Consider the following 72,089-nt stretch of genomic DNA (forward strand, 5'->3'; position numbering starts at 1 on the left):
CTGCTTTGCACACTCTTGGCATTCTCTTGATGAGCTTCAAGAGGTAGTCACCTGAAATGGTCTCCCATGGTCTTGAAGGAGTTCCCAGAGATGCTTAACACTTGTTGGCACTTTTGCCTTCACTCTGTGGTCCAGCTCACCCCAAACCATCTCGATTGGTCCAGTGACTGTGGAGGCCAGGTCATCTGGCGCAGCACCCCTTCACTCTCCTTTACTTAGCTGCTGGCCACTCATTTTTCTTTACTTTGCTGCTTTTTTCTTGCCATAACACTAATTCCAACAGTCTATTCAGTAGGACTATCAGCTGTGTATCCAACTGACTTCTCTACAACGCAACTTATGGTCCCAACCCCATTTATAAGGCAAGAAATCCCACTTATTAAACCTGACAGGGCACACCTGTGAAGTGAAAACTATTTCAGGTGACTACCTCTTGAAGCTCATCAAGAGAATGCCAAGAGTGTGCAAAGCAAAAGGTCGCTACTTTGAATAACCTAGAATATGACATATTTTTAGTTGTTTCACACTTTTTTGTTATGTATACAATTCCACATGTGTTAATTCATAGTTTTCATGCCTTCAGTGTGAATCTCCAATTTTCATAGTTATGAAAATAAAGAAAACTCTTTGAATGAGAAGGTGTGTCCAAATTTTTGGTCTGTGCATTTTGACATGGAAAATGCAAACATCACCAAAAGTTCTTAAAATATATTTAACAGAAAAACATGATTTAAACAAAAGGTAATTTTCTGATGAACATTACCTTTAGCCCTTTAAGGACTCTGCTTTTTCATTTTCCACTCCCTGCCTTCCTAGAGTCATAACTTTTTTTATTTTTCCATTCATATAGCCGTATGAGGGCTTGTATTTTTTTGTAGAATAAGTACTACTTTTTATTGACATCATTTACTATTTCATACAATGTAGTGGGAACCTGGAAAAAAAAAATCCAAATGTTTTTTTTTTTTTTTTTATGTTCCCTATGCGGTAAAACAAACCTGTTATCTCTATTCTCCAGGTAAGTGTGATAACGGCATTACTACAATTATATAGTTTTCTTGTGTTTTAATACTGAAAAAAATTACTTTGGAAAAAATCTATTTTTTCTTTTCATGGCCAAATTCTGACCTGCATAATTTTTTTTAAGTTATGTCTATAAAGCTAATTTTTGTGGGACAATCTGTAGTTTTTATTGATACATTTTTGGAGTCTGTATAACTTTTTGAGTCTATTCAATTTTGCTTTGGGAGGCAAACTGACCAAAAAAAATTGTGAATCTGCCATTTAGATTTTTTTTCCCCATTAGGCCATTCATTGTTTGAGATATTTCAACAGTAATGCCATTTTTGGATGTGGCAGTGCTCATGATGGTTAGTTTTTTATTGTTTAGATATTTACTTTTTATTCTAGGGAAAAGGGACTAATTGTAAAAAAATATATTTTTTTAACTTTTTTTTAAACCCCTTAAGGACTCAGTCCTATTTCACCTTAAGGACCAGGCCATTTTTTGCAAATCTGACCAGTGTCACTTTAAGTGCTGATAACTTTTAAACGCTTTGACTTATCCAGTCCATTCTGAGATTGTTTTTTCATCACATATTGTACTTCATGACACTGGTACAATGAAGTAAAAAAAAAAAAAACATTTTTAAGTTAAAAAAAAATAAAAATTTACCCAATTTTTTTTAAAAATGGCAAATTTCTAAGTTTCAATTTTTATTCTTCTATAATACATAGTAATACCTCCAAAAAAAGTTATTACTTTACATTCCCCATATGTCTACTTCATGTTTGGATCATTTTAGGAATAATATTTTATTTTTTGGGGATGTTACAAAGCTTAGAAGTTTAAAAGCAAATAAAAAACCCAATTTTTAGGGACCAGTTCAGGTGTGAAGTCACTTTGCGAGGCTTACATTATTACATTACAGAATTAATGGAAAATAGAGATACAATTTCAAAATTTCACTTTTTTGGCAGATTTTCCATTTTAATAATTTTTCTCAGGTTAGAAAAAGCAAGCGTTAACAGCCAACCCAAACTCAATATTTATGGCCCTGATTCTGTAGTTTACACCCCATATGTGGTCGTAAACTGATGTATGGGCACACGGCAGGGCGCAGAAGGAAAGGAATGCCATACGGTTTTTGGAAGGCAGGTTTTGCTGGACTGTTTTTTTTTTTACACCATGCCCCATTTAACCCCTTAGGGACACAGCCTTATTACACCTTAGGACCAGGCCATTTTTTGCAAATCTGACCACTGTCATTTTAAGTGGTGATAACTTTAAAACGCTTTGACTTATCCAGGCCATTCTGAGATTGTTTTTTTGTCACATATTGTACTTCATGACACTGGTAAAATAAAGTAAAAAAAAATATTTTTTTTTGCATAAAAAAATGTCAAATTTACCAAAAATTGGGAAAAATTAGCAAATTTCAAAGTTTCAGTTTCTCTACTTCTGTAATACATAGTAATACCCCTAAAAATTGTGATGACTTTACATTCCCCATATGTCTACTTCATGTTTGAATTATTTTGGGAATGATATTTTATTTTTTGGGGATGTTACAAGGCTTAGAAGTTTAGAAGCAAATCTTGAAATTTTTCAGAAATTTACAAAAACCCAATTTTTAGGGACCACTACAGCTCTGAAGTCACTTTGCGAGGCTTACATAATAGAAACCACCCAAAAATGACCCCATTCTATAAACTACACCCCTCAAGGTATTCAAAACTGATTTTACAAACTTTGTTAACCCTTTAGGTGTTGCACAAGAGTTATTGGCAAATGGGGATAAAATTTGAGAATTTCATTTTATTGCCTAATTTTCCATTTTAACCAATTTTTTCCACTAACAAAGCAAGGGTTAACAGCCAAACAAGACTGTATCTTTATTGCCCTGACTCTGCCGTTTACAGAAACACCTCATATGTGGCCATAAACTACTGTACGGCCACACAGCGGGGCGTAGAGTGAAAGGTGCGCCGTTTGGTTTTTGGAAGGCATGTTTTGCTGGACTGGTTTTTTGACACCATGTCCCATTTGAAGCCCCCCTGATGCACCCCTAGAGTAGAAACTCCATAAAAGTTACCCCATCTAAGAAACTACACCCCTCAAGGTATTCAAAACTGATTTTACAAACTTTGTTAACCCTTTAGGTGTTGCACAAGATTTAATGGAAAATAGAGATACAATTTCAAAATTTCACTTTTTTGGCAGATTTTCCATTTTAATATTTTTTTCCAGTTACAAAGCAAGGGTTAACAGCCAAACAAAACTCATTATTTATGGCCCTGATTCTGTAGTTTACAGAAACACCCCATATGTGGTCATAAACTGCTGTATGGGCACACGGCAGGGCGCAGAAGGAAAGGAATGCCATACGGTTTTTGGAAGGCAGATTTTGCTGGACTGGTTTTTTTGACACCATGTCCCTTTTGAAGCCCCCTGATGCACCCCTAGAGTAGAAACTCCATAAAAGTGACCCCATCTAAGAAACTACACCCCTCAAGGTATACAAAACAGATTTTACAAACTTTGTTAACCCTTTAGGTGTTGCACAAGATTTAATGGAAAATAGAGATACAATTTCAAAATTTCACATTTTTGGCAGATTTTCCATTTTAATATTTTTTTTCCAGTTACAAAGCAAGGGTTAACAGCCAAACAAAACTCATTATTTATGGCCCTGATTCTGTAGTTTACAGAAACACCCCATATGTGGTCGTAAACTGCTGTACGGGTACACGGCAGGGCGCAGAAGGAAAGGAATGCCATACGGTTTTTGGAAGGCAGATTTTGCTGGACTGGTTTTTTTGACACCATGTCCCATTTGAAGCCCCCCTGATGCACCCCTAGAGTAGAAACTCCAAAAAAGTGACCCCATGTTAGAAAGTACGGAATAGGGTGGCAGCTTTGTTGGTACAAGTTTAGGGTACATATGATTTTTGGTTGCTCTATATTACACTTTTTGTGCGGCAAGGTAACAAGAAATTGCTTTTTTGGCACCGTTTTTTGTTTTTTGTTATTTACACCATTCATCTGACAGGTTAGATCATGTGCTAATTTTATAGAGAAGGTTGTCACGGACGCGGTGATACCCAATATGTATACAATTTTTTTTATTTATGTAAGTTTTACACAATAATTTCATTATTTTTTTTTTTTAAATGTTTTAGTGTCTCCATAGTCTAAGAGCCATAGTTTTTTTCAATTTTTGGGCGATTATCTTGAGTAGGGTCTCATTTTTTGTGGGATGAGATGACGATTTGATTGGCACTATTTTGGGGTGCACATGACTTTTTGATTGCTTGCTATTACACTTTTTGTGACGGAAGATGACAAAAAATGGCTTTTTTTACACCGTTTTTATTTTTATTTTTTTATGGTGGTCATCTGAGGGGTTAGGTCATGTGATATTTTTATAGAGCCGGTCAATACGGACGCGGCGATACCTAATATGTATACTTTTTTTTATTTATGTAAGTTTTACACAATGATTTCATTTTTGAAACAAAAGAAATCATGTTTTAGTGTTTCCATAGTCTAAGAGCCATAACTTTTTCAGTTTTTGGGCGATTATATTGGGTAGGGTATGATTTTTGCGGGATGAGATAACGGTTTGATTGTTACAATTTTGGCGTACATGCGACTTTTTTGATCACTTTTATTACCTTTTTTGGGAAGTAAGGTGGGCAAAAATTACAATTTCATCATAGTTTTTAATTTTTTATTTTTATGGCGTTCACCGTTCGGGTAAAGTAACATTACCGTTTTATAGATCAGGTCGTTACGGACGCGGCGATACCAAACATGTGTAGGGAATATTTATTTTTTTCATTTTTAATCAGTGATAAATGTGTTTTTTGATTTTTACTTTATTTTCACTTTTTCCACTTTTTTTTTTGACCCAGACCCACTTGGTTCTTGAAGATCGAGTGGGTCTGATGTCTGCATAATACAGTACAGTACAATATATATTGTACTGTACTGTATTTTACTTTGTCTGAACAGATCTATGCTTTCAGCACAGATCTGTTCAGAACCATGGACAGCAGGATGCCTGAGAAGGCGTCCTGTTGCCATGGGAACCTTCCCCGTCTGCTCAGTAGTTGCCAGAACTGCGCAGACGGGGAAGGGTAAGGACGGGGCTTGGGGGGGCTGCCTGGAAGCTCTCTCCCTCTCCATTCGGGGGGCTGCAAAGGCACAGCAGCCCCCCGATGGGAGAGGGAGGGAGCTCCCTGAGCTGTTAACCTTTTCCATACAGCGGTCCGTACGGACCGCTGTATAGAAAGGGTTAAACGGCTGACATCGCATCACCGATGTCAGCCGTTTATACCAGGGTGCCAGCAATGTGCTGGCACCCTGGTATACCCACTAGACGCCAACGATTATGCAATGGGAGGCGGGCGGGGGATCGCGATCCCGCCTCCCGCACCGCCCGCACCGCCCACACCGCCCACAACCCTCCCCCTGCACCTCCCACCGTGTGAAAAATAACTCAGGGGTGTAGGGGGGAGGGATACTGGAAAAAAAATTATCCTAAAGTTTCTGATCCCCGCGGTCAGGGACCACGGGGATCAGAAACTGCAGAAATCGCAGCAAACCGCAGGTCTGAATTGACCTGCGGTTTGCCGCGATCGCCGACATGGGGGGGTCACGGGACCCCCCCGCGCATTTAGCCTAGGTGCCTGCTCAATGATTCCGGGTTCCGATCACTGCCAAGGGCACAAGGGCGTACCTGTACGCCCTGTGTCCTTAAGGGGTTAAAGCCCCCCTGATGCACCCCTAGAGTAGAAAATCCATAAAAGTGACCGCATCTAAGAAACTACACCCCTCAAGCTATTCAAAACTGATTTTACAAACGTTGTTAACCCTTTAGGTGTTCCACAAGAGTTATTGGCAAATGGAGATGACATTTCAGAATTTAAATTTTCAAATTTAATTCATTTTTCCCAGTAACAAAGCAAGAATTAACAGCCAAACAAAACTCAATATTTATGGCCCTGATTCTGTAGTTTACAGAAACACCCCATATGTGGTCGTAAACTGCTGTGCGGGCACACGGCAGGGCGCAGAAGGAAAGGAATGCTGTATGGTTTTTGGAAGGCAGATTTTGCTGGACTAGTTTTTTGACACCATTTGAAGCCCCCCTGATGCACCCCTAGACTGTTTTGTCACCGTTTTTATTTTTTGCTATTTAAAACATTCATCTGACAGGTTAGATCATGTGAAATTTTTATAGACCAGGTTGTCACGGATGCGGCAATATCTAATATGTATACTTTTTTTATGTATGTAAGTTTTACACAATGATTTCATTTTTGAAGCAAAAAAATCATGTTTTAGTGTTTCCATAGTCTGAGAGCCATAGTTTTTTTTTCAGTTTTTTGGCGATTACCTTGGGTAGGGTATGATTTTTGCTTGATGACATGACGGTTTTATTGGCACTATTTTGGGGTACATATGACTTTTTGATCGCTTGCTATTACACTTTTTGTGATGCAAGGTGACAAAAAATATGTTCATCAAAAATAGCCCCAGATCACCCCCCAGCACCCCAATTAACCCCTTTATCACCACTTGATCGTCCCTGTCAATCACCTAGTGAAAGGGAAAAAAGTAATTAGTGTAAAGGGCCACTTTTTTTTCCCACTGGTATTGACTGTTAGGTTTTAGGATAGTTTAGGCCCCTTGGTTAGGTAGTTAGCGATCGTTTAGCGCCCAGCCCACCGCACCGCAGTCACTGATTCGCTGTTTAGCGTATCGCTAATCAGCATTTGTACTTTTATAGTATCTGTAAGTGATCAAAACTGATCACAGTCAGATCTATAATAGTATTAGTGTCACCTTAGTTCGCCCTCCACCTAAAACGCAGTGTTTGCCCGATCAGGCCTGATCGGTTGCCCACACGTGCGTTCACCCACGCCCGCCCCGCCGCAATGACAAAAATTATGTATTTTTTTTATCACTGCACAATCACTTTACAAGCGCTGCGGCGATGAAAAAAAATCTGTTTTGATATTTTTTATCAATCACAGCGGTCTCCGGTACTTCGCTAGCCTCCCATTTGTAAGACAGGCTTGCTTTTTTTCTTGGGTAGTCTCAGGGAATACCCCCTAAATTTAGTTGACCAAAAGGCAAACAAGGGGTATTCTTCTGAAGAGGCCTACAGGCTTCTGACCCAGTCGGATGAGGAATGGGAACCTTCATCTGATGAATCTAGCGGGTCAGAATATGAACCTGTATAAAGCAGTGGCAGTCTGACCCAAAGATTTGACGAGGAGGTGAGGTCCCTGATACCAACAGGCGTACCGAGACCCGTGTTGCTAGACCACAGGTTGCGCAGGATCCGCTTCAAGGGCAGCAGAGTGGGGCTGGCGCTGTCGGATTACGTGGTGAGGCATACACCAGCAGCGCAGCCCATCCTGGACCTAGTACCAGCACTAATGTAGAACATGGTGAAGTGGCGAGTACCAGAAGGGCAGTTGAAGCTGGTACGGTGGCACGTGCATTAGTTCCCCCGTCGCAGCCACCGCACAGACAGGCCCATAGACCCCCTAGAGTCCCTGAGGTGCTGGCAAACCCTGATTGGCAGTCCCCAACTTCAGCCGCACCATTAGTTCACCCTTTCACCGCCCACTCGGGTTAAGACATCTCAGATCGGTTCGGCCCTGGGATTTTTTGAGCTGTTTTTGACTGTGGAGCTTTTGGACTTAGTCGTGGCAGAAACAAATTGGTATGCCACTCAATTTATAGCCGCCAACCCGGGAAGCTTTTATGCCCAGTCTTTCCGGAGGAAACCCGTCCAAGTTTCCGAAATTAAATTTTTTCTGGGCCTTCTCCTCAACATGGGTCTAAACAAAAAGCATGAATTGCGGTCATATTGGTCCACAAACCCAATTCATCACATGCCCATGTTCTCTGCTGCCATATCCAGGACAAGATTTGAGACCATCCTGCGTTTCCTGCACTTTAGTGATAACAGCACCTCCCGTCCCAGAGGCCACCCAGCTTTTGACCGGCTCCACAAAATTCGGCCCCTCATAGACCACTTCAACACCAAATTTGCATATTTGTATACCCCTGAGCAAAACATCTGCATAGACAAGTCCCTTATACATTTTACCGGGCGCCTTGGCTTCAAACAATACATCCCAAGCAAGCGCGCCCGGAATGGGGTCAAATTGTATAAGCTCTGTGAAAGGGACACAGGCTATACCCACAAATTTCGGATCTAAGATGGTAAAGATTAGACCCTGGAGCCAGTCGGTTGCCCTGACTTCCTGGGGAGCAGTGGGAAGACAGCCTGGGACTTGGTGTCACCCTTATTTGGCAAGGGGTACCATCTTTATGTGGACAATTTTTACACAAGTGTGCCCCTCTTCAGGCATTTGTTCCTATAACAGATTGGCTGCTGTGGCACCGCGCAACCTAGTCGCCGGGGCTTCCCCCAACGGCTCGTTACCACTCGTCTTGCAAGGGGGGAGAGGGCTGCCTTGTGTAATGAAGAACTGCTCGTAGAGAGACAAGCGTGACGTTTACATGCTCTCCTCCATTCACGCAGACACGACAATACAAATAGAACGGGCAACCAGTGTCATTGAAAAGCCCCTCTCAGTCCACGACTATAACCTTCACATGGGAGGGGTGGACTTACAATGACCAGATGTTGGCTCCTTATTTAGTTTCCCGACGCACCAGACACTGGTATAAGAAGGTGTTTGTATATTTGATTCAATTGACTGTATATAATAGTTTTGTTCTCTACAGTAAGGCTGGGAGAACAGGATTGTGCTTGCTTGCATACATACATAATTCCTCTGGGTAGCCATCTTATATGCTTCTGGCATATGTAAAAAAAACTGAATTCTCATCTTCCTGAAGCCTGGGTCACCTATGATATAGATGGACACTTTTATTACCACTACTCTGTGAGGCCGGCTATAAAAGGTCATAAAGGCTATACCAGACCCAGCTCATCCTGTCCTATAAGATAAAGATCAGCTCGCTGTCAAGCCAGGCTGGAGCGTGACGTCATTAATTTCCAGGTCTGGTTTGAGGAGAGCTAATAGCCCTTAATTAGCTCTGGGCATAAAACCAGTCCACTTTCATATTTTATTTATGAATCAACTTATACCCTTTCTGACACCAGATCCAGGCTCTACAGAGTATTGTGGTTAATTGGGTATCAAATATGACCAGAGGATGTGATTCTGTAGCTGACCTATGGGTGGTAGAAGAACTACAGGTCCCAGCATTACCGTGTGTGGTCACATTCTGTATGTAAATAAAAAAGGATCACATGTATTCTGTATAAAAATATGACGATGTATCAGGGAGATACGGGCTTAAGTATAATCCTCATTGTAGTAACTGAACTTTGATGGGGTCATAAAACACTTGGAGGCCAATCCCTAGGCTTCACAGTCACTCTGCTGCCATTGGCTGACAGGAGTAAGTCTCCTGCCCATGGGAGAGTTCATAAAAATCCGTGCACAAGGACAGAGAAGAGAGAGCCATGGAACATCACCAGACACTTAATTGGACATTGACGGCATATCCCTGTATCAGAAGAACTTTGAGGGTCTCCCCTGATACATACTGAATGGGGTTTGCAAGGATTCAAAAAGGACATATGAACGACCATCTGAAACCCTCCAGAGAAACTAAGTATTCTTTCATCTTATTTCCCTTTCATTTGAACTGTCGTGATTATTTATATTGTTATTATTATTCTGTAGATTTATAGTCATTTTCATTAGAATTGTATGCACTGCTTTTTACCTCTTATTAAAGATTATAAAATCTAAATGGCCAAGTCTTCGATATTCTAAGCTGCTGAACAACGTACCTTGCCTTTGAAGAGACGTTACCAGGTAGTTAGTTAAATTGTATTTAGGAATTGTAGCTGGGGGTGATTGACTGCGGTTGGTCAGTAAGTGATATCCGGTTCATCCACTGATCTGTGTGATAGTGAATGACCCGGATAGTCGGCTCGTGGACCGGGAACCCACGTGGTGGCAGTTACCGAAGTGTAGTGGGGGGTGTTAGCCGGATGGTAATACCCCGGTCACGTGAGGTCTCTGTGTGTACGCAGACTCCGTCACAGACCCCTACGTCACAGCTGTGGGATCCGGAGCGATCGGATCCATAGTTCGTGACAAGGATCCTTCCTCAAATTTCAGGAAGAGATCATCGAGAACCTCCTGTATCCAGGAGGTTCCGTGGCCCCATCCACCAGTGTAGTGAGCCGTCTACACGAGCAACATTTCCCCAATGTCGTTGCTGGTACCTCAACCCAACCATCACCCCGAAAAAGATGTTGTGTCTGTAGCAGGAGTGGAATAAGGTGTGACACCCGCTATTTGCATCTTTCTCTCAAAGGAACAAATGTACTTAGTGAACAACTCCAAGAATTTGCGAAAGAGTATTTAAACTAGGAAGGGGGGGGGGCAAAAGAGTGAAAATAAGAGTCTAATTGCCCCCCCGAAACAATGCCAGAACAGGTCAGAAGCACAGAGGTTAAGAAATGATAAGCTCAGAGTCATGTCTACAAATGCTCGCAGTTTAGGTAAAAAAATCAATGAACTTGGGTCAATAATGGCATCTGAGAATGTAGATTTAGTGGCTGTTACGGAGACATGGTTTAATGAAAGAAATAACTGGGAAATAACCATACCAGGGTACTCTTTATACAGAAGAGACAGAGAAGGCAAGAAAGGAGGAGGAGTGGCCCTGTATGTGAAAGATAGCATTAAATCTAACCTAATACAAGTTGGTGAGGCCAACATAGAGTCAGTTTGGGTTACGTTGCAGTTTGCAAATCATGCAGTAACTCGTGTAGGTGTGATATATAGACCACCTGGTCAAGTTAAAGAACTAGATGATCTACTAGTTGAAGAAATAGCTAAAATGACAATGAAAGGAGAAGTTATCATTATGGGAGATTTCAATCTTCCAGATATAAACTGGAAAACCAAAATAGCAAGTTCTACCAGGAGTACAGATATTCTAAATTCCCTACTGGGGTTATCCCTACCAGAAATGGTTGAGGAGCCAACCCGGAGGGAGGCCATTTTGGATTTGGTATTCACAAATGGGGATTCGGTATATGATGTCATTGTAGGCGAAACCTTGGGATCTAATGATCACCAGTCAGTGTGGTTTAATATAAGAACTGTGAAAGAGTCCCACCACACAAATACAAAAGTTTTAGATTTTAGAAAAACAGACTTTTCAAAAATGAAATTAGTCATAAATGAGTCCTTATCAGACTGGAACGGATTACATGGAGTCCAGGAGAAATGGGACTACTTGAAAGGTGCATTATTGAAGGCAACAGAAAATTGCATTAGACTTGTCAGTAAAAGCAAAAAAAGGAAGAGCAATGAAGATAAGGAAATCTACAAGATTAGGCAGAAAGAGGCCAAGCAAGTTATAAGAACTTCTAAAGCTCAGGCAGAAGAAAAACTAGCTCAGTCTATGAAAAAGGGGGATAAGACATTCTTCAGATATATAAATGAAAAAAGGAAATTAAAACAAGGAATAACTAAATTAAAAACAAAGGACGGAAGGTATGTAGAAGAGAATAAAGGGCTAGCGGACTGCCTTAATGAATACTTCTGTTCAGTTTTTACAAAAGAAAAAGAAGGACCTCCACTAGAAAGGATGACTAATAAATCGTTTGATGCATGTGTCTTTACAGAGGAAGATGTTCTAAGTTTGCTGTCTAAAGTGAAGACAAATAAGTCACAGGGGCCTGATGAGATACACCCAAAATTATTAAAAGAGCTTAGTGGTGAGCTGGCAAAACCGTTAACAGATTTATTTAACCAATCATTAGTAACAGGAGTCGTCCCGGAAGATTGGAAATTGGCAAATGTCGTGCCCATTCACAAGAAAGGTAGTAGGGAGGAATCGAGCAACTATAGACCAGTGAGTCTGATATCAATAGTAGGCAAATTAATGGAAACCCTATTAAAGGATAGGATTGTGGAACATCTAAAATCCCATGGATTGCAAGTTGAAAAACAACATGGATTTACTTCAGGGAGATCATGTCAAACAAATCTTATAGATTTTTTTGACTGGGTGACTAAAATAATAGACGGTGGAGGTGCAGTAGACATCGCATATCTAGATTTTAGTAAGGCTTTTGACACTGTCCCACAAAGAAGACTTATCAATAAACTGCAGTCATTGAGCATGGACTCCCATATTGTTGAGTGGATTAGGCAGTGGCTGAGAGACAGACAACAGAGGGTTGTAGTCAATGGAGAACATTCAAAACAAGGTCATGTTACCAGTGGGGTTCCACAGGGATCTGTACTGGGACCAATTTTGTTTAATATCTTCATAAGTGATATTGCAAAAGGCCTCGATGGTAAGGTTTGTCTTTTTGCTGATGACACAAAGATATGTAACAGGGTTGATGTTCCTGGAGGGAAACGCCAAATGGAAAAGGATTTAGGAAAACTAGAAGAATGGTCAGAACTCTGGCAACTGAAATTTAATGTGGATAAGTGCAAGATAATGCACCTGGGGCGTAAAAACCCAAGGGCAGAATATAGAATATTTGACACAGTCCTGACCTCAGTATCTGAGGAAAGGGATTTAGGAGTAATTATTTCAGAAGACTTAAAGGTGGGAAGACAATGTAATAGAGCAGCATGAAATGCCAGCAGAATGCTTGGATGTATAGGGAGAGGTATAAGCAGTAGAAAGAGTGAAGTGCTTATGCCGCTGTACAGAACCATGGTGAGACCTCACTTGGAGTATTGTGCGCAGTACTGGAGGCCATATCTCCAGAAGGATATAGATACTCTAGAGAGAGTTCAGAGAAAAGCTACTAAACTAGTACATGGATTGCAGGATAAAACTTACCAGGAAAGATTAAAGGACCTTAATATGTATAGCTTGGAAGAAAGAAGAGACAGAGGGGATATGATAGAAACTTTTAAATACATAAAGGGAATCAACTCGGTAAAGGAGGAGAGCATATTTAAAAGAAGAAAAACTACCACAAGAGGACACAGTTTTAAATTAGAGGGGCAAAGGTTTAAAAGTAATATAAGGAAGTATTACTTTACTGAGAGAGTAGTTGATGCATGGAATAGCCTCCCTGCAGAAGTGGTAGCTGGTAGCTGCAAATACAGTGAAGGAGTTTAAGCATTCATGGGATAGGCATAAGGCTATCCTTCATATAAGATAGGGCCAGGGACTATTCATAGGATTCAGATATATTGGGCAGACTAGATGGGCCAAATGGTTCTTATCTGCCGACACATTCTATGTTTCTATGTTTCTATGTTTCTATTTCTGTCCTGACTGCCCTGACCAACCTGCCCTATGCTTAGGGGAGTGTTTCCGGAAGTACCACACACAGGTACACTTAGCATAGGGATTGCATCTCACAGGACAGGCACACAGGGCTATTAGGGCCCTTTCACTCACAGCTGCTGCAAACCTCTCCTTTCACCTGGGACAAAGTGCATAATGTACTTCGCCACATCTTTGGGCGATTTGCACTTTGCACATTGTCCCATGGGGAAGGAGAGGTAAAAAAAAAAAAAATCACCGGTAAGCAAAAAAGTTAACGTTCTGTTTAAAAAGTTTAATAAAGTTTATATGTTCCGTTCAAATGTTATTATAAAGTTAATAAATTTATTGCGTTGCGGCCTTGTTTTTTGTTTTTTTTTACCTTCCAGGTGGACCAACCGATCGACTAGCTGCAGCACTGATGTGCATTCTGACATAGAGCATTGCGCTGCTGTCAGATTACTCAAAAGTCGGTGTATGCGGCGCTGCAAGACGAGATTTCTCCTCTGCAGTAAAAGATACGTTTGACGGGGCATATGAGCTGAGGAGGCGGCGGTGTTCATATGCTTTGGCAAACACTTTGTATATATAAAAAAAATAAAAAATCCCCGCAATAATTTATTCATCCACATCGACTGATGTGAATGGAGAAATCAGGTTTGCCAGGGCATACGAGCTATGGATGTTGGGCGGAGCTCCTATGTCCTGGCAGACGCCTTTCCCCTCCTTTTTTTTTTTTGGGGGAAGGGATTTTCTCATCCACATTGATCGATGCGAATGAAGAAATCTGTGCCGTTATTTTTTTTTATTTTAGCCCAGAGGCTGAACGGAAAAAAATAATCTCATTACCTGTATGCTAAATATAAGGAGAATAGCAGAAACTCCTAATGCTGGCCATACATGTAATGATTGCGGAGACCCTTAAATGCCAGGGCAGTACAAACACCCCACAAATGACCCCATTTTGGAAAGAATACACCCCAAGGTATTCGCTGAGGGGCATATTGAGTCCATGAAAGATTGAACTTTTTGTCCCAAGTTAGCAGAAAGGGAGACTTTGTGAGAAAAAAATAAAAATAAAAACAATTTCCGCTAACTTGTGCCAAAAATACAAATCTTCTATGAACTCACCATGCCACTCATTGAATACCTTGGGGAGTCTTCTTTCCAAAATGGGGTCACATGTGGGGTATTTATACTGACCTGGCATTTTAGGGGCCCTAAAGCGTGAGAAGAAGTCAGGGATCCAAATGTCTAAAAAATTCCCTCCTAAAAGGAATTTGGGCCCCTTTGCCCACCTAGGCTGCAAAAAAGTGTCACACAAGTGGTATTGCCCTACTCAGGAGAAGTTGGGCAATGTGTTTTGGGGTGTCATTTTACATATACCCATGCTGGGTGAGAGAAATATCTTGGTCAAATGCCAACTTTGTATAAAAAAATTGGAAAAGTTGTCTTTTGCCGAGATATTTCTCTCACCCAGCATGGGTATATGTAAAAAGACACCCCAAAACACATTGCCCTACTTCTTCTGAGTACGCCGATACCAGATGTGTGACACTTTTTTGCAGCCTAGGTGGGCAAATGGGCCCACATTCCAAAGAGCACCTTTCGGATTTCACAGGGCATTTTTTGCAGATTTTGATTTCAAACTACTTTGCACGCATTTGGGCCCCTAAAATGCCAGGGCAGTATAACTACCCCACAAGTGACCCCATTTTGGAAAGAAGACACCCCAAGGTATTCCGTGAGTGGCATGGCGAGTTCCTAGAATTTTTTTTTTTTGTCACAAGCTAGCGGAAAATGATGATTTTTTTTCTTACAAAGTCTCATATTCCACTAACTTGTGACAAAAAATAAATATCTCAGCAAAAGACAACTTTTCCAATTTTTTTATACAAAGTTGGCATTTGACCAAGATATTTCTCTCACCCAGCATGGGTATATGTAAAATGACACCCCAAAACACATTCCCCAACTTCTCCTGAGTACGGCGATACCACATGTGTGACACTTTTTTGCAGCCTAGGTGGGCAAAGGGGCCCACATTCCAAAGAGCACCTTTCAGATTTCACAGGGCATTTTTTACAGATTCTGATTTCAAACTACTTTGCACGCAATTGGGCCCCTAAAATGCCAGGGCAGTATAACTACCCCACAAGTGACACCATTTTGGAAAGAAGACACCCCAAGGTATTTCATGATGGGCATAGTGAGTTCATGGAAGTTTTTATTTTTTGTCACAAGTTAGTGGAATATGAGACTTTGTAAGGAAAAAAAAATCATCATTTTCCGCTAACTTGTAACAAAAAATAAAAAGTTCTATGAACTCACTATGCCCATCAGCGAATATCTTAGGGTGTCTACTTTCTGAAATGGGGTTATTTGTGGGGTTTTTCTACTGTCTGGGCATTGTAGAACTTCAGGAAACATGACAGGTGCTCAGAAAGTCAGAGCTGCTTCAAAAAGCGGAAATTCACATTTTTGTACCATAGTTTGTAAACGCTACAACTTTTACCCAAACCATTTTTTTTTACCCAAACACTTTTTTTTTATCAAAAACATTTAGAACAATAAATTTAGAGAAAAAATTATATATAGATGTTGTTTTTTAAAAAAAAATACAACTGAAAGTGAAAAATGTCATTTTTTTGCAAAAATTTTGTTACATTTTGATTAATAACAAAAAAGTAAAAATGTGAGCAGCAATGAAATACCACCAAATGAAAGCTCTATTAGTGAGAAGAAAAGGAGGTAAAATTTATTTGGGTGGTAAGTTGTATGACCGAGCAATAAATGGTGAAAGCAGTGTAGTGCAGAATTGTAAAAAGTAGTCTGGTCATTAAGGGTTTTTAAGCTAGGGGAGCTGAGGTGGTTAAAGGCCAGACTTCCTCCGGATCTAAGCAGTGATTTTAGGGTTGGGGCAAGGAGGGGGCAGGAGAAGAGTTTCATAAGAAGAGAAGGAAGCATCTTACTCTGATGAGACATAATTTATTACAAAGCCTTATATTCATCGCTTCTATTCATTTTTTAACCCTTTCAATTCCATAGAGCACAACCTAAAGGGAACAGTAGTCCCTAACCACAAAGTAAACAGTTTCCTCTCCTACACAGAAACCATATCCATAGCATATAATCTAAAAACAAGAGAAAAAAGGCCTGCAAGTCAAAACATCAGTGCTAAAACATGCTTTTCGGTAACACCACTAGTAAACAACCTCTGTATGCCTGTTAAGATCCTGTTAAGTGTCATTGATAGCACACAATAACCAAGACAAGCACATTTTTAAAATAAGAAATAGATGCTAAAATATATTCTTTTTTTCCCTTTAATATTACAGCTTACCATCACTGCTGTTCTGCTCAGCTATCCTGCACCCACCTCCTGCTATATTCTTCCTGGAGGGTCCTCTCTTTCTTTGCTATAGGATGCATGTACGGAATAGGTCCTCTCTTCCTCTGTCAGTAGGGTACATGTGCAGGATGAGATACTTAAAGAATTTTGCCCTATGAGAAGGTGCCTAAGCAATAAGATTCTTAGTTAGTGCAAAGTTGTGCTATATCTTATTGCCTGCGCTTGTATCAATCTCCACCTGTTCACTTGATTCTGATCCTCAGCTGATTGACCTTACCTGTGCCTAATCTCCGTATTGACCCTTTGCTGCCTGCCTTGATCACGACCTGTCCCTGCCTACAATTCAGGCTGATCCCTTCACTTTGACCCTGTGGTTCAGTTGTCAGTAGTGTTGAGAGAACCAGAACTGTAAAGTTTGGGTCCGTACCGAACTTTACGATTTTTAGTACCCGTACCCGAACTTTGCGGGAAAAGTTTGGGTTCGAGCTTGATGTTTGGGCATTTAATAAAGCTAGTTGAAAAGGCTGTAGGGCAGCCAATGAACAAGCTTTTAAGCTGTGTGCCCTTAGAAGCCATCACAGCCATGCCTACTAATGGCAAGGCTGTGATTGGCTGGTGCATCATGTGACTCAGCCTCTATATAAGCTGGATCACGTGTAGCACCACCCATCAGCTCTCAGTAGTGAAGGGACAGAAAGCAGGCAGCTGAAGTTAGGGGCAGTGTTAGTGCGATTTTTTTTTTTTTTTTTTTTTTTTTGTGGGTGCAGTGCACCATCTTTGCACCCCTGACACAGAAAGCTAATCATAAATCTGGCTGTTAATTCTGTGGGTGACCTACAGCAAAAAAAATTGTGGGTGCAATGCAACATTGTACTTTGTAACCCTGACACACAAATATAATAGTTAATCCGTCTGTTAGTTAGGTGCACGTCATATACCCATTTATTGTGTGAACTACACCTGCACTGCATGTGAGACAGGGAAATTGATTTGGTAATCCGTCTGTTAGTTAGGTGCACGTCATCAGGACCGTCTTTAATATTGATTGGACCCTGGGCAAGAATTTTCTTGGGCCCCCTGGATCCCGCCTTCCCACACCCCAACATACAATCACACCCTCCACCACAACACACGCACAAATTTAGTGCGTGAAGTACACCTGCATTGCATACGTGATATGGAAAATAATATAGTTAATCTGTTAGTTCAGTGGGTGGCCTCGAAGAATGAGGAAAGCATCAAATAAGAGACAAGAGACATGGCCCTGGTCGTAGTTGCTGCTGGGGTTGGTGGAGCTCCTGTTGCAGGGAAAATGGTACACCTTCCTCAGGTACGAGTAGGCGACAGAATGTTCAGCGTTATTTTGTAGGCCTGAATACCGGTGTATGAATGGTGAGGCCATAACAAGTACAAGCGATAGTAGATTTGGTTGCTGACAGTGGATCCAGTTCCTTCACATTGTCTCCCACCCAGTCTCATGCTGAAAGACCACAGTTGGCACCTGCAGCCAATGTCCATCAGTCTTTCACCTCACCCCCTTGCAAATCAGCCAAGCAGTCTGAGCCCCAAGTCATGCAGCAGTCTCTTATGCTTTTTGATGACTCTCCTGGCAGGGTTTCCGAGGTCCATCCACATAGCCCTGCTCCAGAAGTGGAAGATATTGAGTGCACTGATGCCCAACCACCTATGTCTCAGGATGTGGACATGGGAGGACCACTGCAGCACATCTCTGATGATGACGAAACACTGGTGGGGCTTTCTTCAGTGTGCAGACCAGCAAGGAGGACAGGGATGAAGAGTGGGTAGAAGATGATGTGGAGATTGATGAGTTCCAAGACCCCACATGAAATCAAAGTCATGCGAGTGACATATGCAGTTTGGAGGAAGAGATGGTGGTCACATAGCACCAGCAAAAGAGGGAGCAGTGTGCAAAAGCAGAGTGGCCATCCCCTAGCCAGTACGCCTGCTACTGCACACCGCACCCAGTGACTGAGCACACCAAAGCCAGCTCCAAGGAGTTTCCTGGCGTGGCAGTTCTTCAGACAATGTGTTGATGACAAAACGCGAGTGGTTTGCACGCTGTGCAATCAGAGCCTGAAGCAAAGCATAAATGTTCTAAACCTGAGCACCACCTGCATGACCAAGCATATATGCAAAGCATGAGCTGCAGTGGAGTAAACGCCTCAAAAACCACGAAAGATTTCAGGCTCCTTCTGTCTCTCCTTTGCTGCAGTCTTGGCCTCTTCCTCCCCCTCTGGAGTGACAGTGGCAGCTGCCACCCGCAAAACGAGGTTGTGGCAGCAACCCCACCACATCTGTCACCATCACCAAGCATCTCCACAATTTCCCATGGATGCGTTCAGCTGTCCATCTCCCAAACACTGGAGAGAAAGAGAAGTAACCCCCTACGCACCTGCGATCCCTGGCCCGGATGCCAGCATTTCAAAATTCCTGGCCTTTGAAATGCTGTCATTCCGTCTGGTGGAGACTGAGATTTAAAAAAAAAAAAAAAAAACTTATGGCAGTGGCTATCCCATAGTACATGGTTTCCAGGCAAGCCATGCCTACCCTGCACAACCAGGTGGTGGACAAAATTAGGTGTGCACTGCGCAACGCCATCTGTGGCAAGGTCCACCAATACGTGGACCATTAAGCACGTGCAGGGACATTTTATCTCCCTAACTGCACACTGGGTAAATGCAGTGGCGACTGGGCCTGAGGCGGATAACAGTTTGGAGCATGTCCTTTTGCCAACAAGGATTGCAGGACGTTTCTCTTGACCTCCTGTTGCCTCCTCCTCCGCTTCTTCCTCTACCGCCTCCACATCTGGTCAGCGTAACACCTTCACCACCAACTTCAGCACAGCCAGGGGGAAACGACAGCATGCTGTTTTGAAACGCATCTGTTTGGAGGGGAAAAAAACACACCGTGCAGGAGCTGTGGACAGGCATTGAACAACAGACCGATGAGTGGTTCGTGCACCGGGCCTCAAGCAAGCCGGTCTGGTGGTGTGCGATAATGGGCAAAATCTCGTAGCAACTCTGGGACTAGCCGGTTTGATGCACATGCCTTGCCTGGTGCATATGCTGAATTTGGTGGTGCAGACATCCCTAAAAAAAATACCCCGATATGTCAGAGCTGCTGCAGAAAGTGCGGTCCATCTGTGCGCACTTTCAGTGTTCTCACCCTGCTGCTGCTTCCCTGTCTGCGCTGCAACGTAACTTCGGCCTTCCAGCTCACTGCCTCATATGCGATGTGCCCATGAGTTGGAACTCCAACTTGCACATGCTGGCCAGACTGTGCGAGCAGCAGCAGGTGATAGTGCAGTTTCAGCTACAGCATGCATAGGTGAGTCGCTCTGCGAAACAGCACCACTTCAACACCAACGAGTGGGTCTCCTTGCGGGACATGTGTGCCGTGTTGCGCTGTTTCGAGTACTCCGCCAACATGGCAAGTGCCGATGGCTCAATCCTCAGCGTTACTATCCCACTTCTATGTCTCCTTGAAAAAATGCTTCAGGCAATGATGGAGGAGGATGTGGCACAGAGGAAGAGGGATCATTTCCATGGTTATCAGGCCAGTCATTTACAAGTGGCTCGGAGGGTGGGTTCCTGCACCAACAGAGGACAGGTACACAATTGTCCAGCCACAGCACAGTTCAGGAGGATGAGGAGGATGAGGATGAGGAACTGTGTTCACAACAAGGTGGCACCCAAAGCAGCTCATGAGCATCACTGGAGCATGGCTTGGGGGACACAGAGAACACATACGATACACCTTCCACAGAGGACAGCCTGTCGTTGCCTCTAGGCAGCCTGGAACACAGTTCCTCATCATCATCATCATCATCATCATCCATACATTTTTCAGTGCTTGCGCAATGACCACTGAGTTGCCCATATTCTAACCAGTGCTGATTACTGGGTGGCCACTCTGCTGGATCCCTGCTACAAGGACAATGTGCCGTCAATGGTGCATGCTGGTAGACACACTGCTGATGGCATTCCCACCTGACACAGAGGGCTCAGTGGAAGCACAAGGCAAAGGCAGAGAAGGAAGTCACCAAAACAGCTGGTGCACCGCCAGCACCTCAGAAGGGAGGGTTAGCATGGCCGAAATGTGTCAGGAGGCAGCATTTCAGCAACATGGTGGAACAGTACTTGTGCACACGCCTACATGTACTGATTGATGGGTCTGCGCCTTTCAACTTGTCTCCAAATTGGGCACATGAGCTTGCCCTTTATGCCTTGGAGGTACTGGCCTGCCCTGCATCCAGTGTATTGTCTGAATGTGTGTTTAGCACAGCAGTAGGGGGCTATCACAGACAAGCGCAGCTGCCTGTCCACAGCCAATGTTCGTTAAAATGAACCAGACATGGATCCCACAGGACTTGTCTGTACCTTGTGCAGAATAGACAATTATACCGACCACACTCAGCCATTGTTATATTCCAGCGCACTTTCTCTTTGTTTGTTTTTTTTATATTTCCCAATGTTTTGGGGTCTTCCAAAAATTATAAAATAAAAATACTACAAAAAGAGTGTTGGCTACCTCCTCCTCCACCACCGCTTCCACCTACACTGCCACGTCCACAACCTCCTCAACCTCCTACTCCACTTTGACCTCCGCCTCCTAGTTCAAGATCATCATTTTTTACTTTTTTTAAAAAAATTCTATGTTATTTTAATTAATTTCCCTATCCACATTCGTTTGCAGTGCAATTGTCCTGCTCTTACCCCTATTTTGCTTGCTTTTGCAGCCCTCTAGCCCTTTCTATTACTTTTTTAGAGCCATTTTAGTGCCCCAAAGTTCAGGTCCCCATTGACTTCAATGGGGTTCGGGTTCAAGTTTGCAGCAAAGTTTGGCCGAACCAGGCAAAACCGAACTTTTAAGTGTTTGCTCAACCCTATCTAGAAAGTTATAACGTGCTCTTAAAAACAATACCTTTATTGTACCTTATTGGGTAAATGGAGCAGAATGCTGCTCATATAGTGATCGAGACTCAATACTATTCGGTTTTGAGTCTTTTTTACACAAACTCCTACTTAGATTTGGATGCCACAACACGATTAAAAAATAACCTGATAAAGAGGGAAAATCTGCAGTCAACTAGGTAATAAATCCAAAGACAGGGATTGTGGGGTATCAGACGGGAGGAATTCACTCTCCCTAGATGTCCCTGACAGACTAGGCCCTCAGCCCAGGGATATCCCCATATGGTAGAGATACCCTGTCCCCGTGCCTATGACTGTAGTTAACCTAATAAAGCCCTACCTATATAGATGATAGCAGGTTGCAAAAAATAATAATAGTGAAACGAACCCCGACGCGTTTCATCTGCGCCCGGCAGATCATCAGGGGGTGATAGACAACCCTATTTTGTAGGGAAAAGAATTTAATATATATAATGATGTAACGGATATGAATATCTGATACTTAGCTCCTATTGTTGATCAGTGGGGGTATAGAGATACTAGGTCCTGTCAGTAAGTAGGTAGCCTGTAGAGGGGTGAACAGAAAAGAGAAAAATCGATACAGATCCTGACAAAATAAATAAATAAATAAATAAATAAATAAATAAGTACAGGTTCTCATTCAATTTACTTACTGCGCAGGGCAATCCCACTGTCATATTTAGATACTCATCATAGGAGAGCAGATGTGGCCGGTTTACTTGTTGCCAGTGCTCAGCTTATAAGCACCGGTCTTACTGTTACTTCCGGACGCTGAAAAAGCCAGGCATTTTCGGCTGGTGAGACGCATGCAGAGTTGCGATACGTCACTTCCGGTTGATGGCACGCATGGTGAAACGCATGCCACCGGAAGTTACCAGCTTCAGGTTCCGGTCTTTGAGCCGCATTTTTGACAAATATCAAACGATGGATAGGGTACTGATATTTATTCATTATGGTCTAAAACCGTCCCCCCTATGTAAGGAGAAACCGGAGACATATCTCTTTTTTAAATAGTAACGGTATTAGTGATATGTTTATGAAACACAGCGGTCCATTATTATATATTACTATAAACCGGCTATCAATCGTAAGTGGGAGATTGAAAGGATGTGGCTTTGTTTTGAAGCCCCATCTTCATTTTACAAAAGGTCCACCCATCTCATAGGTGGTCCAAAAGTAAAAAATAGTTAGGATAAGGGTTTAATGATAAAACTATCCCTATTTCTTATGATACTTCTCGTATCAGCATGGTCCAATACTAGGATATTGGTTGTTTAATAAGACAGAGGAAGGTCAGTTTTGGAAAAAATATAGGGAAAACATATAGAGAACTTAGACGCAGAATATGCGAGCATGTCAATGACATTGTGAAAAAGAAGGACACATCCGTGGCTAACCATATGAATCAATGTCATAATGGCGATCTTGGATGTATCCGTTTTTCGGCCCTCGAAGTGGTTCCAATGCCTGCCAGGAAGGGTGACTGGGACCGGAAGATACTCCAGAAGGAAACTGAATGGATTTATCGATTCCGATCCCAGTCACCAGGAGGAATGAACGAAAGATTAACATACACCTGTTTTATCTAACTGGTAATTTTTGTCCAAAACTGACCTTCCTCTGTCTTATTAAACAACCAATATCCTAGTATTGGACCATGCTGATACGAGAAGTATCATAAGAAATAGGGATAGTTTTATCATTAAACCCTTATCCTAACTATTTTTTACTTTTGGACCACCTATGAGATGGGTGGACCTTTTGTAAAATGAAGATGGGGCTTCAAAACAAAGCCACATCCTTTCAATCTCCCACTTACGATTGATAGCCGGTTTATAGTAATATATAATAATGGACCGCTGTGTTTCATAAACATATCACTAATACCGTTACTATTTAAAAAAGAGATATGTCTCCGGTTTCTCCTTACATAGGGGGGACGGTTTTAGACCATAATGAATAAATATCAGTACCCTATCCATCGTTTGATATTTGTCAAAAATGCGGCTCAAAGACCGGAACCTGAAGCTGGTAACTTCCGGTGGCATGCGTTTCACCATGCGTGCCATCAACCGGAAGTGACGTATCGCAACTCTGCATGCGTCTCACCAGCCGAAAATGCCTGGCTTTTTCAGCGTCCGGAAGTAACAGTAAGACCGGTGCTTATAAGCTGAGCACTGGCAACAAGTAAACCGGCCACATCTGCTCTCCTATGATGAGTATCTAAATATGACAGTGGGATTGCCCTGCGCAGTAAGTAAATTGAATGAGAACCTGTACTTATTTATTTATTTATTTATTTATTTATTTATTTATTTTGTCAGGATCTGTATCGATTTTTCTCTTTTCTGTTCACCCCTCTACAGGCTACCTACTTACTGACAGGACCTAGTATCTCTATACCCCCACTGATCAACAATAGGAGCTAAGTATCAGATATTCATATCCGTTACATCATTATATATATTAAATTCTTTTCCCTACAAAATAGGGTTGTCTATCACCCCCTGATGATCTGCCGGGCGCAGATGAAACGCGTCGGGGTTCGTTTCACTATTATTATTTTTTGCAACCTGCTATCATCTATATAGGTAGGGCTTTATTAGGTTAACTACAGTCATAGGCACGGGGACAGGGTATCTCTACCATATGGGGATATCCCTGGGCTGAGGGCCTAGTCTGTCAGGGACATCTAGGGAGAGTGAATTCCTCCCGTCTGATACCCCACAATCCCTGTCTTTGGATTTATTACCTAGTTGACTGCAGATTTTCCCTCTTTATCAGGTTATTTTTTAATCGTGTTGTGGCATCCAAATCTAAGTAGGAGTTTGTGTAAAAAAGACTCAAAACCGAATAGTATTGAGTCTCGATCACTATATGAGCAGCATTCTGCTCCATTTACCCAATAAGGTACAATAAAGGTATTGTTTTTAAGAGCACGTTATAACTTTCTAGATACGCTTAACACTAAAGACGTGGTGACTATCAAATATATCATACTTATTTTCTTTTTGAATTTGCTCAACCCTAGTTGTCAGTTATACTTAGATTAGTCCAGCAGGTAGCAGCCTGATGGTTCCCCTGCAGTGAAGTCAAGATCCCTGTACAAGGGTTAACGTGTGAAAACCAGGGGTCTGCCAGAATAATGCCCTTAGAATTAGCCCAAAGCAAAGTCAAATCTGTATGTTGTCCCAGTAGATCCACACCAACTGCCATAACATGTTTTTTTTTTTTTTTTTTTTTCTGTGCATGATTATGGGCAGCCATCTTTCCTGAGCTGCAGCTATTCTCTGTTAACAGTTGTTCAAAAATTTGCTTTACAGTAAGACATGGACAACAGAAAACTAGTGCCTGATGATTACTCATTGGTTCTGAACATGTTTGTTGACCTTTACATAGGTCACTGTGCAGGGAGGGGGAGAAGACAAACTATATTCATCATCTATTGTTCTTAATCTGATCCTTTATTATCTACACTACCATCAGATTTGTAGTACAGATGTTACAGATATTTTCATTGTAATACTTCATGTGCTAATAATGAGTTGAATGTGTGATGGCTCAGTGGTTAGCATTAATGCCTTGCAGCACTGGGGTCCTGGATTTTAATTTGACCAGGGAGAACATCTGCATGCAGTTTGTATGTCCTCATCCTGTTTAAGTGGGTGTTCTCTGGGTACTCTGGATTCTTCCCACACACGAACAATAGACTAATTGGCTCCCTTTAAGAAATTAACTCTAGTGTTAATTGTGTGTTGCGGGTCAAGCACCCATATTGCAGCCACTGAATTCCCAAGGAAGCGCTTTGAGTCCCTGTAAGAAAAGCATATTACTAATATTTGTTATTGACTGCTAAGAAGTTATCAGCCTAAATATGATGCTCAGTGTCCAATATGAATACTATAAGAAATCAGTTTTTTTAAAAATAAATATAGTGATCAAGGAAAAAAAGAAAATGGATCCCCAAAAATGTAAAAAGAGTTTAAACAATTCTTTATTTTCTGATTAAAAGCCTTAGCTAATCAGATATTTGTGCCCTCAATATGGAATGGAATAGATATATGAATAGATAAAATACAATGTGCACAAACATTATTCTGGCTGGGTATATAAAACAGGTATCTATAGAACTCATGTTATGGCCTGTAACTAGTGCTATCAGCCATAGTGGCATGACAATTTAGACTGTGCTGTCAATGATTTTCAACATACTGCAAAATGTATCTATGTCCATAAAAACTTGTTGAGCATGTATCAACTTCTAGTCCAGTAATACATCATAAACATATTGTACTAGAGGAGATGACTAAAATAATGACTTCTCGTTCCAATGATAACACTTAGGAAAAGTTATGTTTTATATATGATGGAAGTGGACAGCAAAATGTGACAAGCTTCTAAAAGCAATAAATTGAACAGAAAGTAGGTCCCAAGTGAAGCCAATAACACTGTCCTATCCAGGTGTTTGTGTCTGAAATGAGCCTGTAGAAATGACTTGCAATTTTTTTCCTATGCAGCCCACATCTGTTTATTTTCATTAGTGGAGTCTACTGACAAGTGAATGGTGTCTCAATAGGCTTCTTGGTGTCTCTGGCTCGTGAAAATATTCTAGTCTCCTCATAGAGTTGTAGGAAATGAATCAGTGCAAATCAGTTAACTCTTTCATGATCTTAAAACACTGAGGACTCCATGGTGAGTAGTATTATCACAAAACATTTTCTTGCAACTGTCCTTTTAATGGGAAATTGGGGAATGGAGTAAGAGTACTTTCAAACTAGCGTTTTTGTTTTCCGGTATTGAGTTCAGTCCTAGGAGCTCAATACCGGGAAAAAACAGATCAGTTTTATCCTAATGCATTCTGAATGGAGAGCATTCCGTTCAAGATGCATCAGGATGCATCAGTTCAGTCCCCTTTATGTTTTTTGGACGGAGAAAATACTGCAGCATGCTGCAGTTTTATCTCTGGTCAAAAATACTGAACACTTGCCGGAATACCGGATCCGGCATTGATTTATATTGAAGTGTATTAGTGCATTTATTGTTCCGGCAAAACGATTCCGGCTTTTCTGTCAGTGCTTGCGCAGACATTTAAAAATGCAAAAAAATAAAATTTATACCGATTGCGGATCCGGTATTTCAATGCATTTTTCAGACGATCCCATCTGGATCCGTCTGACAAATACCATCAGTTTCCGGATTGCTGGAACACTGTGGAGAGGACTGCTTCCAAGTCTTCTCCAGACCAACACCACCCACACACTGACAGTGTGTCTTTTAAATTAGCTTGGGTGAGGTGGTAACACATGAGATGGAGTATAGGAGTGACCTTCCCACCCAAACTCTTCAGTCACTCCTAAATTCCAACTACCGCAAACTTAGTGATCTCACATCACTGGTTGCCATTTACCTCTAGGATTTACATCACTGAGAGCAGCAGCCTCAGTGACACATACTTACCATCAATAACCTCACCCCATGGATGCTTACATATCTTCCCCTCCTCCTCTATCCAAGGCCAGGGGACTGGGCACTTGACGCTGATAGACAGTAAATCCTTGACAAGGCATCAGCATTAAAGGGAAACTGTCACTAGCATATTAGCAAAAAATAAATACATTTAGGAATCCATGTGTAATAAAGTACCTTATTTCCATATGTCTTGTTCTTTTTATTGTGTCTTTTCATTTCTTAAAAAAAAAGCTTTTTATGATATTCAAATGAAGCTGTAAGGAGCCCAGAGGGGCGTTATTCTTTGTCCACGGTGCCCAGGAACGCCCCTCTGAAGTGCCGTGCCCGCCTAAATGTGAAAACTAAGAACTCCTCCAAGATCGCCTAAATCGCCTCCCAGAGGCGAGGCTAAGTGCTCCCCTCCCCCCCAGCGCCGCGCTCGGCGGAAAACACCCCGATCCTCCTCTCGCCCGCATCCAATTGCCTGCACCTTGTTGTGCTTTTTCATAAGTGTAAACAGTTATATTTACTTATTTTAGTTATAATGGGTATTTTAGTTATAATGGGTATTCATCGCCTTTAAAGCAATGAAGTTTCATGTAGGCCAAAGTAAGTTAATGAGAAGATTACTGGGCTGTTCAAAAGCTAGTGTTACATTAACAATATATTATACATTTAGAAAGTTAAAAGATACACCGCACCTGCAGATTCTGAGGCTTCATTGTTTTTCCTATCTGAACATGAATTCCACAGTGTGAGAATTGTCTAGATGTTCCTCAAAGTATATATTCATGTATCAAAGTTTGTCCCTCGGCCCTGAGACAAGGCCTCCAGATGTCAGAGGTGTGAAGTATTGAAAATATCAGGCATGTATGAGCTAACCCATAATGGTATGATGCTTATTGCTTATACAACAGTGCCACCTAGATATAAGCAGTTAATACTACATCAGTAGCAAAAGTGCATTCTGGGTAGTATTATGACATCATGCTCCTTATCAATGCACACGCCCATCCAACAATGATTGTAAAGTTCCAAACTTGGAGGGCGTGTTAATCTGATAAGTTTTGGGTTAAGAAACCAGATACCAGAAAAGGAAAAAAAGGAAGAAAAAAAAAAAGGAGAAAGGAAAAAACAACAACTTTGGATTATACATATCCGGAGACTCATTTGGATTATGGGGAAAAACTCTTAAGAGCTAGCTGCCCCAAGACTCTGCACATCACTTGACCCTTGGGTAATGTATATTTTGTTTTATGTAGTATTGATCTAAATTAATTGGCTTGATACTTAGCCAGATACCTGCTCATTTGCGGACATGTAACGTTAGTTGCTACATCAGTATTTTCTCTGATTTCAGTTACAATGCATATAACTGAAAAAAAGGGGACAATATTGGAAAAACTCTTTGTTGGGAATCTTTGTATTCCCTAGTTGATATCAAGCCAATAATGTATAAGTTTTGTTGCAATGCTACCATTATTTGAAAGATTTGGTAATCATTTTTGGGCGGAGCAAGGGCTCGTATCTCTCATCTTCTTGATTGAGTTTTCTGCATAATCCATTGATTGTATATCTCTCACAAATTCAAAGCTGTATTGCATAATATTCTTGTGTTGGTTGAGTAGTGTTTTGTTGGTATCATATAGTGGTGAATTCTGGGTACTGCATATCATTGTATATTTTTGAAAATTTATGTTGATTAATTTTAGTTTTACTGATTGCACAAAATAGTCAGGTTCTCGATTTAACTCTTTTTGAGATATTTTTGTCCATCTCACGGTTCAATATAGTTTGCATAATTTTTCTTTTGACCCGATATTTTTTTTTTATATTTATATAAAGCATTTGCTTTATATACCCGACAGCCTGCGCGATGATAAGACGACTGAGGGCAACAGCTTCCAGCTGGCTGAGGAAACAGCGAACACGTCACTGGGATCGGCGCATGCCCAGTGACGCTGTTGAAGCTGTTGCCCTAAGTCGTCTTATCATCGTGCAGGCGCAGGCAATCGCTTCATTTGAATATCATAAAAAGCGTTTTTTTAAAGAAATGACAAGACACAGAATAAAAAGAACAATACATATGGAAATAAGGAAACTTTATTACACATGGATCCATAAATTATTATTTTTTGCTAATATGCTAGTGACAGATTCCCTTTAATATAAAGCTTCCCTGCCCTGTGTTCTACCACAAAATTAAAGTCCTGCAACTCCAGGAACCACCATGTTACCCTTGCATTGTTCCGTTTATTTCAGCAAATCCAACTTCTTACCTGCCAAATAGTACTGTAGAGTTACGAGGGCCCACTTTATTGCCAAACACTCCCTCTCTACTATTGAGTAGTTTCTCTCACAGGAGGTGAGTTTTCTACTCAAATATATGATGGGGTGTTCTTCCCCATTTACCTCTTGTGACATTACTGCCCCTAAACCAACCTCTGAGGCATCGGCTTGGACAATAAACTCTTTTGAGAAGTCTGGTGCAATCAGCACAGGCTGACTGCATAGGGCTTATTTAAGGTCCTGAAACACCTTTTCTGCCTCTTGAGACCACTGGACCATTACTGACTTTCTCCCTTTTGTGAGGTCTATTAATGGTGCTGCAATGGAGGCAAAGTTTGGGACAAATCTGCGGTAATAGCTAGAGTTAAGCGAACTCCTGGATGTTCGGGTTCGAGAAGTTCGGCCGAACTTCCCGGAAATGTTCGCGTTCGGGATCCGAACCCGATCCGAACTTCGTCCCGAACCCGAACCCCATTGAAGTCAATGGGGACCCGAACTTTTCGGCAGTAAAAAGGCTGTAAAAAAAGCCCAGGAAAGAGCTAGAGGGGTGCAAAAGGCAGCAACATGTAGGTAAATCCCCTGCAAACAAATGTGGATAGGGAAATGAATAAAAATAAAAATAAAATAAATACAAATTAACCAATATCAATTGGAGAGAGGTCCCATAGCAGAGAATCTGGCTTCACGTCACCCACCACTGTAACAGTCCATTGTCAGATATTTAGTCCCAGGCACCCAGGCAGAGGAGAGAGGTCCCTTAACAGAGAATATGGCTTCATGTCAGCAGAGAATCAGTCTTCATGTCATAGCAGAGAATCATGCTTCACGTCACCCAACACTGGAACAGTCCATTGTCAGATATTTAGGCCCCGGCACCCAGGCAGAGGAGAGAGGTCCCGTAACAGAGATTCTGGCTTCATGTCAGCAGAGAATCAGTCTGCATGTCATAGCAGAGAATCAGGCTTCACATCAGCCACCAGTGCAACAGTCCATTGGCATATATTTAGGCCCAGCACCCAGGCAGAGGAGAGAGGCCCCGTAACAGAGAATCTGGCTTCATGTCAGCAGAGAATTAGTCTGCATGTCATAGCAGAGAATCAGGCTTCACGTTAGCTACCAGTGCAACAGTCCATTGGCAAAAATTTAGGCCCAGCACCCAGGCAGACGAGAGAGGTCCCGTAACAGAGGATCTGGCTTCAAGTCAGCAGAGAATCAGTCTACATGTCATAGCAGAGAATCAGGCTTCACGTCAGCCACCACTGCAACAGTCCATTGTCAGATATTTAGGCCCAGCACCCAGGCAGAGGAGAGAGGTCCCGTAACAGAGAATCTGGCTTCATGTCAGCAAAGAATTAGTCTGCATGTCATAGCAGAGAATCAGGCTTCACGTCAGCTACCAGTGCAACAGTCCATTGGCACATATTTAGGCCCAGCACCCAGGCAGAGGAGAGAGGTCCCGTAACAGAGGATCTGGCTTCATGTCAGCAGAGAATCAGTCTGCATGTCATAGCAGAGAATCAGGCTTCACGTCAGCCACCACTGCAACAGTCTATTGGCATATATTTAGGCCCAGCATACAGGCAGAGGAGAAAGGTCCCGTAACAGAGAATCTGTCTTCATGTCAGCAGAGAATTAGTCTGCATGTCATAGCAGAGAATCAGGCTTCACGTCAGCCACCAGTGCAACAGTCCATTGGCATATATTTAGGCCCAGCACCCAGGCAGAGGAGAGAGGTCCCGTAACAGAGAATCTGGCTTCATGTCAGCAGAGAATTAGTCTGCATGTCATAGCAGAGAATCAGGCTTCACGTCAGCCACCAGTGCAACAGTCCATTGTCATATATTTAGGCCCAGCACCCAGGCAGAGGAGAGAGGTCCCGTAACAGAGAATCTGGCTTCATGTCAGCAGAGAATTAGTCTGCATGACATAGCAGAGAATCAGGCTTCACGTGAGCTACCAGTGCAACAGTCCATTGGCACATATTTAGGCCCAGCACCCAGGCAGAGGAGAGAGGTCCCGTAACAGAGGATCTGGCTTCATGTCAGCAGAGAATCAGTCTGCATGTCATAGCAGAGAATCAGGCTTCACGTCAGCCACCACTGCAACAGTCTATTGGCATATATTTAGGCCCAGCACACAGGCAGAGGAGAGAGGTCCAGTAACAGAGAATCTGTCTTCATGTCAGCAGAGAATTAGTCTGCATGTCATAGCAGAGTATCAGGCTTCACGTCAGCCACCAGTGCTACAGTCCATTGGCATATATTTAGGCCCAGCACCCAGGCAGAGGAGAGAGGTCCCGTAACAGAGAATCTGTTTTCATGTCAGCAGAGAATTAGTCTGCATGTCATAGCAGAGAATCAGGCTTCACGTCAACTACCAGTGCAACAGTCTATTGGCATATATTTAGGCCCAGCACCCAGGCAGAGGAGAGAGGTCCCGTAACAGAGGATCTGGCTTCATGTCAGCAGAGAATCAGTCTGCATGTCATAGCAGAGAATCAGGCTTCACGTCAGCCACCACTGCAACAGTCCATTGTCAGATATTTAGGCCCAGCACCCAGGCAGAGGAGAGAGGTCCCGTAACAGAGAATCTGGCTTCATGTCAGCAGAGAATTAGTCTGCATGTCATAGCAGAGAATCAGGTTTCACGTCACCCAACATTGGAACAGTCCATTGGCATATATTTAGGCCCCGGCACCCAGACAGAGGAGAGGATCGTTCAACTTTGGGTAGCCTCGCAATATAATGGTAAAATGAAAATAAAAATAGGATTGAATGAGGAAGTGCCCTGGAGTACAATAATATATGGTTAAGGGGAGGTAGTTAATGTCTAATCTGGACAAGGGACGGACAGGTCCTGTGGGATCCATGCCTGGTTCATTTTTATGAACGTCAGCTTGTCCACATTGGCTGTAGACAGGCGGCTGCGTTTGTCTGTAATGACGCCCCCTGCCGTGCTGAATACACGTTCAGACAAAACGCTGGCCGCCGGGCAGGCCAGCACCTCCAAGGCATAAAAGGCTAGCTCTGGCCACGTGGACAATTTAGAGACCCAGAAGTTGAATGGGGCCGAACCATCAGTCGGTACGTGGAGGGGTGTGCACACGTACTGTTCCACCATGTTAGTGAAATGTTGCCTCCTGCTAACACGTTGCGTATCAGGTGGTGGTGCAGTTAGCTGTGGCGTGTTGACAAAACTTTTCCACATCTCTGCCATGCTAACCCTGCCCTCAGAGGAGCTGGCCGTGACACAGCTGCCTTGGCGACCTCTTGCTCCTCCTCTGCCTTGGCCTTGGGCTTCCACTTGTTCCCCTGTGACATTTGGGAATGCTCTAAGTAGCGCGTCTACCAACGTGCGCTTGTACTCGCACATCTTCCTATCACGCTCCAGTGCAGGAAGTAAGGTGGGCACATTGTCTTTGTAGCGTGGATCCAGCAGGGTGGCAACCCAGTAGTCCGCACACGTTAAAATGTGGGCAACTCTGCTGTCGTTGCGCAGGCACTGCAGCATGTAGTCACTCATGTGTGCCAGGCTGCCCAGGGGTAAGGACAAGCTGTCCTCTGTGGGAGGTGTATCGTCATCGTCCTGCCTTTCCCCCCAGCCACGCACCAGTGATGGGCCCGAGCTGCGTTGGGTGCAACCCCGCTGTGACCATGCTTCATCCTCCTCCACCTCCTCCTCATCCTCGAACTCCTCGTCCTCCAGTAGTGGGCCCTGGCTGGCCACATTTGTACCTGGCCTCTGCTGTTGCAAAAAACCTCCCTCTGAGTCACTTCGAAGAGACTGGCCTGAAAGTGCTAAAAATGACCCCTCTTCCTCCTCCTCCTCCTCCTGGGCCACCTCCTCTTCCATCATTGCCCTAAGTGTTTTCTCAAGGAGACATAGAAGTGGTATTGTAACGCTGATAAAGGCGTCATCGCCACTGACCATGTTGGTGGAGTACTGGAGTATAAGGCGGTGAGCCGGAAGTCCGAAGTTACACTGTAGCGCAGACAGGCTAGCAGCGGCAGGATGTGAACGCCGGAAGCGTGAACAGACGGCCCGCACTTTATGCAGCAGCTCTGACATGTCGGGGTAGTTGTGAATGAACTTCTGCACCACCAAATTCAGCACATGCGCCAGGCAAGGGATGTGCGTCAAACCGGCTAGTCCCAGAGCTGCAACGAGATTTCGCCCATTATCGCACACCACCAGGCCGGGCTTGAGGCTCACCGGCAGCAACCACTCGTCGGTCTGTTGTTCTATACCCCGCCACAACTCCTGTGCGGTGTGGGGCCTGTCCCCCAAACATATGAGTTTCAGAATGGCCTGCTGACGTTTACCCCGGCCTGTGCTGAAGTTGGTGGTGAAGGTGTGTGGCTGACTGGATGAGGTGGAAGAAGAGGAGCAGGAAGCCGAGAAGGAGGAGGTGGCAACAGGAGGCAAAGAATGTTGCCCTGCGATCCTTGGCGGCGGAAGGACGTGCGCCAAACAGCTCTCCGCCTGGGGCCCAGCTGCCACTACATTTACCCAGTGTGCAGTTAGGGAGATATAGCGTCCCTGGCCGTGCTTACTGGTCCACGTATCTGTGGTTAGGTGGACCTTGCCACAGATGGCGTTGCGCAGTGCACACTTGACTTTATCGGATACTTGGTTGTGCAGGGAAGGCACGGCTCTCTTGGAGAAGTAGTGGCGGCTGGGAACAACATACTGTGGGACAGCAAGCGACATGAGCTGTTTGAAGCTGTCTGTGTCCACCAGCCTAAATGACAGCATTTCATAGGCCAGTAGTTTAGAAATGCTGGCAGTCAGGGCCAGGGATCGACGGTGGCTAGGTGGGAATTTACGCTTTCTCTCAAATGTTTGTGAGATGGAGAGCTGAACGTTGCCATGTGACATGGGTGAGACGCTTGGTGACGGAGGTGGTGGTGGTGTTGTTGGTACATCCCCTGTTTGCTGGGCGGCAGGTGCCAACGTTCCTCCAGAGGCGGAGGAAGAGGCCGAGGCGGCAGCAGCAGAAGAGGCCGAGGCGGCAGCAGCAGAAGAGGTAGCAGGGGGAGCCTGAGCGACTTCCTTGTTTTTAAGGTGTTTACTCCACTGCAGTTCATGCTTTGCATGCAGGTGCCTGGTCATGCAGGTTGTGCTAAGGTTCAGAACGTTAATGCCTCGCTTCAGGCTCTGATGGCACAGCGTGCAAACCACTCGGGTCTTGTCGTCAGCACATTGTTTGAAGAAGTGCCATGCCAGGGAACTCCTTGAAACTGCCTTTGGAGTGCTCGGTCCAAAATGTCGGCGGTCAGTAGCATGTGGAGTCTCTTGGCGGCGGGTGTTCTGCTTTTGCCCACTGATCCCTCTTTTGCTACGCTGTTGGCTCGGTCTCACCACTGCCTCTTCCTCCGAACTGTGAATGTCAGTGGCACGACCTTCATTCCATGTGGGGTCTAGGACCTCATCGTCCCCTGCATCGTCTTCCACCCAGTCTTGATCCCTGACCTCCTGCTCAGTCTGCACACTGCAGAAAGACGCAGCAGTTGGCACCTGTGTTTCGTCATCATCAGAGACATGCTGAGGTGGTATTCCCATGTCCTCATCATCAGGAAACATAAGTGGTTGTGCGTCAGTGCATTCTATGTCTTTCACCGCTGGGGAAGGGCTAGGTGGATGCCCTTGGGAAACCCTGCCAGCGGAGTCTTCAAACAGCATAAGAGACTGCTGCATAACTTGAGGCTGAGACAGTTTCCCTGGTATGCATGGGGGTGATGTGACAGACTGATGGGGTTGGTTTTCAGGCGCCATCTGTGCGCTTTCTGCAGAAGTCTGAGTGGGAGATAATGTGAATGTGCTGGATCCACTGTCGGCCACCCAATTGACTAATGCCTGTACCTGCTCAGGCCTTACCATCCTTAGAACGGCATTGGGCCCCACCATATATCGCTGTAAATTCTGGCAGCAACTGGGACCTGAGGTAGTTGGTACACTAGGACGTGTGGATGTGGCAGAACTGCCACATCCTCTCCCAGCACCAGAGGATCCACTAACACCACCACGACCATGTCCACGTCCGCGTCCCTTACTAGATGTTTTCCTCATGGTTATTGTTCACCACAACAACAAAAATATTATTTGGCCCAATGTATTGTATTCAAATTCAGCTAAATATATATTTGAGGCCTAGTATTTAGGCGCTGGGTGACAGGTATGGGTTTACTGACAGAATTAGACTTGGAAATGCACAGTAGCGGGTGTGTGAAGATATTCTGAATGACCCTATGTGCACCTTCAATATGATATACCCTTTTAGGGATAGATTTCAAATAGCTCTGATACAGCAGAAACCACTAAATTATGAAATTGCTGAATTGGGAATTGTATTTCAACCCAGAACAAAAACTGTGCTTGAACGGACACTAAATAACTTGCCCAGCTACAGCAGTAACGACAGATTTAGCTGGATATAAATTTGAGGCCTAGTATTTAGGCGCTAGGTGACAGGTATGGGTTTACTGACAGAATTAGACTTGGAAATGCACAGTAGTGGGTGTGTGAAGTTATTCTGAATGACCCTATGTGCACCTTCAATATGATATACCCTTTTAGGGATAGATTTCAAATAGCTCTGATACAGCAGAAACCACTAAATTATGAAATTGCTGAATTGGGAATTGTATTTCAACCCAGAACAAAAAATGTGCTTGAACGGACACTAAATAACTTGCCCAGCCACAGCAATTTAGCAGGATATAAATTTGAGGCCTAGTATTTAGGCGCTGGGTAACAGGTATAGGTTTACTGACAGAATTAGACTTGGAAATGCACAGTAGCGTGTGTGTGAAGTTATTCAGAATGACCCTATGTGCACCTTGAATATCATATACCCTTTTAGGGATAGATTTCAAATAGCTCTGATACAGCAGAAACCACTAAATTTTGAAATTGCTAAATTGGGAATTGTATTTCAACCCAGAACAGAAAATGTGCTTGAACGGACACTAAATAACTTGCCCAGCTACAGCAGTAACGACAGATTTAGCTGGATATAAATTTGAGGCCTAGTATTTAGGCGCTGGGTGACAGGTATGGGTTTACTGACAGAATTAGACTTGGAAATGCACAGTAGTGGGTGTGTGAAGTTATTCTGAATGACCCTATGTGCACCTTCAATATGATATACCCTTTTAGGGATAGATTTCAAATAGCTCTGATACAGCAGAAACCACTCAATTTTGAAATTGCTAAATTGGGAATTGTATTTCAACCCAGTACAGAAAATGTGCTTGAACGGACACTAAATAACTTGCCCAGCTACAGCAGTAACGACAGATTTAGCTGGATATAAATTTGAGGCCTAGTATTTAGGCGCTGGGTGACAGGTATGGGTTTACTGACAGAATTAGACTTGGAAATGCACATTAGTGGGTGTGTGAAGTTATTCTGAATGACCCTATGTGCACCTTCAATATGATATACCCTTTTAGGGATAGATTTCAAATAGCTCTGATACAGCAGAAACCACTAAATTATGAAATTGCTGAATTGGGAATTGTATTTCAACCCAGAACAAAAAATGTGCTTGAACGGACACTAAATAACTTGCCCAGCTACAGCAGTAACGACAGATTTAGCTGGATATAAATTTGAGGTCTAGTATTTAGGCGCTGGGTGACAGGTATAGATTTACTGACAGAATTAGACTTGGAAATGCACAGTCGCGTGTGTGTGAAGTTATTCTGAATGACTCTATCAGCACCTTGATTCTGATATACCCTTTTAGGGATGTATTTAAAGTAGGCCTGATACAGCAGAAACCACTAAATTAGGAAATTGCTAAATTGGGAATTGTATTTCAACCCAGAACAAAAACTGTGCTTTGACGGACACTAAATAACTTGCCCAGCCACAACAGTACAGCAGTAACGACAGATTTAGCAGGATATAAATTTGAGGCCTAGTATTTAGGCGCTGGGTGACAGGTATAGGTTTACTGACAGAATTAGACTTGGAAATGCACAGTAGCGGGTGTGTGAAGTTATTCTGAATGACCCTATGTGCACCTTGAATATGATATACCGTTTTAGGGATAGATTTCAAATAGCTCTAATACAGCAGAAACCACTAAATTATGAAATTGCTAAATTGGGAATTGTATATCAACCCAGAACAAAAAATGTGCTTTGATGGACACTAAATAACTTGACCAGCCACACCAGTAACGACAGATTTAGCTGGATATAAACTTGAGGCCTAGTATTTAGGCGCTGGGTGACAGGTATACGTTTACTGACAGAATTAGACTGGGATATGGCCAAAAAATAACCACACTATTGATGGTTAAATGCACTTGGTGTGACAGCTTGACCAACCACACTACTGAGGGTTAAATGCACTTGGTGACAGGCGCAGCTTGCCCCTGATGTAGTATATGGCCAAAAAATAAACAGACTATTGCTGGTTAAATGCACTTGGTGTGACAGCTTGACCAACCACACTACTGAGGGTTAAATGCACTTGGTGACAGGCGCAGCTTGCCCCTGATGTAGTATATGGCCAAAAAATAAACAGACTATTGCTGGTTAAATGCACTTGGTGTGACAGCTTGACCAACCACACTACTGAGGGTTAAATGCACTTGGTGATAGGCGCAGCTTGCCCCTGATGTAGTATATGGCCAAAAAATAAACAGACTATTGCTGGTTAAATGCACTTGGTGTGACAGCTTCACCCTGATGTAGGATTTAGCCCAAAAACAACCACACCTTTGAGGGTTAAATGCACTTGGTGACAGGCGCAGCTTGCCCCATATGTAGTATATGGCCAAAAAATAAACAGACTATTGCTGGTTAAATGCACTTGGTGTGACAGCTTCACCCTGATGTAGGCTTTAGCCAAAAAACAACCACACCATTGAGGGTTAAATGCACTTGGTGACAGGCGCAGCTTGCCCCTGATGTAGTATATGGCCAAAAAATAAACAGACTATTGCTGGTTAAATGCACTTGGTGTGACAGCTTCACCCTGATGTAGGCTTTAGCCCAAAAACAACCACACCATTGAGGGTTAAATGCACTTGGTGACAGGCGCAGCTTGCCCCTGATGTAGTATATGGCCAAAAAATAAACAGACTATTGCTGGTTAAATGCACTTGGTGTGACAGCTTCACCCTGATGTAGGCTTTAGCCAAAAAACAAATACACCATTGAGGGTTAAATGCACTTGGTCGCAGCTTGTGCTGGCGCACCACAAGACACAAAATGGCCGCCGATCACCCCAGAAAAAAGTGACTGACAAACGGTCTGGGCAGCCTAAAAACAGTGAGCAATTGAGTATCAGCAGCTCAATGATCCACAGCTGCAGATCGATCACTGGATGGAGTCTTTTGGAGGAGTTAATCAGCCTAATATCGCCCTACTGTCGCAGCTGCAACCTCTCCCTACGCTAATCAGAGCAGAGTGACGGGCGGCGCTATGTGACTCCAGCTTAAATAGAGGCTGGGTCACATGGTGCTCTGGCCAATCACAGCCATGCCAATAGTAGGCATGGCTGTGATGGCCTCTTGGGGCAAGTAGTATGACGCTTGTTGATTGGCTGCTTTGCACCCTTTCAAAAAGTGCCAAGAAAGTGACGAACACCGAACCCGGACTTTTACGAAAATGTCCGGGTTCGGGTCCGTGTCACGGACACCCCAAAATTTGGTACGAACCCGAACTATACAGTTCGGGTTCGCTCATCCCTAGTAATATCCAACAATCCCCAAGAACGCCTTCACTTGTTTGTTTGTTTTCCGAGGCTGTGGCCATTTCTGAATTGCCTCCACTTTGTTTACATGTGGTATTATTGTACCCTGTCCTACAATATACCCCAGATAGCGAGCCTCCTTCAACCCAATAGCGCTCTTCTCCGGGTTAGCAGTAAAGCCAGCTTTCCTGAGGGAATCCAGTATGGCCTGTACCTTACCTAGATGGGATTCCCAGTCCATGCTGAAGACCACAATATTGTCTAAGTATGCTGCTGCGTAACTTTCATGGGGCCCAAAGACCCTGTCCATCGCTCTCTGGAAAGTGTCGGGTGCCTCTTGTAACCCAAAGGGCATCATGGTATATTGAAAGAGCCCGTCTGGGGTGGAGAAAGCAGTCTTTTCCTTTGCCTCCTCTGATAGGGGAATCTGCCAGTACCCCTTGGTGAGGTCAAGTGTGGTAATATACCTAGCTGGTCCCAACCTTTCAATTAATTTATTTACCCAGGGCATAGGATAGGAATCTCATTTAGAGACTTCATTTAGATGGCGGAAGTAATTGCAGAACCGCCAGGTCCCGTTTGGCTTGGGCACTAATACAATGGGTTTGAACCCCCCCCCCCCCCTCACGCTTTTTGATTCCTCAATAACCTGCAGAGCTAACATACACTTTTCCTCCTCAGAGACCACTTGTCTCCGAGCCTCAGGGATTCTGTATGGTTTAATGTTTATCGTTACCTTGGGGTCAGACTCATTGACTATATCATGCTGAATGACATCTGTAGTGCCTGGCAGGTCCGTAAAAATATCCCTGTTCCGCTGTAGAAACTCCTTGGTTTCTTGTTTTTGGGGTTTGGACAGGGTGTCACCTATTGCAACCTTTTCAATATCTGTGCGACAGTCCATTTGGGGTTTTGTGGCCGCTACCGGGGACTCTCTATTCTTCCAAGCTTTGATTAAATTGATGTGATAGAGTTTGATGGGCTTTCTTTTCCCAGGCTGATGTATTTTATACTTGAATTCTCCAACCCTTTCTACTACTTCAAAAGGACCCTGCCACTTGGCCAGAAATTTTCTTTATACCGTGGGAACCAGCATTAGTACCCGGTCCCCAGGGTTGAACTGCCTCACCTGGGCCGCTCTATTGCATACCCTGCTCTGGGATTCTTGGGCCTTCTGCATGTGTTCCCTCATGATGGGCATAATACTCCTGATGCGATCTTGCATTTGGGCCACATGTTCTATCACACTTCTGTAAGGGGTAGCCTCACTCTCCCAAGTCTCCTTGGTAATATCCAGCAATCCCCTGGGATGTCTCCCTCATAATAATTCAAATGGAGAAAAGCCAGTGGAAGGACCTCTCGGGTGGAGAACATGAGATATGGCAACAGACAATCCCAGTCCCTCCCATCCTTTTCTATCACCCTTCTCAACATCCCCTTTAAGGTTTTATTGAACCTCTCTATGAGGCCATCTGTTTGGGGATGATATACAGAGGTTCTTAGCTGCTTAAATTTCAGCAGGTTGCAAAGCTCTTTCATAACTTTGGACATGAAAGGTGTACCCCGGTCAGTCAGTATTTCTTTTGGTAGGCCAGTTCTGGAAAATATATGAACCAACTCCCGAGCAATGCACTTGGAGGAGGTATTCCGCAACGGAATGGATTCAGGATACCTGGTGGCATAGTCCAGCACTACCAAAATATACTGGTGGCCTTGGGCAGACCTAACTAACGGCCCCAACAAATCCATAGCTATTCTGTCAAATAGAATCTCAATTATTGGCAGGGGAACCAAGGGGCTCCAAAAGTGACTCACAGGAGCCGTTACTTGGCAAGTTGGGCAGGACCAACAAAACCTTTCAACCTCTTGGTAACAACCTGGCCAATAGAAACTTTTCAGGATTCTTTCCTTTGTTTTGTCAGTCCCCAGATGACCCCCAAGTAAATGGGTGTGGGCCATATCAAGGACCATCCTTCTATAAGGTATGGGTACCACCAATTGCTCTACAATTTCATCACGCATCTTAGTAACACAATACAGTAAATTATCGCTGACAGTAAAATGAGGAAACCTTTGATCAGCATTAGGCTCCTGAGGCACCTCATTCAGTACGGTTACATTTTCCCATGCATGTTTCAGGGTGGAGTCTCATAACTGAGCAGTCCCAAAGTTCTCCCGTGACACTTCCAAGTCCGCTACATTCTGTTCAGGGTTAGATGCCTCACCCTCATCTCCCGCCAATACTGCAAGGTGAAAACTGTCCGATACCTCTTTGGTCACCCCTATAGCTTCCTTTGGAGTTCCCAGAACGGAAAATCACGTCCCACAATCAATGGATGTGGTAAGTCTGCTACCACACCCACTTCATGGGTCACTGTCCCACAGCCAGTTCCTACAGTCACTTTGGCCAGAGGACAATGCTTAGTGTCCCCATGGAAACAAACCACCCCCACCCACCTTTCAGGGATGACCAGGTCATGGGGTATGGCAGCACACAAGAGGGTGACCAGGCTAACTGAGTCCAAAACTCTCTGTCAACGACCACCAGAGGATCCCACGAACTGCTGTGGTTTACCTCCCGGCCTCAGACAGGTCTCGGTAGTCCTAAATAGAGATGTCCCGAACTATTAGCCGGTGAATAGTTCCCGGTGAACATTGCTTGTTCGCGTTCGCCGTGGCGGGCGAACATGTCCCGAACTATTCGCCGGTGAATAGTTCCCGGCGAACATAGCTTGTTCGCGATCGCCGTGGCAGGCGAACATATGCGATGTTCGGTCCGCCCCCTATTCGTCATCATTGTGTAAACTTTGACCCTGTACCTCACAGTCAGCAGACACATTCCAGCCAATCAGCAGCAGACCCTCCCTCCCAGACCCTCCCACCTCCTGGACAGCATCTATTTTAGATTCATTTGGAAGCTGCATTCTTAGTGAGTTGAGGGACAGTGTAGCTGCTGATGATTTAATAGGGAAATCGATAGCTAGGCTAGTGTATTCAGTGTCCACTCCAGTCCTGAAAGACTCATCTGATCTTTGCTGTAAGGACAGCGTCCTGACAGCACCCCAAAAGCCCTTTTTAGGGCTAGTACATCAGTCTCCTTTTTTTTTTTTCCTGTGTAATCTAATTGCAGTTGCCTGCCAGCGTGTGTGTCAGGCTCACAGCGTATACTGTGCCCACTTGCCCAGTGCCACCACTCATATACTTTGACTGTAATAGAATAGCAGTCAGTTGCCTGCAAGCGTGTGTGTTTCAGGCCCTGCAAGTGCAGAGTGTCACCTCACCAGTGCAACTCCTATATGGTGTCAGAGTATATTACATTTAAAAAACAAACAAACATTTTGACTGTAATAGAATAGCAGTCAGTTGCATGCAAGCGTGTGTGTTTCAGGCCCTGCAAGTGCAGAGTGTCACCTAACCAGTGCAACTCCTATCTGGTGTCAGAGTATATTACATTTAAAAAAACAAAAAACAATTTTGCCTGCAAGCGTGTGTGTCAGGCCTTCAGCGTCTACTCTGCCAACTTCTGCCAGTGCACAGTGCCACTCATATCTGGTGTCACAGTAGCTTGCACGCATAGTACAACTAAACTAATAAAATAAAATAAATGACAGAGGCAGGCCACCCCACAGGGGCCGTCATGGTCGTGGTGCTGTGATTCCCTTTTGCCCTAGAATAATGCCCAGTGTTCAGAGGCCACATAACCTGAACTCAAAAAGTTCTGAGGACATAGTTGATTGGCTAACACAGGACACCCAATCTTATACAGCTTCCGCTCAGAACCTTGACGCACCATCCTCCTCCAGCTCAGCTTCGGGCACCTCTCAAGCTACCAGTCGCCCGCCTGCCGCCACCACCAACACTAGCACCACAGCTGCTTCACTTGATCTGTCAGAGGAGTTATTTACACATCAGATGGAAGAAATGAGTGATGTGCAACCATTATTGCAAGGGGATGTAGATAACAGGAATATGTCTCAGTCAGGCAGCATTACACACATGGACGTATGGTGTGATGATGATGATTCTGCTGCTGCTTCGCTTCCTTTGCTGAGTTGTCAGATACAAGCGAAGCGGTTGATGATGACGATGTGTCCGTTGATGTCTTGTGGGTGCCCGCTCGAAGAGAAGAAGAACAGGGGGAAATGCCGTCATTGCAGTGTGGCATTCTTTTTGTGTGTCTGCCTCTGACAACAGCGATGCCATTTGCAACCTGTGCCAAAAGAAACTTGGGAAATCCAACACCCACCTAGGTACAACTGCTTTGCGAAAGCACATGATCGCACATCACAAACGCCTATGGGATCAACACATGATGACAAGTAGAAGCAGCACACAACCTCAAAGCCACCATCCTCCTCCTAGTCCAGCATCTTCAGCCACGTCAACCACTGCTGTCCTCCTTGCCCCCTCTCAACCATCCGCCACTCCGTCTCTCGCCTTGAGCAGTTCCTGCTCATCTGCCCACAGTCAGGTGTCTGTCAAGGACATGTTTGGGCGTAAGAAGCCAATGTCACAGAGTCACCCCCTTGCCCGGCGTCTGACAGCTAGCTGGTCGGAACTCTTAGCCCGCCAACTTTTACCATACAAGCTGGTGGAGTCTGAAGCCTTCAAAAAATTTATAGCTATTAAGACACCGCAGTGGAAGGTTTCCGGCCGAAATTTATTTTCCCAAAATGCAATCCCCAACCTGTACTCTATTGTGCAAAAGGAAGTCATGGCATGTCTGGCACACAGTTTTGGGGCAAGGGTCCATCTGACCACTGATGCCTGGTCTGCAAAGCATGGTCAGGGCAGGTATATCACCTACACTGCACATTGGGTAAACCTGCTGATGGATGCCAAGCATGGAATGCATGGCTCTGCAGAGGAGTTGGTGATACCACCACGACTTGCAGGCAGGCCTGCTGCCACCTCCTCTACTCCTCCTACTCCATCCTCTTCGCTAACCTCCTCGGCTGAGTCCTCTTCTGCTGCTGCGTCTTTCTCCACATCAACTGCACCCTCCCCCCCCCCCCCCCAGCTCCCCATGGGTTATTCCACATCCCGGATATGACAGTGTCACGCCGTCTTGGGGTTGACTTGCCTGAAAGCAGAGAGACACACTGGACCAGCACTCCTGTCCGCCCCGGAACGCCAAGGTGGATCAGTGGCTGACTCTGCACCAACTAGAGATCGGCAAAGTGGTGTGTGACAACGGAAGCAATTTGTTGGTGGCATAGAATTTGGGCAAGTTGACACATGTGCCGTGCATGGCACATGTGTTGAATCTGATTGTACAACGCTTTGTGCATAAGTACCCAGGCTTACAGGACGTCCGCAAGCAGGCCAGGAAGGTGTGTGGCCATTTAAGGCGTTCCTAGATGGCCATGGCACACTTTTCAGATATCCAGCGGCAAAACTACATGCCAGTGAGGCGCTTGATTTGCGACAGCCTGACACGTTGGAATTCAACACTCCTAATGTTCAACCACCTGCTCCAGCAAGAAAAAGCAGTCAACGAGTATTTGTATGACTGGGGTGCTAGGACAGCCTCTGCGGAGCTGGGAATTTTTTTGCCACATTACTGGACGCTCATGCGCAATGCCTGTAGGCTCATGCGTCCTTTTGAGGAGGTGACAAACCTAGTCAGTCTCACTGAAGGCACCATCAGCGACATCATCCCTTTGGTTTCTTCCTGGAGCGTGCCCTGCGAAGAGTGCTGAATCAGGCCATAGATGAGCGTGAAGCAGAAGAATTGTGGTCACCATCACCACCAGAAACAGCCTTATCAGCATCACTTGCTGGACCTGCGGCAATGCTGGAAGAGGAGTCTGAGGGAGAAGAGTCAGAGGAGGAATGTGGCTTTGAGGAGGAGGAGGAATACCAACCATAGCAGACATCCCAGGGTGCTTGTTGTCACCTATCTGGTACCCGTGGTGTTGTATGTGGCTGGGGGGAAGAACATACCTTCAGTGAGATAAGTGAGGACGAGGAACGGGACATGAGTAGCTCGGCATCCAACCTTGTGCAAATGGGGTCATTCATGCTGTCATGCCTGTTGAGGGACCCTCGTATAAAAAGGCTGAAGGAGAATGACCTGTACAGGGTGGCCATGCTACTAGACCCCTGGTATAAGCAGAAAGTGCCTGAAATGTTACCGAATTACCGGCAGTCGGAAAGGATGCAGCAGTTCCAAAATAAATTAAAAAGTATGCTTTACACAGCGTATAAGGGTGATGTCACAGCACAACGGGAATCTAACAGGGGAAGAGGTGAAAGTAATCCTCCTCCTACCACGACCACGCCGGCAAGGACAGGACGCTTTACAGATGTGTTGTTGATGGAGGACATGCGCAGCTTTTTAAGTCCTATGCATCACCACAACCCTTCGGGGTCCACCCTCAGAGAACGATTCGACCGACAGGTAGCAGACTACCTCACCTTAACTGCAGATATCAACACTCTGAGGAGCAATGAACCCCTTGACTACTGGGTGTGCAGGCTTGACCTGTGATCTGAGCTATCACAATTTGCGATAGAACTTCTGGCCTGCCCCGCTTCAAGTGTCCTGTCAGAAAGGACCGTCAGTGCAGCAGGAGGTATTGTCACTGAGAAGAGAAGTCGCCTAGGTCAAAAAAGTCTAGATTACCTCACCTTTATTAAGAGGCATGGATCCCGAAGGGACTGACAGTGGGCGATACATTTGACTAAAAAAGGCCAGATGAGATGAGCTGCCTTTGGCTAAAAATGGTCCACACGCTGCTGTATTTTATATCTGCATGCCGGATGACTTGCGTTACTTATCCGCCACCAACTAGGGTTCAAGCTGCAATGTTTTAGCGCACTTTCTGCCTGGAAAACATCAATTTTTGGCTGCAACAATACCTAATTTTTTAGGCATGTGTACGTGCCTAATTTTTCGGGCCTATGGTGCTGCACTGTGGCTGCAAAAACAAAAAAAAGGCACATACATGTGTCAATTCCCCTTCATAATCGTTACCTTGTTGTGGTGAAGGGGCTTGCATATCACAATGAAGCGACCACCTCTATGAGTGTGTTGGCAATGGCAATGTTGACACACCCCAGATGATAAGGTCGTTGCTTCATTGTGAACAGACCAAAAGCGATCAGCTGGATAATTTTGTAATAGAAAAAACATTAATTTTCTTTGTGATCATCTAAAGTGATCATTAAAGCCTACTAGGCCAACATTGGGCCCACACTGCAGAATCATTGTTTTCTGGGTCACTTAACTGTCACTGAACTACCTCAGCACGACCATAGGCTGAAAAAAAAACATCGCCTGCGATCTCCCAAACGTGCGCATGAGCACAGTCATCACTACACCAAGATTGACGCATAGAGGAATACAATTTATGTCATGAGTGTGTCAACTATTGACAACTGTTTGCGGTTGTCTAAAATCTATTCCATACACGTCCTGACAGGGGACGTTACAGGGATTAAACTGATAAGAATAGTACTACTTAACACACCACTCATATCTGGTGGCACAGTACATTGCACGACGCACACGCAGTGCCCCAAATTGGAAGTAGCAGGTCCAACCAAGCATCTTTTTTCATCTCCCTGTTCCTAAAATCTATTCCATACACATCCCCTGATAGGAATAGTACTACTTAAAGGGGTTGTCCGGGTTCAGAGCTGAACCCGGACATGCCCTTATTTTCACCCCGGCAGCCCCCTGAGCCTAGCATCGGAGCATCTCATGCTCCGATGCGCTCCAGTGCCCTGCGCTAGATCGCGCAGGGCACGGGCTCTTTTGTTTTCAATAACACACTGCCAGGCGGTAACTTCCGCCCGGCAGTGTGTTCGGTGACGTCACCGGCTCTGAGGGGCGGGCTTTAGCTATGCCCTAGCCGTTTTACTGGCTAGGGCAGAGCCAAATCCCGCCCATCAGTGCCGGTGACGTCACCGGGGTTCCTGTCAGCCCCATGGAGAGCCCCGGTACGTCACCGGAACTCTGAAAAATGCCTTTGCCCTGTGCAATTTAGCGCAGGGCAAAGGAGAGCATCGGAGCATGAACTGATCCGATGCTCATGTCAGGGGGGCTGCCGGGGTGAAAATGGAGGGATGTCCAGGTTCAGCTCTGAACCTGGACAACCCCTTTAACACACATAATAATAATAATAATAACTAGAAAAGGTACAATTTCTGGGGAAATTGTGTGATGTGTTCTTGCCTCCACCAGTAGCTTACAACTGGAGTGGGCGGAGTAACTGGGTGGAGTGTAGACTCCGCCCACTTTTATAAATTTTGACCTTTGTCTCACACTGACCCACCCTGCCGAGTTTGGGTGCTGTGAGAATGACAGCTGTTTAAAGGTTTCTTATTGAAGTCAATAGGGAAAATCTGATTGGTTGTTTGTGGCTCCGCCCACTTTTTAGCATCCCCAAAATGAGATATACATTGGCACAGTCCTCCAGTGACCAACTGTGCCAAGTTTCGGAACCCTGCCATTAACAGTCTAAGAGCAGCGGCAGTTTGAATTTTTCCCATTTAAACAAATGGCTGAAATTTGATTGGCCGTTGTAGACCCCGCCCACTTTTTAATTTTTTTTTGACCCCAGTCACCCAATGACCTACGGTGCCAAGTTTGGGTATTCTGACTTAAATATTGTGAGAATGACAGCAATTTAAAGGTTTCTCATTGAAGTCAATAGGGAAAATCTGATTTGTTGTTGTTGGCTCCGCCCACTTTTTAAATTTTTGAATCCAAATTAATCTATCACCTGATTTCAGAGATTTGAAGCCCCTGACATCAATCATGGAAGCATTTTTCAATTTTCTGCATTTTTTTTTTTCCACATTGAAATCAATGAAAGAAATCTGATTGGTTGTTTTTGGCCCCGCCCACTTTTCAAAATTTTAATCCTAATCCTAAATTGTCCAACTGTACCAAGTTTGGGGAACCTGCCATTAACAGTCTAAGAGCAGCGGCAGTTAGAATTTTTCCCATTTAAACAAATGGCTGAAATTTGATTGGCCGTTGTAGACTCCGCCCACTTTTTTATAAATTTTTGAATCCAGTCACCCAATGACCTACGGTGCCAAGTTTGGGTATTCTGGCTTAAATACTGTGAGAATGACAGCAATTTAAAGGTTTCTCATTAAAGTTAATAGGGAAAATCTGATTTGTTGTTGTTGGCTCCGCCCACTTTTTAAATTTTTGAATCCAAAGTAATCTATCACCTGATTTCAGCGATTTGAAGCCCCTGACATCAATCATGGCAGCATTTTTCAATTTTCTGAATTTTTTTTTTTCCATATTGAAATCAATGAAAGAAATCTGATTGGTTGTTTTTGGCCCCGCCCACTTTTCAAAATTTTAATCCTAATCCTAAATTGTCCAACTGTACCACGTTTGGGAAACCTGCCATTAACAGTCTAAGAGCAGCGGCAGTTTGAATTTTTCCCATTTAAACAAATGGCTGAAATTTGATTGGCCGTTGTAGACTCCGCCCACTTTTTCATTATTTTTTGAATCCAGTCACCCAATGACCTACGGTGCCAAGTTTGGGTATTCTGGCTTAAATACTGTGAGAATGACAGCAATTTAAAGGTTTCTTATTGAAGTCAATAGGGAAAATCTGATTGGTTGTTTGTAGCTCCGCCTACTTTTTAATGTCCCCAAAATGTGACAGAAATTTCCAGGTTGACCCCATGACTGAGTGACCCAAGTTTGGTGAGTTTCACTCCGAAGCTGTATGAGTGACAAACGTTTGCATTTTTCCAATAAAACTCTATGGGAGAAAAAAAGAGGTTTTCGGGGGCCCGCCACAGGGGCCCGGAGGGAGGGATCGGTTAACAAAGCACAAGCAAGATAGTCGGGTATGTGCCGACCAAGGGTGCAAAGTTCGGTATTTATACTCCTAAATCTGTGGGAGGAGTAGCAATTTGAACGTCTCATTGTAGTCAATGGGGAGAATTTGATTGGTTCTGTGTGGCCCCGCCCAAATTTTCGGGTCTCCGAAATGTGCTAACAAATTGCGCGTTGACCCCATGACTAAGTGACCCAAGTTTGGTGACTTTAGTTTAAAATCTGTGCGACTGGGAGCGATTTGAAAATTTTCCCTGTCAAAGTCAATGGGAAAAACTTGGATTTTGGGGGCCCTGTCCCAGGGGCCCGGAGGGTGGGATCGGGTAACAAAGCACAAGCAAGGTACTCGGGTGGGTGCCGACCAAGTCTGCAAAGTTTGGAATTTGTACTCCTAAAAATGTGGGAGGAGTAGCGATTTGAAGGTCTCATTATAGTCAATGGGGAGATTTTGATTGGTTCTGTGTGGCCCCGCCTACATTTTGGGGTCCCCGAAATGTGCCAAAAATTTTCGGGTTGAGCCCATGACTAAGTGACCCAAGTTTGGTGACTTTAGCCTCAAAGCCTGGCGAGTGGGAGCGATTTGAAAATTTACCCTGTCAAAGTCTATGGGAAAAAAGGGGGCTTCCGGGGCCCGCCACGGGGGCCCCGGGGGTGGGATCGCTCCACAAAGTAATAGCAATCCGATCGGGAACAATCTGCACGTTTTGGTAAATTTTTGTCTATGTAGTGTAAAAACTGTGGGAGGAGTTAGGGTGGCAAATTTGGCTATAATAAGAATAATAATAATATATATGTGAGATAACAGTATGTGGTCTTGCTATGCAAGAACACATAATAATAGGGGACGTAACAGGGATTAAACTGATAGAAATAGTACTACTTAAACACACCACTCATATCTGGTGGCACAGTACTTTGCAAGCCGTACGCGCAGTGCCCCAAATTCTAAGTAAGTGGACCAACCAAGCATCTTTTTCTATCTCCCGATTCATAAAATCTATTCCATACAGCGGCCCCTGATAGGGGACAAAACAGAGATTAAACTGTTAAGAACAGATTTTTTTTCATAAAAAAAAAAAAAGAGGACAGCCTCTGCGGAGCTGGGTATTTTTTGGCCGCGTTACTGAACGCTCATGCACAATGGCTGTAGGCTCATGCGTCCTTTTGCGGAGGTGACAAACCTGGTCAGTCAAACCCAAGGCAACATCATCGACCTCATCCCATATGCGTTTTTTCTGGAGCGTTCCCTGCGAAGAGTGCTGGATCAGGCCGTAGATGAGCATGAAGAGGAAGAGTTGTGGTCACCATCACCACCAGAAGCAGCCTTGTCATTGTCGATTGCTGGACCTGCGGCAGCGCAGACAGAGGTGTCTGAAGAAAAAGAGTCAGAGGAGGAAGGTGGCTTTGAGGAGGTCAAAGACCAACCACAGCAGTTGTCCCAGGGGGCTTGTTGTCACCTTTCGGGGACCCTTGGTGTTGTGCGTGGCAGGGTGGAGGAAGAGACCTTCAATGATGTCAGTGAGGACAAGGTACGGGACATGGCTAGATTGGTAGCCAACCTTGTGCGGTTGTTAAACGGGGAGTTTGGTCTGTCAGAGTTTGGTCTGTCACTGTGAAGCGGGTGTAACCCTTACACTACCTGATCAATACAACATCATACCTGATGTTTTAAAGCACGTTATTCCAAACAATTTAGGAATGTTAGGTGATTTATGCCCTTTATGGATTAAAACCTGACTCTGCGTCAACTACGTAATTTTCCATGGGAGTTTTGCCATGGATCCCCCTCCGGCATGCCACAGTCCTGGTGTTAGTCCCCTTGAAACTACTTTTCCATCACTATTGTGGCCAGAGTCCCTGTGGGTTTTAAAATTCGCCTGCCTATTGAAGTCTATGCCGGTTCGCGAACATTTGTGAAAATTAGCGTTCGCCGTTTGTGAATGGAAAATTTTATGTTTGCAACATCTCTAGTCCTAAAAAGCTCCACAAGTGAAACCAATTGATCCAAGGTTTTGGGGTCTCCTCGAGCAACCCAGCGGTGAATGTCCCAAGGAAGTCCACTAACATAGTGGTTGAGCTCGATTTGTTTGACAATGTCTGCTGGACTCAGTATCTCTGGTTGTAGTCACTTACGCACAAGGTGTAGCAAATCAAACATTTGAGAGTGGGGCATTTTTTTTCTCTTCAAACCACCAGTCATGGACTCTGTGAGCACGCACAGATAAGGTGACTCCCAGCCGGGCCATGATTTCTGCCTTAAGGATATCATAGTCTTTGGCTTGCTCTGCTGTTAAATCAAAATATACTTTTTGCGGCTCCCCAGTCAAATAAGGCGCCAGAACCTCAGTCCATTAAGCCACAGGGAGTTTCTCCCTTTCCACAATCCTTTCAAACACTGCCAGATAAGCCTCTATGTCGTCATCTGGGGTCATTTTTTACGGTTGGTTTCCTGCTAGGCAGCACTGAACTGCATCAACTGCTTAAACACCTCTTCCATGACAGGAGACTCACTGGGCAGCAATGTAGCAGTCTTTATCCAGGACATAAGCAGGTTACCGAGTCAAAGTATGCAGCCGTTACCCTTAGCAACCACTTGCTCGCATATGACACCATATGTGGAGGTTAACTTTACAAATGGTAGGCAGTCGGCGGGATTGGATGTAACACCATAAGGGCTGGCAGGATGGCTTGGCTTCAGCCCATCAAAGTTCAGTCACATAAAGCACTTATCTTCAGCCCTCATCTGTCATATAACAGTTTAATTTTTTAAGTGGCAAAAATACAGGGATCACCTTTGTGCAGAGTCTTGCCTCTTTCCTTCTCTGGAACACTGTGGAAAGGAATGCTTCAAAGTCTTCTCCAGACCAACACCACCCACACACTGACAGTGTGTCTTTTGACCCCTAGCTTAAACCCCCAGACCACTTTTTACAATTCTGCACTACACTACTTTCACGGTTTATTGCTCAATCATACAACTTACCACTAGAGTTGAGCGAACACCTGGATGTTCGGGTTCGAGAAGTTCGGCCGAACTTCCCGGAAATGTTCGGGTTCGGGATCCGAACCCGATCCGAACTTCGTCCCGAACCCGAACCCCATTGAAGTCAAAGGGGACCCGAACTTTTCGGTACTAAAAAGGCTGTAAAACAGCCCAGGAAAGGGCTAGAGGGCTGCAAAAGGCAGCAACATGTAGGTAAATCCCCTGCAAAAAAATGTGGATAGGGAAATGAATTAAAATAAAAATTAAATAAATAAAAATTAACCAAAATCAATTGGAGAGAGGTCCCATAGCAGAGAATCTGGCTTCACGTCACCCACCACTGGAACAGTCCATTCTCAGATATTTAGGCCCCGACACCCAGGCAGAGGAGAGAGGTCCCGTAACAGAGAATCTGTCTTCATGTCAGCAGAGAATCAGTCTGCATGTCATAGCAGAGAATCAGGCTTCACGTCAGCCACCACTGCAACAGTCCATTGTCATAAATTTAGGCCCAGCACCCAGGCAGAGGAGAGAGGTCCCGTAACAGACAATCTGGCTTCATGTCAGTAGAGAATCAGTCTTCATGTCATAGCAAAGAATCAGGCTTCACGTCAGCCACCACTGCAACAGTCCATTTTCATAAATTTAGGCCCAGCACCCAGGCAGAGGAGAGAGGTTCCGTAACAGACAATCTGGCTTCATGTCAGCAGAGAATCAGTCTTCATATCATAGCAGAGAATCAGGCTTCACGTCACCCAACATTGGAACAGTCCATTGGCATATATTTAGGCCCCGGCACCCAGACAGAGGAGAGGTTCATTCAAATTTGGGTAGCCTCGCAATATAATGGTAAAATGAAAATAAAAATAGGATTGAATGAGGAAGTGCCCTGGAGTACAATAATATATGGTTAAGGGGAGGTAGTTAATGTCTAATCTGGACAAGGGACGGACAGGTCCTGTGGGATCCATGCCTGGTTCATTTTTATGAACGTCAGCTTGTCCACATTGGCTGTAGACAGGCGGCTGCGTTTGTCTGTAATGACACCCCCTGCCGTGCTGAATACACGTTCAGACAAAACGCTGGCCGCCGGGCAGGCCAGCACCTCCAAGGCATAAAAGGCTAGCTCTGGCCACGTGGACAATTTAGAGACCCAGTAGTAGAGTTGAGCGAACACCTGGATGTTCGGGTTCGAGAAGTTCGGCCGAAATTCCCGAAAATGTTCGGGTTCGGGATCCGAACCCGATCCGAACTTCGTCCCGAACCCGAACCCCATTGAAGTCAATGGGGACCCGAACTTTTCGGCACTAAAACGGCTGTAAAACAGCCCAAGAAAGGGCTAGAGGGCTGCAAAAGGCAGCAACATGTAGGTAAATCCCCTGCAAACAAATGTGGATAGGGAAATGAATAAAAATAAAAATTAAATAAATAAAAATTAACCAAAATCAATTGGAGAGAGGTCCCATAGCAGAGAATCTGGCTTCCCGTCACCCACCAATGGAACAGTCCATTCTCAGATATTTAGGCCCCGGCACCCAGGCAGAGGAGAGAGGTCCCGTAAAAGACAATCTGGCTTCATGTCAGCAGAGAATCAGGCTTCACGTCACCCACCACTGCAACAGTCCATTTTCATAAATTTAGGCCCAGCACCCAGGCAGATGAGAGAGGTCCCGTAACAGAGGATCTGGCTTCATGTCAGCAGAGAATCAGTCTGCATGTCATAGCAGAGAATCAGTCTTCATGTCATAGCAGAGAATCGGGCTTCACGTCACCCACCACTGTAAGAGTCCATTTTCATAAATTTAGGCCCAGCACCCAGGCAGAGGAGAGAGGTCCCGTAACAGACAATCTGGCTTCATGTCAGCAGAGAATCAGTCTTCATGTCATAGCAGAGAATCAGGCTTCACGTCACCCACCACTGCAACAGTCCATTTTCATAAATTTAGGCCCAGCACCCAGGCAGAGGAGAGAGGTCCTGTAACAGACAATCTGGCTTCATTTCAGCAGAGAATTAGTCTGCATGTCATAGCAGAGAATGAGGCTTCACATCAGCCACCACTGCAACAGTCCATTGGCATATATTTAGGCCCAGCACCCAGGCAGAGGAGAGAGGTCCCGTAACAGACAATCTGGCTTCATGTCAGCAGAGAATCAGTCTTCATGTCATAGCAGAGAATCAGGCTTCACGTCACCCACCACTGCAACAGTCCATTTTCATAAATTTAGGCCCAGCACCCAGGCAGAGGAGAGAGGTCCCGTAACAGACAATCTGGCTTCATGTCAGCAGAGAATTAGTCTGCATGTCATAGCAGAGAATCAGGCTTCACGTCAGCCACCACTGCAACAGTCCATTGGCATATATTTAGGCCCAGCACACAGGCAGAGGAGAGAGGTCCCGTAACAGACAATCTGGCTTCATGTCAGCAGAGAATTAGTCTGCATGTCATAGCAGAGAATGAGGCTTCACGTCAGCCACCAATGCAACAGTCCATTGTCAGATATTTAGGCCCAGCACCCAGGCAGAGGAGAGAGGTCCCGTAACAGAGGATCTGGCTTCATGTCAGCAGAGAATCAGTCTTCATATCATAGCAGAGAATCAGGCTTCACGTCACCCACCACTGCAACAGTCCATTTTCATAAATTTAGGCCCAGCACCCATGCAGAGGAGAGAGGTCCCATAACAGACAATCTGGCTTCATGTCAGCAGAGAATTAGTCTGCATGTCATAGCAGAGAATCAGGCTTCACGTCAGCCACCAATGCAACAGTCTATTGTCAGATATTTAGGCCCAGCACCCAGGCAGAGGAGAGAGGTCTCGTAACAGAGGATCTGGCTTCATGTCAGCAGAGAATTAGTCTGCAAGTCATAGCAGAGAATCAGGCTTCACGTCACCCAACATTGGAACAGTCGATTGGCATATATTTAGGCCCCGGCACCCAGACAGAGGAGAGGTTCATTCAACTTTGGGTAGCCTCGCAATATAATGGTAAAATGAAAATAAAAATAGGATTGAATAAGGAAGTGCCCTGGAGTCCAATAATATATGGTTAAGGGGAGGTAGTTAATGTCTAATCTGGACAAGGGACGGACAGGTCCTGTGGGATCCATGACTGGTTCATTTTTATGAACGTCAGCTTGTCCACATTGGCTGTAGACAGGCGGCTGCGTTTGTCTGTAATGACGCCCCCTGCCGTGCTGAATACACGTTCAGACAAAACGCTGGCCGCCGGGCAGGCCAGCACCTCCAAGGCATAAAAGGCTAGCTCTGGCCACGTGGACAATTTAGAGACCCAGAAGTTGAATGGGGCCGAACCATCAGTCAGTACGTGGAGGGGTGTGCACACGTACTGTTCCACCATGTTAGTGAAATGTTGCCTCCTGCTAACACATTGCGTATCAGGTGGTGGTGCAGTTAGCTGTGGCGTGTTGACAAAAGTTTTCCACATCTCTGCCATGCTAACCCTGCACTCAGACGAGCTGGCCGTGACACAGCTGCCTTGGCGACCTCTTGCTCCTCCTCTGCCTTGGCCTTGGGCTTCCACTTGTTCCCCTGTGACATTTGGGAATGCTCTCAGTAGCGCGTCTACCAACGTGCGCTTGTACTCGCGCATCTTCCTATCACGCTCCAGTGCAGGAAGTAAGGTGGGCACATTGTCTTTGTAGCGTGGATCCAGCAGGGTGGCAACCCAGTAGTCCGCACAGGTTAAAATGTGGGCAACTCTGATGTCGTTGCGCAGGCACTGCAGCATGTATTCGCTCATGTGTGCCAGGCTGCCAAGGGGTAAGGACAAGCTGTCCTCTGTGGGAGGCGTATCGTCATCGTCCTGCCTTTCCCCCCAGCCACGCACCAGTGATGGACCCGAGCTGCGTTGGGTGCCACCCCGCTGTGACCATGCTTCATCCTCATCCTCCTCCACCTCCTCCTCATCCTCGTCCTCCTCGTCCTCCAGTAGTTGGCCCTGGCTGGCCACATTTGTACCTGGCCTCTGCTGTTGCCAAAAACCTCCCTCTGAGTGACTTCGAAGAGATTGCCCTGAAAGTGCTAAAAATGACCCCTCTCCCTCCTCCTCCTCCTCCTGGGCCACCTCCTCTTCCATCATCGCCCTAAGTGTTTTCTCAAGGAGACATAGAAGTGGTATTGTAACGCTGATAACGGTGTCATCGCCCCTGGCCATGTTGGTGGAGTACTCGAAACAGCGCAACAGGGCACACAGGTCTCGCATGGAGGCCCAGTCATTGGTGGTGAAGTGGTGCTGTTCTGTAGTGCGACTGACCCGTGCGTGCTGCAGCTGAAACTCCACTATGGCCTGCTGCTGCTCGCACAGTCTGTCCAGCATGTGCAAGGTGGAGTTCCACCTGGTGGGCACGTCGCACATGAGGCGGTGATTTTATCGGATACTTGGTTGTGCAGGGAAGGCACGGCTCTCTTGGAGAAGTAGTGCCGGCTGGGAACAACATACTGTGGGACAGCAGGCGACATGAGCTGTTTGAAGCTGTCTGTGTCCACCAGCCTAAATGACAGCATTTCATAGGCCAGTAGTTTAGAAATGCTGGCATTCAGGGCCAGGGATCGAGGGTGGCTAGGTGGGAATTTACGCTTTCTCTCAAATGTTTGTGAGATGGAGAACTGAACGCTGCCGTGTGACATGGTTGAGACGCTTGGTGACGGAGGTGGTGGTGGTGTTGGTGGTACATCCCCTGTTTGCTGGGCGGCAGGTGCCAACGTTCCTCCAGAGGCAGAGGAAGAGGCCGAGGCGGCAGCAGCAGAAGAGGTAGCAGGGGGAGCCTGAGTGACTTCCTTGGTTTTAAGGTGTTTACTCCACTGCAGTTCATGCTTTGCATGCAGGTGCCTGGTCATGCAGGTTGTGCTCAGGTTCAGAACGTTAATGCCTCAGCGTGCAAACCACTCGTCTTGTCGTCAGCACATTGTTTGAAGAAGTGCCATGCCAGGGAACTCCTTGAAGCTGCCTTTGGGGTGCTCGGTCCCAGATGGCGGCGGTCAGTAGCAGGCGGAGTCTCTTGGCGGCGGGTGTTCTGCTTTTGCCCACTGCTCCCTCTTTTGCTACGCTGTTGGCTCGGTCTCACCACTGCCTCTTCCTCCGAACTGTGAAAGTCAGTGGCACGACCTTCATTCCCTGTGGGGTCTAGGACCTCATCGTCCCCTGCATTGTCTTCCACCCAGTCTTGATCCCTGACCTCCTGTTCAGTCTGCAAACTGCAGAAAGACGCAGCAGTTAGCACCTGTGTTTTGTCATCATCAGAGACATGCTGAGGTGGTATTCCCATGTCCTCATCATCAGGAAACATAAGTGGTTGTGCGTCAGTGCATTCTATGTCTTTCACGGCTGGGGAAGGGCTGGGTGGATGCCCTTGGGAAACCCTGCCAGCGGAGTTTTCAAACAGCATAAGAGACTGCTGCATAACTTGAGGCTGAGACAGTTTCCCTGGTATGCATGGGGGTGATGTGACAGACTGATGGGGTTGGTTTTCAGGCGCCATCTGTGCGCTTTTTGCATAAGACTGGGTGGGAGATAATGTGAACGTGCTGGATCCACTGTCGGCCACCCAATTGACTAATGCCTGTACCTGCTCAGGCCTTACCATCCATAGAACGGCATTGGGCCCCACCATATATCGCTGTAAATTCTGGCGGCTACTGGGATCTGAGGTAGTTGGTACACTAGGACGTGTGGATGTGGCAGAATGGCCACGTCCTCTCCCAGCACCAGAGGGTCCACTAACACCACCACGACCATGTCCACGTCCGCGTCCCTTACTAGATGTTTTCCTCATTGTTATGGTTCACCACAACAACAAAAATATTATTTGGCCCAATGTATTGTATTCAAATTCAGCGAGATATAAATTTGAGGCCTAGTATTTAGGCGCTGGGTGACCGGTATGGATTTAGTGACAGAATTAGACTTGGAAATGCACAGTAGCGTGTGTGTGAAGTTATTCTGAATGACCCTATGTGCACCTTGAATATTATATACCTTTTAGGGATAGATTTCAAATAGCTCTGATATAGCAGAAACCACTAAATTATGAAATTGCTAAATTGGGAATTGTATTTCAACCCAGAACAAAAAATGTGCTTTGACGGACACTAAATAACTTGCCCATCCACAACAGGACAGCGGTAACGACAGATTTAGCGGGATATAAATTTGATGCCTAGTATTTAGGCGCTGGGTGACCGGTATGGATTTAGTGACAGAATTAGACTTGGAAATGCACAGTAGCGTGTGTGTGAAGTTTTTCTGAATGACCCTATGTGCACCTTGAATATTATATACCCTTTTAGGGATAGATTTCAAATAGCTCTGATATAGCAGAAACCACTAAATTATGAAATTGCTAAATTGGGAATTGTATTTCAACCCAGAACAAAAAATTTGCTTTGACGGACACTAAATAACTTGCCCATCCACAACAGGACAGCGGTAACGACAGATTTAGCGGGATATAAATTTGAGGCCTAGTATTTAGGCGCTGGGTGACCGGTATGGATTTAGTGACAGAATTAGACTTGGAAATGCACAGTAGCGTGTGTGTGAAGTTATTCTGAATGATCCTATGTGCACCTTGAATATTATATACCCTTTTAGGGATAGATTTCAAATAGCTCTAATATAGCAGAAACCACTAAATTATGAAATTGCTAAATTGGGAATTGTATTTCAACCCTGAACAAAAAATGTGCTTTAACGGACACTAAATAACTTGCCCAGCCACAACAGTACAGCGGTAACGACAGATTTAGCGGGATATAAATTTGAGGCCTAGTATTTAGGCGCTGGGTGACCGGTATGGATTTAGTGACAGACTTAGACTTGGAAATGCACAGTAGCGTGTGTGTGAAGTTATTCTGAATGACCCTATGTGCACCTTGAATATTATATACCCTTTTAGGGATAGATTTCAAATAGCTCTGATATAGCAGAAACCACTAAATTATGAAATTGCTAAATTGGGAATTGTATTTCAACCCAGAACAAAAAATGTGCTTTGGCGGACACTAAATAACTTGCCCATCCACAACAGGACAGCGGTAACAACAGATTTAGCGGGATATAAATTTGAGGCCTAGTATTTAGGCGCTGGGTGACCGGTATGGATTTACTAACAGAATTAGACTTGGAAATGCACAGTATCGTGTGTGTGAAGTTATTCTGAATGACCCTATGTGCACCTTGAATATTATATACCCTTTTAGGGATAGATTTCAAATAGCTCTGATATAGCAAAAACCACTAAATTATGAAATTGCTAAATTGGGAATTGTATTTCAACCCAGAACAAAAAATGTGCTTTGACAGACACTAAATAACTTTCCCAGCCACAACAGTACAGCGGTAACGAGAGATTTAGCGGGATATAAATTTGAGGCCTAGTATTTAGGCGCTGGGTGACCGGTATGCATTTACTAACAGAATTAGACTTGGAAATGCACAGTAGCGTGTGTGTGAAGTTATTCTGAATGACCCTATGTGCACCTTGAATATTATATACCTTTTAGGGATAGATTTCAAATAGCTCTGATATAGCAGAAACCACTAAATTATGAAATTGCTAAATTGGGAATTGTATTTCAACCCAGAACAAAAAATGTGCTTTGACGGACACTAAATAACTTGCCCATCCACAACAGGACAGCGGTAACGACAGATTTAGCGGGATATAAATTTGATGCCTAGTATTTAGGCGCTGGGTGACCGGTATGGATTTAGTGACAGAATTAGACTTGGAAATGCACAGTAGCGTGTGTGTGAAGTTATTCTGAATGACCCTATGTGCACCTTGAATATTATATACCCTTTTAGGGATAGATTTCAAATAGCTCTGATATAGCAGAAACCACTAAATTATGAAATTGCTAAATTGGGAATTGTATTTCAACCCAGAACAAAAAATGTGCTTTGACGGACACTAAATAACTTGCCCATCCACAACAGGACAGCGGTAACGACAGATTTAGCGGGATATAAATTTGAGGCCTAGTATTTAGGCGCTGGGTGACCGGTATGGATTTAGTGACAGAATTAGACTTGGAAATGCACAGTAGCGTGTGTGTGAAGTTATTCTGAATGATCCTATGTGCACCTTGAATATTATATACCCTTTTAGGGATAGATTTCAAATAGCTCTAATATAGCAGAAACCACTAAATTATGAAATTGCTAAATTGGGAATTGTATTTCAACCCTGAACAAAAAATGTGCTTTAACGGACACTAAATAACTTGCCCAGCCACAACAGTACAGCGGTAACGACAGATTTAGCGGGATATAAATTTGAGGCCTAGTATTTAGGCGCTGGGTGACCGGTATGGATTTAGTGACAGACTTAGACTTGGAAATGCACAGTAGCGTGTGTGTGAAGTTATTCTGAATGACCCTATGTGCACCTTGAATATTATATACCCTTTTAGGGATAGATTTCAAATAGCTCTGATATAGCAGAAACCACTAAATTATGAAATTGCTAAATTGGGAATTGTATTTCAACCCAGAACAAAAAATGTGCTTTGGCGGACACTAAATAACTTGCCCATCCACAACAGGACAGCGGTAACAACAGATTTAGCGGGATATAAATTTGAGGCCTAGTATTTAGGCGCTGGGTGACCGGTATGGATTTACTAACAGAATTAGACTTGGAAATGCACAGTATCGTGTGTGTGAAGTTATTCTGAATGACCCTATGTGCACCTTGAATATTATATACCCTTTTAGGGATAGATTTCAAATAGCTCTGATATAGCAAAAACCACTAAATTATGAAATTGCTAAATTGGGAATTGTATTTCAACCCAGAACAAAAAATGTGCTTTGACAGACACTAAATAACTTTCCCAGCCACAACAGTACAGCGGTAACGAGAGATTTAGCGGGATATAAATTTGAGGCCTAGTATTTAGGCGCTGGGTGACCGGTATGCATTTACTAACAGAATTAGACTTGGAAATGCACAGTAGCGTGTGTGTGAAGTTATTCTGAATGACCCTATGTGCACCTTGAATATTATATACCCTTTTAGGGATAGATTTCAAATAGCTCTGATATAGCAGAAACCACTAAATTATGAAATTGCTAAATTGGGAATTGTATTTCAACCCTGAACAAAAAATGTGCTTTAACGGACACTAAATAACTTGCCCAGCCACAACAGTACAGCGGTGGGTAACGACAGATTTAGCGGGATATAAATTTGAGGCCTAGTATTTAGGCGCTGGGTGACCGGTATGGATTTAGTGACAGACTTAGACTTGGAAATGCACAGTAGCGTGTGTGTGAAGTTATTCTGAATGACCCTATGTGCACCTTGAATATTATATACCCTTTTAGGGATAGATTTCAAATAGCTCTGATATAGCAGAAACCACTAAATTATGAAATTGCTAAATTGGGAATTGTATTTCAACCCAGAACAAAAAATGTGCTTTGGCGGACACTAAATAACTTGCCCATCCACAACAGGACAGCGGTAACAACAGATTTAGCGGGATATAAATTTGAGGCCTAGTATTTAGGCGCTGGGTGACCGGTATGGATTTACTAACAGAATTAGACTTGGAAATGCACAGTATCGTGTGTGTGAAGTTATTCTGAATGACCCTATGTGCACCTTGAATATTATATACCCTTTTAGGGATAGATTTCAAATAGCTCTGATATAGCAGAAACCACTAAATTATGAAATTGCTAAATTGGGAATTGTATTTCAACCCAGAACAAAAAATGTGCTTTGACGGACACTAAATAACTTTCCCAGCCACAACAGTACAGCGGTAACGAGCGATTTAGCGGGATATAAATTTGAGGCCTAGTATTTAGGCGCTGGGTGATCGGTATGGATTTACTAACAGAATTAGACTTGGAAATGCACAGTAGCGTGTGTGTGAAGTTATTCTGAATGACCCTATGTGCACCTTGAATATTATATACCCTTTTAGGGATAGATTTCAAATACCTCTGATATAGCAGAAACCACTAAATTATGAAATTGCTAAATTGGGAATTGTATTTCAACCCTGAACAAAAAATGTGCTTTGACGGACACTAAATAACTTGCCCATCCACAACAGTACAGCGGTAACGACAGATTTAGCGGGATATAAATTTGAGGCCTAGTATTTAGGCGCTGGGTGACCGGTATGGATTTAGTGACAGAATTAGACTGGGATATGGCCAAAAAATAACCACACTATTGCTGGTTAAATGCACTTGGTGTGACAGCTTGACCAACCACACTACTGAGGGTTAAATGCACTTGGTGACGGGCGCAGCTTGCCCCTGATGTAGTATATGGCCAAAAAATGAACAGACTATTGCTGGTTAAATGCACTTGGTGACGGGCGCAGCTTGCCCCTGATTTAGTATATGGCCAAAAAATTAACAGACTATTGCTGGTTAAATGCACTTGGTGTGACAGCTTCACCGTGATGTAGGCTTTAGCCAAAAAACAACCACACCATTGAGGGTTAACTGCACTTGGTGACAGGCGCAGGTTGCCCCTGATGTAGTATATGGCCAAAAAATAAACAGACTATTGCTGGTTAAATGCACTTGGTGTGACAGCTTCACCCTGATATAGGCTTTAGCCAAAAATCAACCACTCCATTGAGGGTTAAATGCACTTGGTTGCAGTAAGGGCTGGCGCACCACAAGACACAAAATGGCCGCCGATCACCCCAGAAAAAAGTGACTTACAAACGGTCTGGGCAGCCTAAAAACAGTGAGCAATTGAATTTCAGCAGCTCAATGATGCACAGCTGCAGATCGATCGATTAATCAAGTCCTTTGGAGAAGTTAATCTGCCTAATCTCGCCCTACTGTCGCAGCCGCAACCTCTCCCTACGCTAATCAGAGCAGAGTGACGGGCTGCGCTATGTGACTCCAGCTTAAATAGAGGCTGGGTCACATGGTGCTCTGGCCAATCACAGCCATGCCAATAGTAGGCATGGCTGTGACGGCCTCTTGGGGCAAGTAGTATGACGCTTGTTGATTGGCTGCTTTGCAGCCTTTCAAAAAGCGCCAAGAAAGCTTCACAAACGCGCCAAGAAAGCGACGAACACCGAACCCGAACCCAGACTTTTACGAAAATGTCCGGGTTCGGGTCCGTGTCACGGACACCCCAAAATTCGGTACGAACCCGAACTATACAGTTCGAGTTCGCTCATCCCTACCCAGTAGTTGAATGGGGCCGAACCATCAGTCAGTACGTGGAGGGGTGTGCACACGTACTGTTCCACCATGTTAGTGAAATGTTGCCTCCTGCTAACACGTTGCGTATCAGGTGGTGGTGCAGTTAGCTGTAGCGTGTTGACAAAACTTTTCCAAATCTCTGCCATGCTAACCCTGCCCTCAGAGGAGCTGGCCGTGACACAGCTGCCTTGGCGACCTCTTGCTCCTCCTCTGCCTTGGCCTTGGGCTTCCACTTGTTCCCCTGTGACATTTGGGAATTCTCTCAGTAGCGCGTCTACCAACGTGCGCTTGTACTCGCGCATCTTCCTATCACGCTCCAGTGCAGGAAGTAAGGTGGGCACATTTTCTTTGTAGCGTGGATCCAGCAGGGTGGCAACCCAGTAGTCCGCACACGTTAAAATGTGGGCAACTCTGCTGTCGTTGCGCAGGCACTGCAGCATGTAATCGCTCATGTGTGCCAGGCTGCCCAGGGGTAAGGACATGTCAGAACTATTGGGTATGAATAAAGTCCATAATTATAATGCCTATATAAGAGTATGGACATGAGCCTAAGGGACAACCATTTTGTCTTATTTTAAGGCAGAGTGAATTCAGGATTTTTTTTTACTCTGAAATTGCTAACCTAAGGTTTACGATATATACCAAAGTGTTTACCTAGGTCTGTTTTGTGAGAAGGAGATGTCCCAAGGCCTAGATAAGACAATGTATTTGAGTTCTGATGATTTTAGTGAATAGAAAGACTCTAATCTTTCTTTGTGGTTTTTATATTAATCAATTTCCCCCCAGCCACGCACCAGTGTGGCGGTGAGCGGGAAGGCCGAAGTTACGAAGTTACGCTGTAGCGCAGACAGGCGAGCAGCAGCAGGATGTGAACGCCGGAAGCGCGAACAGACGGCCCGCACTTTATGCAGCAGCTCTGACATGTCGGGGTAGTTGTGAATGAACTTCTGCACCACCAAATTCAGCACATGCGCCAAGCAAGGGATGTGCGTCAAACTGGCTAGTCCCAGAGCTGCAACGAGATTTCGCCCATTATCACACACCACCAGGCCGGGCTTGAGGCTCACCGGCAGCAACCACTCGTCGGTCTGTTGTTCTATACCCCGCCACAACTCCTGTGCGGTGTGGGGCCTGTCCCCCAAACATATGAGTTTCGAGAATGGCCTGCTGACGTTTACCCCGGGCTGTGCTGAAGTTGGTGGTGAAGGTGTGTGGCTGACTAGATGAGCAGGTGGAAGAAGAGGAGGAGGAAGTCGAGAAGGAGGAGGTGGCAACAGGAGGCAAAGAATGTTGCCCTGCGATCCTTGGCGGCGGAAGGACGTGCGCCAAACAGCTCTCCGCCTGGGGCCCAGCTGCCACTACATTTACCCAGTGTGCAGTTAGGGAGATATAGCGTCCCTGGCCGTGCTTACTGGTCCACGTATCTGTGGTTAGGTGGACCTTGCCACAGATGGCGTTGCGCAGTGCACACTTGATTTTATCGGATACTTGGTTGTGCAGGGAAGGCACGGCTCTCTTGGAGAAGTAGTGCCGGCTGGGAACAACATACTGTGGGACAGCAAGCGACATGAGCTGTTTGAAGCTGTCTGTGTCCACCAGCCTAAATGACAGCATTTCATAGGCCAGTAGTTTAGAAATGCTGGCATTCAGGGCCAGGGATCAAGGGTGGCTAGGTGGGAATTTACGCTTTCTCTCAAATGTTTGTGAGATGGAGAGCTGAACGCTGCCGTGTGACATGGTTGAGATGCTTGGTGACGGAGGTGGTGGTGGTGTTGGTGGTACATCCCCTGTTTGCTGGGCGGCAGGTGCCAACGTTCCTCCAGAGGCGGAGGAAGAGTCCGAGGCGTCAGCAGCAGAAGAGGCTGAGGCGGCAGCAGCAGAAGAGGTAGCAGGGGGAGCCTGAGTGACTTCCTTGGTTTTAAGGTGTTTACTCCACTGCAGTTCATGCTTTGCATGCAGGTGCCTCGTCATGCAGGTTGTGCTCAGGTTCAGAACGTTAATGCCTCGCTTCAGGCTCTGATGGCACAGAGTGCAAACCACTCGGGTCTTGTCGTCAGCACATTGTTTGAAGAAGTGCCATGCCAGGGAACTCCTTGAAGCTGCCTTTGGGGTGCTCGGTCCCAGATGGCGGCGGTCAGTAGCAGGCGGAGTCTCTTGGCGGCGGGTGTTCTGCTTTTGCCCACTGCTCCCTCTTTTGCTACGCTGTTGGCTCGGTCTCACCACTGCCTCTTCCTCCAAACTGTGAAAGTCAGTGGCACGACCTTCATTTCATGTGGGGTCTAGGACCTCATCGTCCCCTGCATCGTCTTCCACCCAGTCTTGATCCCTGACCTCCTGTTCAGTCTGCACACTGCAGAAAGACGCAGCAGTTGGCACCTGTGTTTCGTCATCATCAGAAACATGCTGAGGTGGTATTCCCAATGTCCTCATCATCAGGAAACATAAGTGGTTGTGCGTCAGTGCATTCTATGTCTTTCACCGCTGGGGAAGGGCTAGGTGGATGCCCTTGGGAAACCCTGCCAGCGGAGTCTTCAAACAGCATAAGAGACTGCTGCATAACTTGAGGCTCAGACAGTTTCCCTGGTATGCATGGGGGTGATGTGACAGACTGATGGGGTTGGTTTTCAGGCGCCATCTGTGCGCTTTCTGCATAAGACTGGGTGGGAGATAATGTGAACGTGCTGGATCCACTGTCGGCCACCCAATTGACTAATGCCTGTACCTGCTCAGGCCTTACCATCCTTAGAACGGCATTGGGCCCCACCATATATCGCTGTAAATTCTGGCGGCTACTGGGACCTGAGGTAGTTGGTACACTAGGACGTGTGGATGTGGCAGAACGGCCACGTCCTCCCAGCACCAGAGGGTCCACTAACACCACCACGACCATGTCCACGTCCGCGTCCCTTACTAGATGTTTTCCTCATTGTTATCGTTCACCACAACAACAAAAATATTATTTGGCCCAATGTATTGTATTCAAATTCAGCTGAATATAAATTTGAGGCCTAGTATTTAGGCGCTGGGTGACCGGTATGGATTTAGTGACAGAATTAGACTTGGAAATGCACAGTAGCGTGTGTGTGAAATTATTTTCAAATGACCCTATGTGCACCTTGAATATTATATACCCTTTTAGGGATAGATTTCAAATAGCTCTGATACAGCAGAAACCACTAAATTAGGAAATTGCTAAATTGGGAATTGTTTTTCAACCCAGAACAAAAAATGTGCTTTGACGGACACTAAATAACTTGCCCAGCCAGAACAGTACAGCGGTAACGACAGATTTAGTGGGATATAAATTTGAGGCCTAGTATTTAGGCGCTGGGTGACCGGTATGGATTTACTGTCAGAATTAAACTTGGAAATGCACAGTAGCGTGTGTGTGAAGTTATTCTGAATGACCTGTGAGAAGGCACAAGGTGCCATAATAGATGATAGATACGTGTCACCGAGGTGCCTGGCCTCAGTGAAATGAACCGGTTATGTTACATCAGTAACCCTAGGTTACTGACAGTTGCTAGAGGTAGTTTAGCTGCTAGCTGCAGCTGATCCGGGCCGGGTTTCATTGGAGTAGTCAAAGAGCAGGGTGGGATGACTACTCCCACGTATCCAGGCCAGGTGTTGGCTGGCCTATTTAAGCCAGGAATCCCAGGAGAGCTGGGAGTGTGATTCCTAGTCTGGAAGTGTAACAGACTGGAAGTAAAGGTGTGTGGTGTGTTGCTGTGGATAAGCCTGCCGTGGCCTAATCTTTTTTTTCCCCTATCCAGCAAGTGGTGGAACTCTGGAGCTACAGAGGACTGTGAGTTAGACCATTTTTCATATGAACTGTGTTTCTTTGTGTTTACCCGCTGAAGTAAGCGAGCATTTGTTTAAAGCCGTGTTTGAGCAAAATAAAAGACTATTGTTTAAATGACACCTGAAGTCACTGTTTGAGCTGATCCCCACAAGTGGTGGAGGATGCGTGCATAAACCTGCGGTCGAATTACATATCCTGGGTGAAAGCTGCAACACAGAGCCAACCCACACCAGCTGCCATGGAGGAAGTGATTAAGCACCTGGTGCAGGCAAACTTGCAGCAACAGAAAGCACATACGGACGCCATGCAAGCCCAGCAAGAGACCAACAAGCTGCTCATCCAGCAGATGGCCGTTCTGACCGACGCCGTTCGCACCCGGGAGAGTTTAACTCCTCCCACTCCGAATGATGGTCACCGTGTTAGGAGGACTGTGAGGGAAGCTTTACAAAAGATGACCCTGGAGGATGACGTCGAGGCTTTCCTCACGGTGTTTGAGCGGGTGGCTGACCGGGAAAAGCTACCACCGGATCAGTGGGCTGAAGTCCTGGCCCCGTATTTAACTGGGGAGCCCCAAAAGGCCTATTATGATCTTGCCCTGCAGGACGCAAAAGAGTACCCCAAATTAAAAGCCGAGATCCTGGCACGGCTAGGTGTTACTTTGGCAGTGCGAGTCCAAAGGGTACAGTACTGGACCTATTGCCTGGACAAACCTCCGAGGTCCCAGCTATTTGACTTGCTACACCTGGTTCAAAAGTGGTTGCAGCCAGAAGTTTGCTCCCCTGCTGAAATGGTGGAGCGTGTAGTCATGGACTGGTACATGCACTCCCTTCCTCACCCCATTCAGTGCTGGGTTACACAGGGTGACCCCCAGACAGCAGATGACCTGGTGGGACTAGTGGAGAGATTCCATGCCATGGAGAAGTCCCTGGGCGGTCCAGGGAACCTGAAATCAATATATTGGGGGGCCCGGAAGGACTCAGATAGTCAGAGACTAGGGGCCAAGCCTACTCGAGAGGGTCGTGTCAAGGCCAGGGGGATGCCTGAACCCATACCCAGAGGAACCTCTCGGGAAATCATTTGCTGGAGATGTCGGGCCCCAGGTCACATGGTAGCCCAGTGTCCCCTCACCACGGAGCCCATGGACTGTTCTGTGGGCCGGCGCAGTTCCCTCTTTGTGCAGCCAGCTTGCAGCGCCGTACCCACAGGGGGGGAGGGACCCCAGATGTGTACACTAACCGTCAATGGAACTCTGGTCTCAGGACTATTGGACTCAGGGAGCTTGGTCACCCTGATCTCGGCCTCTCTTCCTCATGTGTTGGTCCCTGGGAAAAATCTGGGAGTCACATGTATTCATGGTGACACCAGAGTTTACCCGGTATCCCAGGTTACTCTAGTGACAGAGTGGACTGCCCTGACCCACCATGTGGGAGTAGTGAAATGCTTACTGCATGAGGTTATTATTGGCCGTGACTGCCCCCTGTTCTGGGACCTGTGGGCAAAGGTTGCTATGCCGAATCACCGCGCCGGCCCATGCAACTCTGTGGGTGGGAGTCCAGAGGCGACCCAGGAGTTTCCTCTGACTGTCCTGCTGGGAGACAATGAGGAAGAGGATACCCCAGAGGAAAATGTCCCCGACTTGGAGGTATCCCGAGGAAAGTTTGGTACGGCCCAACTTCGAGATTTGACCTTAAAAGGGGCACTAGAGAATGTGGAGGTCCTTAATGGGGTTCCGCAAGAGCCGGGGTCGACCAACGGTTTCCACACTTTGCCCTGAATCAGGATCTATTATACCGGGTGACCAAGATACGGGACGAAGTGATAGAGCAGCTACTAGTCCCGGGACCATATCGACGTATGGTTATGGACATGGCCCATTCCCATGTGTTAGGTGGTCACCTGGGTGCAGACAAAACACTTGAGAGGGTCCTACAACGATTTTATTGGCCGGGGTGTTACCGAGAGATTAGGGAATTATGTCAATCATGTCCAGTTTGTCAGGTCACTTCCCCAGTAGCACACTTCCGTAGCCCTCTCGTTCCCTTACCAATCATTGAGGTCCCCTTTGAAAGGATAGCAATGGACTTGGTAGGCCCATTGGTGAAGTCCGCTAGGGGGCATCAGTACATCCTCGTAATCGCTGATTACGCTACCCGGTACCCCGAGGCTGTTCCCCTACGGAACCCCACGTCCAAAAATATTGCCCGGGAGTTGTTCCAGGTCTTCTCCCGAACGGGTATTCCCAAAAAGATTCTTACAGATCAGGGGACCCCGTTTATGTCAAAAGTGATGAGGGAACTGTGCAAAGTTTTAAGAGTCACTCAGCTGCGAACCTCCGTATACCATCCTCAGACGGATGGCCTTGTGGAGCGTTTTAATAAGACCCTAAAGGCCATGCTGAGGAAGGTGGTAGAGAAGGATGGGCGGGACTGGGATTGTCTGTTACCATACCTACTGTTCTCTATTAGAGAAGTGCCCCAGTCCTCCACAGGTTTTTCACCTTTTGAATTACTATATGGCAGACACCCCAGAGGTCTCTTGGATGTGGCAAAGGAAACGTGGGAAAGTGAGGCCACTCCCTACAAAAGTGTAGTAGAGCATGTAGCACAGATGCAAGAGAGGATGGCAAGGGTGATGCCCATTGTAAAGGAACATATGCTTCAGGCTCAGGAGGCACAGGCCCGGGTATATAATAGGTCCGCTTGTCTAAGACAGTTTAATCCGGGAGATAGGGTGTTAGTGTTAGTCCCTACTGTCGAAAGCAAATTCCTAGCCAAATGGCAGGGTCCCTACGAGATAGTGGAAAAAGTGGGAGAGGTCAATTATAGGGTACACCAGCCAGGGAAGAGAAAGCCCTACCAGATATACCATGTCAATCTGATCAAACTCTGGAAGGAGAGAGACCCACCTGAAGCTTCTTGCCTGGTGGTTCAACAAGGGTCCACCATTGAAGCTGTTAAAATTTCAGAGACCCTATCCCCCTCCCAAAAACAACAGTTTAGGGAACTGCTGCAGAGGAATACGGATCTCTTCACAGAAACCCCTGGCCGTACCAATGTGATAGTACATGAGATCCTCACAGATCCCCAAGTGAGAGTGAACTTAAAACCCTGAAGCCCGCCGGGATGTGATTTCCAAAGAGGTTAGGAGGATGATGGAGCTAGGGGTGATTGAAAGGTCTAAAAGTGGCTGGTCCAGCCCCATAGTGTTAGTGCCAAAACCAAACGGGGAGTGGAGATTCTGCAATGACTACCGCAAGCTTAATGAAGTGTCCACAGTTGATACTTACCCTATGCCCAGGGTAGATGAGCTGGTCGAACGGCTAGGCCCCGCAAGGTATATTAGCACCTTAGATCTCACTAAAGGATACTGGCAGATCCCACTGTCGCAAGAGGCTAAGAAAAAGACTGCGTTCTCTACACCTGAGGGGTCTTTTCAGTATGTAAGAATGCCGTTTGGCTTGCAGGGGGCCCCTGCCACCTTCCAAAGGGCTATGGACCAAGTACTACGGCCCCATAAGGAGTATGCCGCGGCGTACTTAGATGACATTGTCATTTTTAGTCGCGATTGGGAAAGCCATCTCAGAAAAGTTCAGGCCGTCCTTGATGCTCTAAGGAAGGCGGGGTTTACGATAAACCCAGCCAAATGTGCCCTAGGCATGGAGGAAACCAGATACCTGGGCTACGTAGTGGGGAGAGGGGAGATTAAACCCCAGCTTAACAAGGTAGAAGCAATTCAGAATTGGCCCCGTCCACTAACTAAGAAGCAGATCAAGGCATTTCTGGGTATTGTGGGCTACTATAGGCGGTTTGTCCCCAGGTTCGCAGAAATAGCGGTTCCCCTGACTGACCTGACAAAGGGCACAAAGTCTGCTATGGTGAAGTGGTCTCCAGAAGCGGAAAGGGCCTTTCAAGAGCTTAAACAGGCCCTGTGTAAGCAACCAGTGTTGATAGCCCCGGATTTCTCCCGTGAGTTTGTGGTCCAGACCGATGCCTCCGATGTGGGTCTGGGTGCAGTCATGTCTCAGGTAGTGAATGGAGAAGAGCACCCAGTGATGTACCTGAGTAGAAAACTGTCCCCAGCAGAAAGGAATTATGCCATCATTGAGAAGGAGTGTCTGGCCATAAAATGGGCACTAGACTCCCTGAGGTACTATTTACTAGGAAGGAGGTTTAGGTTAGTATCAGATCATGCTCCCCTAAGGTGGATGCGAGAGAAGAGGGGGAATAATGCCAGAGTTACCCGCTGGTTCCTTTCACTTCAAGATTTCTCCTTCTCAGTAGAACACAGGCCAGGCAAGATGCAAGGGAATGCGGACGCCCTGTCAAGGGTACACAGTCTGGGGGCTAAAGATGTCCAAGCCCCCGGCTTTGGACAGAGGGGGGGGGGGATATGTGAGAAGGCACAAGGTGCCATAATAGATGATAGATACGTGTCACCGAGGTGCCTGGCCTCAGTGAAATGAACCGGTAATGTTTCATCAGTAACCCTAGGTTACTGACAGTTGCTAGAGGTAGTTTAGCTGCTAGCTGCAGCTGATCCGGGCCGGGTTTCATTGGAGTAGTCAAAGAGCAGGGTGGGATGACTACTCCCACGTATCCAGGCCAGGTGTTGGCTGGCCTATTTAAGCCAGGAATCCCAGGAGAGCTGGGGGTGTGGTTCCTAGTCTGGAAGTGTAACAGACTGGAAGTAAAGGTGTGTGGTTTGTTGGAGTGGATAAGCCTGCCGTGGCCTAATCTTTTTTTTCCCCTCTCCAGCAAGTGGTGGAACTCTGGAGCTACAGAGGACTGTGAGTTAGACCATTTTTCATATGAACTGTGTTTCTTTGTGTTTACCTGCTGAAGTAAGCGAGCATTTGTTTAAAGCCGTGTTTGAGCAAAATAAAAGACTATTGTTTAAATGACACCTGAAGTCACTGTTTGAGCTGATCCCCACAGACCCTATGTGCACCTTGAATATTATATACCCTTTTAGGGATAGATTTCAAATAGCTCTGATACAGCAGAAACCACTAAATTATGAAACTGCTAAATTGGGAATTGTATTTCAACCCAGAAGAAAAAATGTGCTTTGACGGACACTAAATAACTTGCCCAGCCAGAACAGTACAGCGGTAACGACAGATTTAGCGGGAAATAAATTTGAGGCCTAGTATTTAGGCGCTGGGTGACCGGTATGGATTTACTGACAGAATTAAA

This window comes from Bufo gargarizans, chromosome 9, assembly GCF_014858855.1.
Source record: "Bufo gargarizans isolate SCDJY-AF-19 chromosome 9, ASM1485885v1, whole genome shotgun sequence".
NCBI lineage: Eukaryota > Metazoa > Chordata > Amphibia > Anura > Bufonidae > Bufo > Bufo gargarizans.